At 39.7% G+C, this 72,089-nt stretch overlaps 1 protein-coding gene across 1 annotated transcript; it reads left to right on the forward strand.

Moving 5' to 3' along the window:
• Positions 1–5,169: 5,169 nt before the first annotated feature.
• Positions 5,170–36,146, forward strand: Postn (periostin). Its single transcript, XM_028873363.2, is given in 25 exon segments — positions 5,170–5,329; positions 6,682–6,780; positions 10,165–10,229; positions 11,829–11,986; positions 14,349–14,513; positions 15,352–15,498; positions 15,995–16,088; positions 16,091–16,135; positions 17,389–17,601; positions 18,158–18,292; positions 19,148–19,296; positions 20,486–20,622; positions 20,891–20,928; positions 20,931–21,023; positions 21,480–21,610; positions 21,701–21,803; positions 21,907–21,974; positions 22,302–22,347; positions 24,967–25,047; positions 28,005–28,094; positions 28,874–28,963; positions 29,611–29,688; positions 30,033–30,116; positions 33,408–33,449; positions 35,344–36,146. Coding segments are annotated over 25 exon segments (2,511 nt in total). The 5' UTR covers positions 5,170–5,207; the 3' UTR covers positions 35,382–36,146.
• The last annotated feature ends 35,943 nt before the right edge of the window (positions 36,147–72,089 follow it).

Raw genomic sequence — 72,089 nt, forward strand, 5'->3', positions numbered from 1 at the left:
TCTTCCTTTACCTTAGAGTCTGGCTGAAGGAACACTGGAAGTCATTTGTGGAGTGGAGCAGATGATGAGGATGCTTAGTGTCATGTCTTTGAAGACAGAAAGTTTGATGTGGGCCCTATCAAGAGTGCTAAAGAGGACCAGGATTGCGAATGTGGGAGTCAAGCAATGTGTGAATCAAGTTTGTTTGATGAAAACCGAGTCATTCAGTGGATCAAGCACTTGCTGTGTAAGTGTGAGAACCTGAGTTTGAACTCCAAAATAACGTCAGGGACCTGCCATGGCAATGCACATCTATAACCCTAGTGGGCAGTTCACAGAACTCACTGGCAGCCAGAATAGCTAACCAGTGTGCTCTGAGCTCAGGGAGAACTCTTATTCCTAAGAATAAGGTGGGGAAACTAGAAATAGTTATGCTGAACAAAGTAACCCAGAGCCAGAAAGGCAAACATCACAGGTCCCTCTCTTGTGTGGGTTCCAGCTTTAACTCTTTGGATCTGTGTGTTTAACTGTGAATGCCTGCAGATGGCAGAAAACTAGAAAGGGGCCATGGCAGGGGGATTCTGGGAGGGAAATAGCAGATATTAAGAGGGAGGGAAGAGAATAATAATAATAATAAGCAGGTGGGTTCAAATGGGTGGAGGATTGAAGGATAATGTAGAGAAGGGACTGGGGAGGGATAAATAACACCAAGGATATCTAAAAAAGCCATATAGAAACATGCTACTGTATAAGTATTTGTATCATGTGTATACACACACACAAACACACATATATATACTACTGTATAAGTGTTCTAAAAATTACATGTGTGTGTATGTGTACACTTCTCTCTCTCTCTCTCCAGAGAGACCCAATGACAGGTGGGGAATACATCCCTTTGAGTTGTTGGTCACAGCTCACCCCACCCCAAACAATATGGGCTTTTCCCTTTCCTCTTGCTCCAACCAGAACTTAGGAGCCTATTGATGAAGACAACACATACTTCAGTCATCGGACATGAAGCAAGCAAGCTGGTATCTGTGTAGAAGCATCCTCACTGCCTTCATAGTACAGGAAGGTGCTCTGTAGGATGCTGGGGGAGAAGACACCAACAGGCTTATCCAACTATCAACCCCATGAGCTACAGTAATGATTGGCCTGGCAAGAAATGCCTATGGAAGAAATAGCTGTCCATGTTTCCATGGATAGATTCGCACACATGCACAGTTAGGTAGCACTAATTTGGGACTCAGTGGTTTAAAATAAACAAACAAACAAATAAGTGGATGGATGAATGAATGGAAGGACATGAAGCTGAGAAGGGGAATGGGGAACTCTGGGAAGAGTTGGGGTATAGTTGGGATATGATCAAAATGCATAGTATGTGTGTGTGTGAATTCTCAAAGAATAAAATAAGGTGGAGAGTGCTAGAAGAAGACACTCAGTATCAACCCTTGGCTTCCACGGGCAGACACACACATGTGTATCAGCATGTATGTGTGCACACATATAGATATACTCTCTTTTTCACGTGTCAGTCGGTGTAGAAAAAAACAACCCCAAAAGTGAAGCAATTTATTTTCAACCATTAACTACATTTCTGCTCTTCATCCAGACTTGATGTCACTTACTGGTCCCTTCTTGCATCAGCCTTAGAAGATTTCTTGGAAGGAGTTATTAATTTCTCCTTGGTTGGTATTTTGGAATTAGGTTCTTTTCTATGAATTTCAATTTATCAGTTTAATCAAAACCGAATAGATATTACCAGTGTTTCTAGACACATTTGTGTGGTGTACTTTCTCCACTAGATGTCTCCAGAGAAATACAAAGTAGATAGTGCTGATACAAACAACATTGTTCAGTGTTAAATGCACAAATGCATCCAGCTCAGGAAGGGTGAAGCTGACATGGCTGAGGACCTCATAGGGGAGTACATCCACCATGTGAAGGGCTTTCAAGAGTCTACAGAGGTGGGCAAGAAGACAGCACCCCATCTCCCATTATCCCCAAAGGTTTCTGTCCCAAATAGTTAACAGTTAAGAACCCGTGGTTCTTTCTTTGGTGTGCAGTGAGTCCCAAGGCTGAATATTGTTCCATTGTCTTCCCTGTGTTACAACAGACTGTGTTTGGGCGCTTTGAGGAAATCTATGGAAATGCCACACTGCAAAGAAGGCTTTAGAAGCCTTATTTCATGTAGGTAGACTCTACAACGTGTCGATGTGAATATCCAAGCCTAAAGCTAGTCTTCTTGACCTCTTTCGGCTAGTGGCTGATGCTCAATTTTATTTCATTTATATACATATTTTAAAGATGGGAAATCAATACAAGGGTCTAGATTAATTTAAATTCTTCCAACCTAATGATTTCAAGAAAAATTTTGGTCTTCCTCAAAGAAGCCAAAGACCACAGAGTCTTGCCAAGAATTTCCATTTGCAAGGCTATAGCCCAGGCACTAGATAAGGCTAGTAGTCCTCATAGCCTAGGTGCCTAAGTGCTCAGGAGAGCTTTCCCTGACAAGGTGCAGGTTAACTGCAAGGCTTGGCTGGGCTTTAAGAGTGGGTTGTGCTATGTAATATACATGCAAGACACTTGGAGCCCGTGTTGTGACAAGCCATGAGCCATATATTGAAGAGGAAGCGTTTAAAAATGCACATGATACAAGCAAGACCATTGCCATTCTGCTCTCGGTTTGAATACACAGGTTTGCTGAGTGCATAGTCCGTGAGGAGTCCCGGGGAGCGCAGGAGTTTGAGGTTGGTTACCCACTGGTGAGTAAGCATGGCAGTGTGATGACCTCATGGTCTCCGGGGGCTAGATAACAGAGCACTGCCTATAAAGCTGCATCCCATGCAAGAGACAAATGTCCCATTCTCTCAGACACACTATCTCTCTTCAGTTACATAATAAACCATTCTTCCTCACTAATGACTTACATCTCTAGGTCAGATTTTGTATCCCTGGAAAGTCAGACATCATTTTTATGGTTTCCGTCATCTTCCCAACTGCTAGGAAAAATTGCAAGGTCCACTAGGGTCAGGGTCCTTTCATGAAGCAGAAGAGAAAGGGCCCTGTGTGGAGAGAGTTTGATGAGGACCGTGGAGGAGAATGTGCCCTGCCACGGAGATTTTCTCAGTCTTTTCCACAACGTCCCCAGACAATCATCCTTGCACTGTCAGCTGTGACTCAGTCCAGTCTTTAGCCTTGGACTTTCTCCCACTAGTTAAATACAGCATCACTTTTCTGGCCTGGCCTCAGTTTCGCTGTCCTTGTTCTCTGGATTTGCCCGTGGTTTTTGTCCTCTGGGTCTCGATTGCAAGACCCTCCCTGTGTCATTACTGATCCAAATTATAAATATTTGTGGAGGGCTGGCATTTGTTGACTTTCATGGGAGTTTTGAACATTTCAAACATGATGCTCTGGGTGGAAAGATTTCAGATTCCTATTGTTGGAAACTATAAAATGGACTTTAGAAAGCCTTTTTGTTGTATGAGAATATGCTTTGCCTTGTGTAAGACAGTAAATGTGTACTACTTATGTACAGCACAGTAATCTCTTAAATGTTAACAAAAACTTTCTAATAGCCAGTTGGTTTATATTAGGTATATCTTATACATATGATATAGGTCTGTCTATTCATTGAGTAGTTTTCAGCAGCCCACTGCTTGTACTATCTAAGAATAACAAAAAGCTATCTTAAAAGCAAACAAGAAAGAAAGCAGATAAAGTTAGAATCATTTCATTTAGATAAATATAAATAAAAGATTAGTATTATTTATCACACAAGTATCCTGGAAGGAACAAAGTTTAATTTTCATGATATCTTCTCTTCCAGCTCTCCAGGGATTGTTTGTACATTTTCAATCCTTTAATACCAAGATTCCAGAAGTGACAGAGGCTTCTGACTCATATTCAAACTGTGTTGTTTGGTCATGCACTTACTTAATAAATCAGCTGCTTGTCGCAGAATTATTTTAATACTCAAAGGCGATTCCCACAGGAAGCTTACACCTACCTCTCCAGATAAGGAATTCTCTCTGGCTTAATGTGCACTCCCCTTAAACTGTTCCAACCCTAAAACATAAAGAGTCCAGGCATGGTGTCTCTCTCTACCTTGCCAGTGGGAAAACAATACTGATATCCGTAACAGAGGGGGAATGTCACAGCCCAGAAAACACCTCCATCTTCTCTAGAGGTGGCTTTAAAATGCATGCATTCATAGAGACCAGTGGCAGACATCCTTCCCAGTCTAATGTCCCTTCTGATCTTCACAGTTTCTCCATCAAAAGGATTCTCCACATCTGACACGAGCTGTGTGAAGAGGTAAAAAATGTGCTTTCCTCAGCTGGCATGCTGAAGTCCCACACCGAGAGAGTGTAGTTGTTCTTTTCAAAATCAGGAAATTCTCAGCGGCAGCCCTGTTTCTTAATATGCATTTAATTACCACATTACTTCTGGATTAGTAATACTTGTTTCCAGGACTCATCAGGATATGCAGCCTGTGTGTAATGAAAAAGCAGCATTTTATTATATGCATACATAAATATATACGTGGGGGGTGGGGGATGAGTGTGGCTGGGTGTGGAAGTGTATTTCAAAAGTTAGGGAAACTCTCCCAAAGCAGATCTTTGTTAATTAACCCTCTATATTCCTTAAGAACTGAAATGACATAGCTCAAGTTTCATAGGACTGCAAGGGATGTGTGCCTCTTCCATATTAGTAGTGGAAATCATACTTCATATGTGTTGTAAATCTATCCGGGATTCGTGTGAAATCCCCTTTGTGATTTCTTTTCTGGTGAAAAAGAACCTCAGTGTTCTGTTGTGGACTGATTAAGTGTGATAAAATCACACCGTTAAAGTAACTGAGCTCAGAGACATAGGGTGGCAGAAGCAGATGGCAGAGTCCCGTCTCACACCCCCCCCATTCCACTCCCTCCGGCCCCCAAACTCAAATACAGCTGTTTTCATAAACAAAAACCTATACAAGCGAAAGCCAGGCATTCTATGATTGAAAACAAATAGGAGAAGTTCCGTCTGCTCAGAACCCAGTAGACTTTCACTGGCAGCCAGCCGGAGCTGTTGGTGCTTCTGGACAGCATCTGGAAGTCTCAGGTTGCTCCAGCGCCCCCTCCTACAGCCCTGCGCTCCCTCCCACCGCCCAGAGCTATATAAATTCAGCTCTTCAGAGCACAGGCCAGTTCTCTTCCTGGGTGGAGATCAGGGCTGAGGATGGTTCCTCTCCTGTCCTTACTGGCTCTGCTGCTGCTGCTGTGCGATCTTAACCCTGCCAACGCCAACAATTACTATGACAAGGTCCTGGCTCACAGCCGCATCAGGGGTCGGGATCAGGGGTGAGTCCTCGGCTGGTTTTATTTTACTTTTTCCACTTAGCTTGTTCCAGAAATATGTATGAAGTTCCTTATAAGTGCACCTCAGGGTAGTTGTTGGGTTTTTGTTGCTGTTTTACTTACTGCAAGTTGACAGAAAAACAAAAAAATAAGTATTCTGTAAATATATATCTGTGTATGTATATATCTATCTATGGTTACTATGATATGTATGTCTTAAATGCATAAGACTCGATAGCAACATAATTATTATTACTTTATGTGGATTATTTTAATGTAATTAACAAAATACAATAGGGTAATCCTTTATAATTCAGTTTACTTGAGTTTTTAACTTCCTTCCAAACCTGCAGAATACAGCTTTCAAAATCAAAGAATCTGCTGTTAGATGGTATCATGTTACAGGCTTTGAAATGCCTCATGGGATCTCAGGGAAAAATTTTTTTTATTTATATATGAAAATTAAACTCCGGTCTGAATAACTGGTCCTCTGAATTCTTTGAAGTATTTTTATCTTTTAGGATAAATGTAGGATTTTAAAAAGTTATTAGAAACAACTTAGTAACTTGAGCAAACATCTGTACTTTTTACATGTGGCTCTTGGCGTCTTTCCAAAGCGTTGGAGGGTCCTCTTCATTCTTAGAGCACTCTTCCCCAGAGTGGAGCAGAATTCCCATCCCTTTCTGAGAAAGCAAACTTGAAATTGCAGTCGAGGACACGTTTATTTGTCCTAGTAAAAGAAACAAGTTTCCTTTAAGTGAAGGCATTGTTTAAAAGTTACTTTTAACACTAATCTGCTTCCCCAAGTATCAAGGGAACCACAGAGCAGAGTGGGTAATAAGATGGGAGTCCTTTGCCGTTAGTCTCCCACTGTTCAGGGGAATCCTGAAGTCTCCCATCTAGTGAGCACATGCTTAGTTTTAAAACAAGTGGAGGCTAGGGGCTTACTATTAACAGCAGTGTGTACATTAAATCCAAACTCTGCTAAATCTAATTCTGTTTGAATAGTCCTATCAGGTTAACTTTTTGAAACACTGGGATTAGTCGCAAATATACAAAGTGTCTTCCCTCCTTTAACCCCTCCCTTCCCCTTCATCCTCCTTCCTTCTCTCCCCCCTCCTCTCCCCTCTTCCCCCTCCCTTCCTCTTCTCCTCCCTAACTCCCTATCTCCCTTAGTCTTCTGCTTTTCCAGGAACTCAGTGGGACTGGATCAGAAGTTAGATTTGCACAAAGTTAAAATCCCACCTTGGAATGTCAAGTCTGCACCCTAACCTCTCTTTTCAGCCACCTGACCTGAAACAGCAGAGATGCTAACCATATGGATTAACCCTTTCCGCCTTTTCTTTACTCTCCAGCCCAAACGTCTGTGCCCTCCAGCAGATTCTGGGCACCAAAAAGAAATACTTCAGCTCGTGTAAGAACTGGTACCAAGGTGCTATCTGTGGAAAGAAAACGTGAGTCACGGCCTTTTCTTCATTGACAGTCTCATGACCCACAGAGATATATGTCACTAGCCTCTTGGGTACATGGCCCAGTCTGAAAATTCTGTCCAAACTCGTGAGTTTTTAGAGAGAGGCTCCTCCACACAGGCAGAGAAACCCCCCTCTTGTCTCCACAGTCACAAGGGAGGCTTTCTCTCTGAGTCTATCAGTTGGAGGGGACCAAAGCCAGCCATGACGGTGTGATATGGTCTGTGTCAGTGTGAACGAGCATGGTTTCTACTCCTTTTACATTCTTTTGTTGTTTGGTCTTCCTTTGTCCTGAGAGAGTCAGTTAACTCTAAGAAGGGCAAGTCTTCATCTGCCCTTCTTACATCTACACACACACACACACACACACACACACACACAGAGAGAGAGAGAGAGAGAGAGAGAGAGAGAGAGAGAGAGAGAGAGAGAGAGATTAAGGACAACAAATTGATCTGAAATGTAAGGATTAAAAGCTCAAATTAATGTTTCTCCAGTCATTTAGAAGTTATAGGAAAGATTCCACATCACCCCTGAGTTTTCACTGAAGCATAAATTGCAGTTTCCATTTCTTCTTAACCCTTGATGCCTTTTACAAACTGCCTGATCCCCGGGGACCATGGAGGTGACAGCAGAAGCCTGCCACTCTGTCAAATATCCCAATGGCTAAAAGGACGATTTCTTCTAGCTTAGTGATACAGCCATGGCTTGGTTGTGTCTTTGACTGATCAACCTAAAGCTGCTAAACATTATTGCCTTTGTATTAGACAAGCTTATAGGTTTATTTTACCATGACTGTTGGTAGGGAAAAATAAAACCCTGGGTCTATGAAGGGTAAGAATCACTTGTGTCAATTCATCATTTTACAAGGAGGGAGCTGTATCAAAGGCAGGGTAGCTTAGTAAATCAAAAAAAAGGGGGGGTTCCATGTCTTTCCTGGTGAGGAGGATGATGGGAAGGCTCTTCACTGCCATCAATCTAAACTGCATCCTCTAAGGGGTAGCCTTGATGACTAAAGGATCTGAAGATCTGCTTGTACACCATGATGAACTTCAGGTACCCTCCAAAGAGTGGAAATACTGGTTGAAAACTTATTTCAACCAGGCATAGTGGCTCATGCCTATAATCTCATCACCCAGAAGGCTGAGGCAGGAAGATTACACCAAATTCTAGCATAGTTTGAGCTCCAAAATGAGACACTCTCAAAACCATAAATAAATAAATAAATAAATAAATAAATAAATAAATAAATAAATAAATAAATAAATAAATAGCTTATTGCTATCCTTGTGCTACTGGTACAAACACTCAACACAGAACTATTTAACCTGGGGAATCAGTGCTCTTCCCATGCTGAGTGTACAGGGAAAATGTTGTTAATGTTCTTCCTGGAAATTAAGGGAGTCTTATTTCCACTATGTAATTGTATTAGAGATGCCAAAGTTGTCACACAACAGAAGACTCTTGTTTTCCATTAAACAAAAGTCCTGCTTGTAGCCAGACTTTTTACTAAAACTGTAACAATGTCCCCTTAGCAAATTATCCTCCAACAGCTTCCGTTTCAAATCACATTTGCATCTCCTCACTGAAATAAATGCAAATGTTGAGCTCGAATAACCAAAGAAACCAGTACTACTGATGGGGAGGAAGCCTGGCCTGCCCTCTCCTCCCTCCCGCTCAAGTTGCCAGTGCCTTCTGGGTAATGTCAGTTTTCAACTTGGCTTCTGGTTCAACAGCTACTTTGGGAATTTACTGGAAGGAAACAGGCCAGGTCTCAAGAAAAGCATAAGTATCCCTGGGCCTTAAAGTTAAGGTATTGTCTTGAATAATGTAGAACCCCTTTCACAAAGCATTCTGCAGGCTCCCTGTATGATGCCAGTGATGTTTTCAGCTGGCTTCCGATGACATTTTTGTTACTACTCAGATAGTAAAGATAAATTCTCCATGTTCCAAGCTGTGCACAGCAAGGATTGTGCCTTCTTCTTGCTTTATTCAACTTCTTGGCCATACAGGAAAATGGATTTTTGTGTAGAATACATGCTCTCTGAGAACAAAACACTTCAGTTGTATTTGAAGCACTAACTCAGTTAAACACATTGTCCACTTATCAGTTGCGATCACAGACCACTGTTCTGTAAACTCACCCCCTCTGCTGCATGCCTTTTCCACTTTAGAGTTGAGCCTCAGGTTATAGTAGTGTGTGTGATAGACATTTGTCTTGTAATGACAATGTCCTGTTCTTATTACTATTTATCTTCTAGCCTCTAGATTAACTATAGCTAGACAGACCTCATTTTGCTGTTTATAATGTACATAAATCAAATTCATGAGGGCATTTATTTAATTGCTATATTGTCTATTTATTTCTGTGGAGATCTGTGTAAGTAAAATTGTCACCAAGGGGAAAATTAAGATTTGCATTGGGGTCAAATGTAAGTTCCCTTGTTTCAGGTACAGCCAACTCTTGAAACTACAGAGAAAGTTAAACTAAAAAAGGAAAATTTAAGCTTGTATAGCACAGTTAAATTAATAATGATAACAATAAATGAATTAATGAATAATAACTACTACTGACAATTTAAAACAAAAGTAACTGTGTCTTAGTTAGAAAGGCAGTTCACTTGGTTGGCTGCTTGCCTTGAATGCACAAAGCCCTGGATTTCATCCCCAATACTGCATAAAACTGCCGTGATAGGATGAACACAAGAGGATCAGTTTAGAGACATCCTCAACTTCAGAGGCAGTTCAAGGCCAACCTGGGTGCCTGAGATACTATATCATGGGGGGGTGGGATGAAATGATGAGACAAAAGAGGGTAAAAATGAGCAAAAATTGATCAAAGTATGACATGTATGTGTATAAAAACATCAAAGAAATCTTTTATTGTGTATAATTAATTCATGCTAAGAATTATGCATGAGATAGAATTTTATAAATTAGAAGAGGTCAATGTATTTCTATTGTTTCAAGGTAGCATATCTTAATGAGTATTTTTTTTTTTGCTACTTTTTTTGCTACAAAATTATTCTAAAAACACTCTTTTGAGATTTACAACTATTTGTATTTTGGTATTATCACTACTCTTCCCCTGTTAAACTATTGAGCAGACTGAATTCTGATATATCAAGTAACTTGTTTAAGGGCATCTGTCTACTGCACAGTGAACCTGCTTAAAAAACTCTTCAGGATCAAGACCCAGGAACCTTTCCAGACTTACATAATTATCTGGTATCTGAAGGGCAGAAACAACAGCTGGCTTCTACAATCTTAGCAAATCATGGGAATGAGTGATATGTTCCATTAAGTTGAGGTAGAGGTGCATCTTTTTGCGGCTCTCCGTTTTAATACTGAGATTTTTTTCCCTCTGTGTAGCACTGTGATATATGAATGCTGTCCTGGCTATATGAGAATGGAAGGGATGAAAGGCTGTCCAGCAGGTAAAATCTACATTTTAGATTTTCCGATTTTTAGGGACTAAATGGGGAGCACTTCCTTTGTGAGGAATGAGTTAGACAGCTTGTGGGGAAGCCAACAGTGCGTGCGTGCGTGTGTGCGTGCGTAGGTGTACAGGTGTGTGCGTGAGCATACTTAGCACAATCACAAGCAACTTCCCCAGGTTTCTGTGTTAATCACATGCTTTCCCTAATTCTGAAATAGTAGACCTCCCTCCTCATGCACTGGAAGCTAAATGAGAAGCCTAATTGGAAGTAGCTCAGCTCCCACCCTGCAAAAGTCCCCATCTTTGAACTTGGCTAGAAGCATGGCACCTACTTTAAGAAGGCAACATCTATAGCTGACCAGCTCTGAGCTTGTAATGGTCCTTGCTTTGAAATGTGCTCACTTTGAAATATAGTTGCCCATAATTCTGCCAACAAAAAAAGGAGTTGTTTTTCATTTCCTCTGGATGTGCAATACCAATCATCACCTTTCCCCAGGCTCCCATTCCTCAATACTGAGGTCTCTTCCTGGGGCACAGGTCCTCCTGGCCTCCAATCAGGTGTAGACTCCAGAGCACTGACTCTCATGGTCACCACCCCATAGTCAGTCCTTGGCGTAATACTGTGTTCAGAATGAGGTACTAGGCTGGAGTCTCCAAAGCACTCAGTTCTGAGCAGCTGAGAGACTGTCAGGAACCTCACTTGCTGAGACTCTGGGTTTCGTTAATGCTGTTGGTGACAATGTCATGTGACTAACTCATATCACGTCTGTAAGCAATTATGTTACAGGTTTTCTCACATGGAAACTGTTGAGCTGGGTTTGGTGTAGGATGTGTTTTGCTCAGTGTAGGCATGAAACCCTGTTAAATGGAACTCTTTTCACTTTTACCCAATTTTGTCATATTGAGAGTTCTTTTGCAGAATTTATGATTCAGTTTAATATTTGTCTTGGGGAATTCACTAAAGTAGTTATTTACTTCATGGCTATGTCCAAATGACACCAATTTTCAAATCAACAGGGTCAGAAAAACAAGTAGTCTGAAGAAGGCCAGACATACCTTTTCAGGTTGACATTCAGACCAAGAAAACCTTCTGAAAGTATTAGATATGTTTTCCTTAAATTAAAATGGAAATAACTGAATCATGCATTGCTTTAGGGACCAATAATCCCCAAAAATTATAGATGTAAACATAATACACTGCTTAGGGACTCAGCCCTGCCTTGCAGCACATGTTATCCTTGCTAGTCTCAATGAGCAGCAAGGAGCAGCTTGTCTTCAGATAAAATAATCGGATATATTTTCTGGAAATCCTGACTGAACTGTTATTGATGCCACAGGATTTACTAAATGTTACTTCAGTTTGATATTTTAAACCTCACTTTCTTAACACCAAGAATATAAGAAGTGATAGCTTGAGTGGTACTTTATTATATAATGCTCAAAATGCAACTTTTGTGTAAAGTAGGTGATTCATGGGATGTTATTGCTTAAATCGATTAGTGTGATATCTTGGGGAATAGTGAAAAGTTTGAATGATTGTAAAAGAATATTCCAGAAATCAAGTACTAATCGTTTGCTCATTTCTTGACTATTTCAGTGATGCCTATTGACCATGTTTATGGCACGCTGGGCATTGTGGGAGCCACTACCACTCAGCACTATTCCGATGTCTCAAAACTGAGAGAAGAGATTGAAGGAAAGGGATCGTACACCTACTTTGCACCGAGTAACGAGGCTTGGGAGAACCTGGATTCTGTAATTAATCCTTTCGTTATCTGAAACATTCACTGTGGGATGCTGCCATTTTCATTTTAATTGGTTAACTTACGTATAACCCAAGAACATGTTAAATCTTTCTGTCATACACATGTGAGAATATGCAGAAAACATGCTATTGGGACTATGGTATATGTTCACAGTTCTGTAGTGGAACTCCCCAGGAGACAATCCTTTTAAAGGGGCACAAAAGGAGCTGAAAGAGTGCTTATTATTATTACATTTTATTTCTCTCCTCTTACTTTCTTGGTTGTGGGAAATACATGCAATTTCGGATAACATATCTATTAGAAAGGTAAGTTAAAATGCCTAGCTATATTTAAAAATCTATTATAAGCTATATTACATTACATAGCTGTATTTTATTATAGTTTATAAATAGTAAAGCTATAGTTGAGTGAAAAGCTATACAAATAGTTTGCACTTGTTTATGTATGCATAACTATGTGCCATATAAACGGCTATTCCAAGACTATCAGGTTAGTAAATATGTATGGATATTTAAACCAAGTGTTATAAACAATATTCGAACTTGAAAACAGACTAAGTCATGACAGATTAATCCATAAAATATTCCTCAATTTTCAATTTTATACAACTAGTAGAGAACCATGTTCCTACTTCCCACTCCTGTGGAGGTGAACTGAAATTTCTAGAGTGACCCCATGCAGCTTCGGGCAGAGCATCTTGTGGCTCTGCTACATTAATGTTGAGTTGTGGGCTCTTGTCTTTTACACCTCAGCCTTCTCCTGCTCCTTCAGATCACACCTGGGCATCCTCTCCCAGGTAGAAAAAGTTGGAGATCTTCTCCAGGAACAACACCTCAGTGACATTGCCTCTCACTCTAGTGTGTGCAGCCATGAAATCCGTGGGGCTTGTACTGATTTCCCTTGGAACTCCAGGGATTCTATCTCCACATTAATATTTCTTCTCCAAATATAATGTGGCTACATAAATAAAGGATACAGAAAATGTAAGCCATTTCTTATCTCCATAAATAATTGCTTTTCTCTAACCCTCTCCCCCATAATAGGCAGAATCAGTGTCCACATTCAGATTTAAAAACTGTAAGTGACCCTGGCACCCCCATCTCAATTCCTTAAACATTAGCTAATCAGCATACTATCATGGATATCTATAGTAATTCTCCCTGTGCTCTCGTTTCTGAATAATCTTACCCCGTGCTTGGCTTTCCAACAGCCAAGCCTGATCATGGAGTCCCGGCCCCTCACGCCCTTCAGTTTTATTGCTGGTTTATTTTACTCCTTACTCAGTTTTCCCAGCATTGTGCCTTTCAGAATATGTTTTGAACACTACCTGAGGAATATAAACTATGCCATAATGGAGTGGTTGTGAGTGGCTTGCCCAACAGTTACTCTGCCGACGTGCAGAATGCTGTCACACTGTCCTCACCCACGTCAGTCTTTCCTGCTTCTGCACACGTGCCTCCAAACCACTGCAATGAAACAGCTACATCCATCATTGGACCCCTTAAAGCCTCTTGTCCTTCTGTCCTCTCCATATCTGTCCATTATCTACTGTGACAAGTACCAGGAAGTTCTCCTTTTCATCACTGCACGGTAGCATTAGTACAATGAGATGTGAGGCACAGCATTGGGAAGGTACAGAATGATGGATGCTGAGACTGTGTAGGAACAAGTATAAAATCCTAGCTAAATCTCAAGTGATAGCCAAGGGTGGTGGTACAGGCCTGTCATTGATTCTAGCATTCGGGAAGCTCAGTCAGGAGCGTTGCCGTGAGTTTGAGGCTAAGCTGGGCTGATGATGCGTCACTGTCTCCAAAAGACAAGCATGAATAACACAAAATCCCTCAAGTGTTGTATGCAAACGAAATAGCATGTTGAGTAGCTGACATCACAACCTACTTGTTGTATTGTAAGTGTCTGGTGATGTCACGTTCCTGGATATTAACCTATACAAAGATTGTCTCTTCATCAATATATATTTTTTTAAAATTTTGTTCCTGAAAGCATACAACCCTCCACTGACTATGTTAAATTCCCAAATTCCTCAATCAGTTGGAGTAATATAATTCTGTTATGTATGTCGATTTTGTACGACGAATTGACAATTTAACAAGGCCACAAAAGAGTAGAAACGGGGCTTGAAAAATGACTCAATGGCTAAGAATGCTGCAGAAGACCCAAGTGTGGTTCCCAGCACCCACATCGGGCCGGTCACAACCACCCGTAACTCAAGTCCAAACACATTCAGGCACTCTCACACACATGGAGCACACAAACAATCATGTTTAAATGGGTGGGGGAGAGGACTTCAATAGCGAATCAAAACCAATGAACTTGTATTGAATTCTTCCTAGGACATTCGCAGAGGACTAGAGAACAATGTCAATGTCGAGTTACTGAATGCTTTACATAGCCATATGGTTAATAAGAGAATGTTAACCAAGGACCTGAAGCATGGCATGGTGATTCCTTCAATGTACAACAATCTGGGGCTTTTTATTAACCACTATCCCAATGGGGTAAGTTTCATTTATAAACTTTACGTTTCCAAGTCATATTTCCCTGAATTTTGTTTCCTTGTTCGGATGTTCACAGAAATGATAAAAATGTTTGTCAGTGTAACGCCAGTGCTTGTTTTATGATTTAAAACAAACTTGCCCTTGTAAAATTTCAATCCAATTGGTTCCTCCTAACGACTGCATGATTGGCAGTTAGGAGTCACTGTGTATTAAAGGGTTTCTTACAAATAGTGAAATGCACACTAAAGAGTGTGGTGACTGCCCTGTGGTCACTCTCTGGGCACTATGCTGACTATGGCAAACTGACAATAGGGTCTAAGGGCTTTTTTTTTTTCCAACATTCAAATTTCCAGAAGAGAAAAAAAAATTCCAGTGGTGAGGCAATACTATTTATTATTCAGTAGACTTCATGACAGGCAATGGTGATTTTCATCCCTCCCTCAGAATTCATGTTAGAGCTAATCAGAATTCTTTACACAATTCTTTGACCAATATTAGAAACAGTTTATAACTATTAATATTAAAGGATAAAAATAAAATCAGTAACTCAAATGAAGGAGATTCTTTGTCTTGGATCTCCAGAGCTGCTCCTGGTTGACTGGGGCTCTAAAGGGTTCTGCTTTCTCTTTGACAATACTCTGGTCTCCATCCACGGATAGCATCGGCACTCTGTGTGTAGGCCTGTGGGCACTTTATGCTACACCTACTAGGTCCCCAGCATCAGCACTCAGCATGCAGGCCCTCCCACCATACCTACGAGTACAATGGGAATGTGGAAATCGCCGTACTGTCCTAGCAATGAACGCTGGCTCTGATGATTTTTTTCCAATGATTGCAGGTTGTCACTGTGAACTGTGCCCGAGTCATCCACGGGAACCAGATTGCCACAAATGGTGTTGTCCACGTCATTGATCGAGTCCTGACACAAATAGGTACCTCCATCCAAGACTTCCTCGAAGCAGAAGACGACCTGTCATCATTCAGAGTAAGAACCAGGGCAGATTCCCCCGAGTCGCTGAAAACCTTCCTTCCCTGGCCAGATCTGCAGAATGCGAAGGTGCTATTCAACAAATCTGGCCCACTGCAATAATACATTCCATCAAATAACCATTTCCACTTCACAAAGGAGATGCCACCCCGTATAAAGTAATAATACATATTTGGACATGGTGATAAAGGACGGCTGGGTGTGTGACGACAGTATGTTTGGTGTCTTTAGAACGTGTCAGTTCAGTGGCTGTACATGTTGCTGGATTTGCTGTAGTCAGAAAAACACTTGTAGACTTTCCTTTCTAGCCAACAGGTTGAGAAAAACTGGGAAAGCTTCATTGGTTGGGCCAAAAAGTAATAAATCAACAGTCTAATGTGAGCAAATGTCTCCGGTGAAGCTGTCAGCTGCCTCCCGATATCCTAGGCCAAGTGTGTGACAAGTTTCCTTGGGCTTTCCGATGCAGATCCTCTGAACGCCGTTTGTGTTTCAGGCTGCTGCCATCACCTCCGACCTATTGGAGTCCCTTGGAAGAGACGGTCACTTCACACTCTTTGCTCCCACCAATGAAGCGTTTGAGAAACTCCCACGGGAGTCCTAGAAAGGATCATGGGAGACAAAGTGGCTTCTGAAGGTAGGAAAAAAAAAGTCTTCCTCTCCCAGAGACCTAGGATGAAGGCAAAGAAACAAGACCAATTACTGCCAATAATGGTAGTTGTGAAAGAAAAGACCAGAAGTGTTTAATGTGAGGTGCTCTAGAAAACATCATTTAAAAGATTTAAAGAACAACCAAGTATTATTCTCAATAGAAACAGCTGCAAGGTTGTAGCCTTTGGTGTTGTTTCCAAGCAAATAAGCTCTAGAGGCTGTGAAAGGTTAATAAAAGGCTGGAGAGACGGCTCAGCAGTTAAGAGCACTGGCTGCTCTTGAGGAGAACCTGCAGTCGACTCCCAGTACCCACATGAATCCAGAAGAAATGACTCCCTCTTCTGGCCTCTAGGCACCAGGCATGCATGTGGTACATGAATATACATGCAGGCAAGCACTCATACTAATACAACAAAATAAATAATCTTTTTTAAAATTAAAAAGAAAGATTAATCAAGTGTGGGAGAGTAATATTAGGTTTGATTTTAATATGGAATGCATATTATATAATACTTTCAACTCTAAATGTATACTACAAGGTATAACTGAACAGAGAAAGTTATATGGTTCTCCTTGGCTATCACACATTGACTCACAAATGAATTTGGGTCCTTTCCAGCCTCCCTTTCAACAGCCGAATAGGTTTTGCATTGTGATAACAAATTTTATATACTCAATCTCCAAATATGTTTATCCAAATAAAGCTGACAAACTTTGAGGATGTAACAGAGTCAAGGGGCAGATCCCTCTAGATGCATTTTTTAGATGGCTAAGTATCTGTATTTTCTAGGTGTTGTCTTGAGAGAATGGCTCACCTTGCCCTTAGGTTTTAGAACTAGTTTGCAAATCATGAATGGTCTTTTGGAAGTGGCTAATGCAGCATTCTGTTTGAATGTTTTAGAATAGACTTGGCTAACAAATAACTTCATAAAACCAGGTAAAAGATTTGGTCTCTTTTTTTTTCCTGCTGCTGCAAAAATAATTTTGGAAGCTCATATTCTTTCTCCCTCCTTTCTAATCAGCTAATCTGTTTGTTTTGCTGATTAAAACATCGTAAAGCGATGATTTAAAACACCCACCTTCCTAGAACATGTATAGTTAAGATTTTAATATCTCAAGTCTTACATTTCTGTCATATTTCCTTGGTGAATTTAGTTCCATGATGAAATGCATAATGTAAGGGTCAAATGTTATTTCCCTTGACCAGAAGCTGACTCCCTTCCCCTCTTCTCTCCCCAGCTCTCTTGAAGTACCACATCCTAAATACCCTCCAGTGTTCTGAGGCTATTACAGGAGGAGCCGTGTTCGAGACCATGGAAGGAAACACGATTGAGATTGGGTGCGAAGGGGACAGCATCTCCATTAACGGAATTAAAATGGTGAACAAGAAAGACATTGTGACTAAGAATGGTGTCATCCACCTGATTGACGAAGTCCTCATCCCTGATTCTGGTGAGCAGGGCCCCATGCCCACCCCTTGACTTGCCAGTTGGGGTATTTGAAGAGTAAGCCCATGAAGACCTCATGAGCAGTCTGAAAGATCACAAACAGCAAACTGGCTGTGTGCTCGCCGAATGCTGACGCCAAGGCCTGTGCAGCCATGGGCAGCCCGTGCAGAACCTTGGCCCGGTACCTAGTCTTTATACAAGGTTTCTGCACTCTAGTGTGTTCCTTGGCAACCAAGAGAGAGAGTGATGGTAGACTTTGGGTAAAAGAAAGAGTATGTCACCCACAGTGCAGAAAGAGCTGAAAGGTGAGTAATAGAGGGTTAAAGAAAACTACACTAGGAAGACAGAGAGAAATTCCTTCCAAAATTATTTGTGCTGATCAAGCCCCTCCCATGGAAACTCGAACCTTCATACTAAGGCAGGGTAGGACATTTGACTAGATTGACGCTCAAGTAAATAGCTTACAAGGGTAGAAAAGAGCCAGGCACTGACTTACGAACGCCGGGATGAGGATCATAACAATGACGACATTGTTGAGATGGCAATGGTTTATCTTACAGCCAAACAAGTCATTGAGCTGGCTGGGAAACAGCAAACCACTTTCACGGACCTGGTGGCCCAGTTGGGCTTGGCGTCCTCGCTGAAGCCAGATGGGGAGTACACTTTGTTAGCACCTGTGAACAACGCGTTCTCTGGTATGTGCCGGGTTCTGTTCCTGCTTCCTCCCTGGGGGACCGTCTTTCTTCACAGTGTTTGAACTCAGGAAGAAAGAACAGATATTTTAGAAAATGTTGGTTAGATTTTGCAGTCTGGAAGACACAGGTGTCAAGTTATAAGTGCATAAAACCCAGAGACGATTACTTCCGGATCATGATGGGAAGTGTGTTTTTCAGGCAGTTATTGCTAGCCACTGACAATATTTAGAACATATGCTGAGATCTGTTCTAAAGACTTATTTCATAGGGAAATATATAAGTTGTGAGAAAAAGTTTGGTGAACAGAAATCAAACGTTAATGTTTTTAAAATACCAAGTTGTAATATATGAAATTATTGATTAGAGATATTAGAGTTTCTAGAAATAGTGTATCTCCCTTAGATTAATAATGTACCTATGCTCTGGCACTAAGCCACATTTTGGAGTCTGTGTGTTTTGATCCCATGACCAGCAATAAGCATGAACTTATAAATGACTCATCAACAGTCACTCATGTAACTAATAAACACCTACTTGTCAGGGAAAAAAAAGAAAAAACAAAACAAACAAGCAAAAACTTTGGCCACTATAAAGATTTAGATTTTGTCAATGACCATCATGGAAGTAAATAGTCCCTATGTAGATGGAGCCATTGTTTGCCCAATAAGAACTTCACGGAGATCGTTTGGGGTGATAGGTCAGTTTGTACTGGCAGACGGCCCTGCTAGCATTGGGTACGCAGCTGTGAATGAGGAGTGTGCATGAACAGCATTAGAGACTGCCCACTCTCCGGTTTCTCTTCCAGCCATGTTATCCATACACAATAAAGTTTCCTCCTAATGAATTTATTCACAGATGACACTCTGAGCATGGATCAGCGCCTCCTTAAGCTAATTCTACAAAATCACATATTGAAAGTTAAGGTCGGCCTTAGCGACCTCTACAATGGACAGATACTGGAGACCATTGGAGGCAAACAACTCCGAGTCTTCGTGTATCGCACGGTGAGTGGGTTGGGCCAGGATCGAACGTGTATCTACACTGGCCTGAATGTCACACGGCATGGGCTGGTCAAAGAGCCATATGAATGTTCCTCAGACTTTTATAAATGTCATCATAAAATTTAATGTTCATATGATCAGAGATGAGGACAGCTCAGAGAAAGACAGTTAGGAGAGCGTACCAATGTGCTGTGTATGACAGCTGATTAGCTTTTGTTTCAGTTAACAAGTACCTATGTTCTGAAATACTCACCTAAATTCTCAAAGATTCCTGATAAGGCGTTTGCCTTGTAGAATACTTTGTAGTTTGTAAGACAGATTTTATGTTGAGTCAAAAGTGTAGTGTATCCCCTATTGTGGTATCTCCATTCAATAACAGAATTTCTTTTGAATGATTTTCAAGATGAATTTGTAAAAGAACCATCCGGACTTCTGGATCCTATTAAATGAATTGAAAGTATATATCCTGCAGTGAATTTCCTGGAAACATTGACTGTCAGAGTTACAGTGTAGCCAAAAGGCTTCGTGGGTAGGGAAGCATTACCAGAGACCGAAGTGGCCCATGGTGGCCCTTCACTAAGGTTTCATGATGGCAAGGCACACATTTTAAATAACTCAGTAAATTAACTTCCCAATTATACATGTACATATATTAAATTGCACATATACACACATTGAAGCATACATATGCATACAGTAAATTATACATATACACACATTAAGTTATAGTTCTGCATACATTAAATTATACATGCACATATATTAAATTAAGCACATACATTTATTAATTTTTTTTAAAAAGCTGGAAATAAATTAAGGACTAGACACATAACTGATTGGTCTGACTGTCAAAAAATGTAGTAAATGTGAGGATTACAAGAAGCACTGAATTTTGGAATATTTATAGCTAATATGAACACAAAGAGTGTGCTAACCACGAAACAGGATGACAGAAAGAAAACAGGAGTAAAATTGTGTGCAAAGTCTCAGCCTGCGGACAGAGTGCACAGGCCTGATGCATAAGGTGGTTGGCTTGTGGTAGGACTGGATGAGAAGTGCACAGTGAAGTCACAAGACATCACACACAAGAGAGAAACTGTTTTCTCTGGCCTCATCATCCGCTGACTTCTTGGAAGGGCTAGCTCAGATTAAGCACACAAAAAGGCATCCTGGGTCTTTCTTCCCCCACTAGGCCATCTGCATTGAGAACTCATGCATGGTGAGAGGAAGCAAGCAGGGGAGGAATGGCGCCATTCACATATTCCGAGAGATCATCCAACCAGCAGAGAAATCCCTGCATGAAAAACTGAGGCAGGATAAGCGATTTAGGTAAGTCTACCGGCTGCCGCTGCACAAGAGAATGAGCCGTATTGGTGCCATCCTGAGAAGCCTCCAGCTTATAGCATTGCTAACTCCAATCACTTCCCCCGTTAGCAATCTTACTTTACAGGGAGATTTCATTTAAACACATGAAAATGTGTAAGGTGGTCTCCCAGCCTCCACAACACGTGGATTCCACCCTGCTCTGTACAGTGTGGTTGAGTGAATCTACATTTAACATGCAGAAAATTCAATGCCTGTTGTTCTCTGTGCTCAGCATCTTCCTCAGTCTCCTGGAAGCTGCAGATTTGAAAGATCTTTATCACAGCCCGGAGACTGGACACTGTTTGCACCGACCAACGAGGCCTTCAAGGGGATGACAAATGAAGAAAGGAGATTCTTATTGGTGAGTAATGGCAAATGGCAGACATTGACACCTCAAATTAAGAACCTTGGCAGTCTCCAGCTTTTCTACCTGTATTTAAGAAAAGAAAAGAAAGCCCCTCTCCTACACCCCTGGTTCACTTAACCACCTTTGGTTTCCTTTAACCTGCTTGGGATATGAGGAGAGTCATTCATTAATGTTTATTCATAAACTGCTTACTGTCATAACATAATTTATTGAAAGACACACAATTGTCTGGTATAAAATGGAACTGTCATAATTTCAAGACTAATTGGTATAGTTTGAGCTGATTGAAATGACTGATGTTTTGATAAAGCATTGGCATCAGCTTGAGAAAACTTTGACATTGTGAGAAGACAGAGAACTGGAAAAACAAAACAAAATGTTTCATTCCTCAGTCTTGTATAGAAATTTCAGAAAAGCAATGTATTATTAAATAAACATCTGTCTTTTCCTGCAGGAAATAAAAATGCTCTCCAAAACATCATTCTTTATCACCTGACGCCAGGGGTTTATATTGGAAAGGGCTTTGAACCTGGAGTCACTAACATCCTGAAGACCACACAGGGAAGCAAAATCTACGTGAAAGGAGTAAGTTACCACGAAGGGTTTATAAAGTGCTTATCATTATTTAGTGGTTTCCATATAGTTCCTCCTTAACATCACCCTCTATTTTGAAAGGTAAATGAGACGCTTCTGGTGAATGAGTTGAAGTCCAAAGAATCTGACATCATGACAACAAACGGTGTCATTCACGTCGTGGACAAACTCCTCTATCCAGCAGGTCTGTACTGATTGAATGCATTGGTGGACTAGGGCTGCTCCACATAGACTTAGTTTTTATCACCCATTTTCTTATCATATCCATTGAATATTTATCTCCACAGACATTCCAGTTGGAAATGATCAGCTCTTGGAAATACTGAACAAACTGATAAAATACATCCAAATCAAGGTACAGAATGCTGTTGGGTTTTATTTCTAGTATGTTGAGTAGGTGTTGTAGGGTTAATATAAAAAAACTAGAAATTAGTACAGTATAGTATTAGTATAGCTTTAGTATAATGTAGAAAACAGGAAAAATACAGCATAACATATACTTAGAAATGGATTCATTATTTTATAATGTTAAAATAATTAGTAACAAACCTGATGATTTTGTAGCACTTGACCAGACTTTATCTCTATTGAGTCACCATAGCTGTTCTTATTTTAGCTAGAATTACAGTGTCTTTGGTGTGCAATACATTTTATGTTACTAAACACAAACATTTATTTTTAGTTTGTTCGTGGCAGCACCTTCAAAGAAATCCCTATGACTGTCTATAGTAAGTATATGAACAGTTTGGGTTACAAATGGGGCTGATGAGCAAACAAAAAAGGAAAGCATCTCTTTGTGGATACAAAGACTGCTGATAATCTGGTATTTAGAATTCCAAATCCTGTGAAACTCATTGTCCTTCAAACAGGGCTTGAGATCTGGATGAGGCCTCACAGGCTTGGTCACATCCTCCAATTCTGTAGAACCACTTCTCTTCTAATTGGAAACAGGAGTGGCATGCACTAGAATGAGGAAAATAAATGAAAAGGGTATACGAAAAGACAGGTTGCTAAAAGACACTCCAGAACTCTCTGGGGATGTTAATGAGTGGGCACAAGGATAGCATTGCAAAGGACTGTCAATCATCCTGCCCTGGGCCTAAACTATGCATGGGAAGATGTGCAGACAAGTCCTAAATCTCATGAAATGCTGGTTCAAAAACAACCACATCCCAAACTGGACAAAGGAACCCCAAGCCTACTAAGTGATTGTTTTTAATCCCCTACACTACCAGATTATCAAGATCAAAGTTCAACTACTTAACAATGGCAAAAGGCATTTCGCTCTCATCATAAATGCTGCTGTCAATCATCAAATAACTTTTTCATTATAGTACCCCGCCCTCCCCTCCTCCCCCTGCCCTGCCTCTGCCTTTCTTTCACTGTAGCTTTTAAAGCTGAAGTTCTTTTCATTTTGTTTTGGCTCTTCCACCAAGCGGTCAAGTATGCTAAAATATCACTCATTGTTATTCCGACTAGAAATCTATTCTACTTTATATCACGGACATTCAGTTATCTAATTATGAACATTTTCCTTACAACTAATGCTAGACATGAAAAAGGAAGAAAGTCAATACCTGGAGCAAAACAAAATGTCTGCTTCTCCCCCTGAAGTTACTTCTGCAATCCTGGGGCCAGACCCCAGAGATTGTCTCAGGGGTTCCATCCCACTGGAATCCTGATGATTTATCATGCTCTAAATTCCAGCCACGGAAAAACATACCTTATAACAAAGAGAGGAGTCTCCATGGCCTTCATCCCTCAGATATGTGACTTCCCATGCTATAAATCTTTACGAAAATATTGTTTTTCTTTCCCACTTTATCCATGTCAGTTCCACTATTGGCAACAGTATTTTGCTTATAATGAACCGGAATATTGTTATAGTATTACGTGAATTATGTTTGTAAAATTATGTGAACCTAGTAACTTGCCTGCCCACTCAGCAGCTGTAAGTAGCTCTGGGGTTTGCATTCCTGTATGGGCTGTTGCAATGGAGGTGCAGGCCAGTTAAAGCAAGGATTTCACTATCAGGTTTATTTGTTGTCTCGTCTCTAATATTTCCTTGGTTTTGTTGGTACTTATTTTTCTTGTCCCCCTAAAATACCACACATTTAAAACTTTTATCTGGGAGCACACTTTGTTGTAAGTTGTTAAACACAAAATATTTTATGTAGAGAAGAACAGAAATCAGGAAATCTTTAGACCAGTGGTCCAGATGATTTAGGCCTTCGCAAAAGCAAAACAAGCATCCATCTCAAGATCCTAACATTCCAATTGCTCAGCACCGTGCTACACTTTTAAACGTGATTAATTATTCCACGTGAACAATAGCAACAGAGATCTCTGTGTGCTCCGGGGGAAGAGCCCTGTGCCGGCAGAACCACTTGTGGAATCAAGAATTGAAAACACAGATTTGATACATCTTAGAGTATTATAATTTGAGTTTTCAAGAGATGACCTATGGTTGGAAAATAGTTCCCATAGAGGCCTAGCACACAATTCAAAGGTCCATACAGCTTAGCATGTGTGAGCAAGGGCTGAGACCAGCAGAAGCACATGCTGTGCTGCTGACTTTTTGTTACACTTGTGTTGGCGTTGAAGTTGACACTAGGGTTGAAATCTTCTACCAGGGTCATCTTTCATGGCTTCTACTTAGGAATGACAAGAGGCCTGTAGCTCTAATGACCTGACTCATCCGGGTTACAATGCACAGCTAAAATCCATGGTAACCTCACTCAGGAGGTGATGTGCATTCACCTTTATGTGGAACACTACCTTAAAATTATCATAATGAGGCTAGAAATTAAATGGCAACCACATCATATTTGTTGCAGAAAGCTCATGACTTCCTGGCTGAAATTTATTCTCATCTAGACTTGTGAATTATCTTCCATATCTTCTTTTCTATACCCAACGCATGGGAGTATTCCAAGGGTCTTTGTCTTTCCATATCCATCTTTTAACTGAGAAAGAATCCGACAATGCAATTTGAGAGATTGTGAATTGCATGTAATTAATCATGTTTATTTGTCTTCTGTTGCCACGCAGCCAGTCTTTTCAAGAAGAGCAAAGGGAAGTCAGAGCTTTAGTGATGCAGTTCAGTGGTAGAGTTCTAGGTAGGATGCGTCATTCAGTTAGTGCTTCCCCCCTCTGGAACATAGTCAAGTCACTGGCCTGCAGGATTCAGCATCTGGACACGAGAAGACATTAATGTGCTGTGAATATTTCCGTGATTGCCTGAACCTAGCACCATGGCTGAGAACACCATAGAAAGACCAAAAGGGACAACTTCATTTGTTGTTTCTATGTAAACTTCGTTCATGCTCCACTTTCTATATTTTCAGCCACTAAAATTATAACCAAACTCGTGGAACCAAAAATTAAAGTCATTCAAGGCAGTCTTCAGCCTATTACCAAAACTGAAGGTAAAAACCAATGTTCTCCATGGTTCCTTCCACTCTGAAAAAAAAAAAAAAAGTACCATGTAATCAACTCATTTCTCTGAATATACCTACATTCTTTTTTAAACTAACATGCTAAATATTTCTTTACAAATGGCATGCTTCTGTAATTGCAGATTGTGGAGTGCAACACTTTTTAAATCAAAGTAGATGGTGCATCCCTAATATTTTCAGTACATTTGCTTGTATTTATTTTCATTTAATTGAAGTTGTGTCAACACTAGTACCCAGATAATCACATAACAAATTAATCTTAATCCGTTTTGCTGTAGATTCTTCAGGAAACACACTCTTTGTGTAGCTTTCGTTCCAACTGCCACCACACAATCTCTTTTATGCCATTAAAATTTTTCAAAAATATACAGGCATTTTTTTTCCAGTGAGCAACCTAAGAGGGTATAGGAAGTGTACATTAATGAAAGCCTTAAAAATTACAAACAGACATGATATACATTAAAACTTAGACTGCCAAAACAGAAAAAGAAACAGTGTTGTTTAGTGAGCCAAACCCTGGACCTACATTTCAACTCTGAACATATTTTATATACATACATAGTAAATAGATACCTCTCATATTTCCAATGTCATTTTTCTCTCTCTACTTCATATGTTATCTGACATCAACCTCTTGGATATTACCTTGACTTCACACATTTTTTATTATCACTTAGACCAAACTTAAGGACCAGTGTCCATGTTTACACATGTTGCGGCAGTAATTTGCCACAAAGAACACACCTGTGTTGTCTTTCTTCCATGAGAAAGATGAAGACAGTCTTTCAAAAGGGGGGCAGATTACGCCTTTCATTGAATCTCCGGAACACTGTTGTTCTGATTACTCTTGGGTTTGTGTTTGTTTTTCATTCTGTGGCATGAGATGGCAACTTAAATTACATGTGTCTCTTCTCTTTAAAGTAACTCTAACTTAAACTCATTGAAAACACAAGGTTAATTCTCAGCCTGGCTAGCTATGGATATCATTCATTCTTAAGCCTACAGTTGAGTTATCCTTAAAAAAAATCTGTGCTTAGCTTTTAAAAAAAATAATTTCAATCATTTCATTGTTTTCTACCCATTGATGAGGAGAAATTGGGGTTTTAAGTAGAAATTAAATTTAAAGTGTTTGGCTGATCATATATTGATCATGCCAGTGAAAAATGATCAACTGATTTTAGCCAAAGACATTGTTTGCTTGTTTTCTTAAAAAAAATCGTAGTCAATAAAATGTCACTATAACTGATGCACAGCTTCCCAAACTGAAGTCATTCCCATGTGCCATGTTCCTGTTTTCAAGGACTCTTCTCCTTCCATGCTTCTTCATTTAACTCATGCATCCTCCCAGCGTTTGTCAGCAGGGTTCTATACATCATTCTTTCTTCAGTTGGGAGCAGCCTTGAGCACCAGTCTCCCTGGGTTTTTCCTCATTATGATCTGGGTGGAGCTGGGGGTCATCTCATCTGTAAATATTCTTCAATGTAAAACGGGACAGTGATACTCCAGTGTAGCACAGGGGAAGAAACAAAAGCCCTCCCAGCAAACATCCGCAGTTCCCACTACTTCGTTCCCTTTTCAGTGTTTGAACTCTGTGAATTCATTGATGCTTTTGAGTTTTTACTAAACGCATTAGAGTCCAAGACATAATTTTAGAATTTTTTTTTGTCAAAAAGACACTAAACCAAACTTTGGAATTAAGAGTAAGTCAGTTAAAATTGAACAAATAGTCACTGTGCTAGATGTTTTTTCCAAGTTATCATCTTAAATGTACAGAAAAGAAATGTTTACTAAAATCCCTTCCTTTGTAGTAATATCTAATAATAAAAGGTGCTTCCAGAATTTCAATTTGGCTTTTCTAAAGAAAAAAGATCCTTAGACACAGTGCTAACTCTCATTTCCTTGTCTTGAATCATTGTGCAAACTCCCTTTTAAGGATGACTGCATGTTAGAAACTATTCCGACCCTTTATGTTCGCCATCCCTATTGGGCTCACATATAAAATATTATGGCTTGAAATACTTATGGTTTGAAAGAATGGTTTCCTCCCTCTCATTAATTATTTATTACTTAGTTCTGGGTAATGGTGTACTTTGATGATTTCTCAACAACAAACAAATCAATCCTCTCAAAGATAATCAATTATAACTCCATTCAGCTATTGAAAAGTGCAAGTTAAATGTACTGAACTGAATAATTCTCACTCCTCTATAAAACATCCCTGATTGACTAATGTAGCAGTAAGCTTTCTAACATTCAAACTGATTTTCTCTGGGAACAAAATCATTTTGCAAGGCAAATGCAACCCACTGTGCATTTGAAGGGCTGCGTAACTGTTAGTTGGTGTTGCTGTTTGCATCCCTCTCTTAGCCAAGGTAAGTTCTCAAGTCAGCTTTTCTATAAAGCCTAAAATGCAGCATCTTCAAGGTAAGTATATTAGATTTTCTTAATGTTCAGTTGTATGTTCTTACATAAAAATATAAGGTCATGAGTGATAAAACAAATTAAATGAAATCTTTTAGTAAGGATTGGCAGATGCTATGCTACTGCAAAGTGTGATTTAAACCAGTTGTGACTTGAGCAATTCCAATCTGTAATGTTGTTTGTTTCCCAAAGAAAGCCACATAAAATACTTTGTGCGATCATACCTTACACCCACTAACAGGGATGCTGGTGTGCGCAGCTTGCTCGTGCATCACTGTAGATGCTAAAGCGGGTGGGTGGGTGGAGCGGCGGCGGCAGCCTAAACAAATGCAGCCGAATCATTTGTTTTCTTAAATCGTGTCTAGCCTAAAGATAACAGGAAATGTTTAAAACTGGTTTCATAAAACCAGAAAGACTGAAATCTGAAGTGGAAATAAACTTCTTATTTGGGCAAATGTAAGGGGCTGCGGCAAAGCACTAATCTGTCTCCTAAACTAATGTCTCAGGACCTGCCATGACCAAGATCCACATCGAAGGTGAACCTGACTTCAAACTGATTAAGGAAGGCGAAACAGTGACAGAAGTGATCCATGGAGGTACGCCTTGTGCCTTTCCTTATACCTACATGGTGTCCCCATGACATTTTAAAGTAGAGTTGGTTTAGAGTGATCAACCAGCTGATTTTCTCTTGATTTTCATTTTACCCAGGCATTTTACTAGGTCTGAGTCTTCCTAGCTAGTCAGGGATAGAGTGTAGCTTATTTTTAAGTGGGCTCAGCCATAATTTAATAATTAAGCACCCTGGCCACTACTTATGAATATGCAAATGGTAACCATGAAGTATAATGATTACAATAATGTAAACACAAAAAGGCACATTGTTTTCAGAACAGAAAGGGGTCGGTAGTTGTGTGAGACTCTGGTAATATGAGCTGGTGAGATGGGTCAGTAGGGAAAGACATCTTCCCCGACTTTGACATCTGAGCTAGATCCCTGAGTCCTACAAGGTGAAAGGATCCAACTGTTTTCTGACCTACATGGACACACCATAGCTTACACATGCACACGCTAAAACAAAAAATGCAATCAACTTTTTAGGGCCCGCACTAACAAGTCAGCACTAGATTTTATTGTAAGGTTTCCTTTCCAATGGCAGACTCAGCTTGCCAGCCAACCCTCCCACTCACCTGAGACCCAAGAGTTGCCCAGACTGGTCAGAATACATTTACAGTCTGTTCCAACAATGGCTACAATTGATTCTTAAACAAGAGTGTTGTGAGAAACACATCCTTGATTAAAATCTCCAGCTCTGGGTGGTAGAAACTCTGTAAGGAGGGTAGGTAAATCACAAGTTGTTTTCTTTCTCTGCCTTCAGAGCCAGTCATTAAAAAGTACACCAAAATCATAGATGGGGTTCCTGTTGAAATAACTGAAAAACAGACCCGGGAAGAACGAATCATTACAGGTAATTGTTAATTCCATACATGAGCGGCACTCACGTTATAAACACAAGTTATGCTAACCCTAAAATATTGCACTACACAAACTTAGTCTTTGTCATGGAGACTATTAAAGTTACTCTGTTTCCCATTTTCTTTTTGCAAAAAAAAAAAAAAATAGAATATTCTAATTGTGTTACCTATTTCTTACTCAAAGACTTTTTTGTAGATATGTCCGTAAACATGCACTGTTACTCTGTGTATACATATGTGCTTTATTATATTCTGTCTTTAGTTTGTAGCTCGTTACTGAGTTACTGAATACTGAGAGGAATTTCCTTTGGGGTTCCATTAATGTTAAAATCTATACATCTACATACCAAGATGTATGAGTCTATCTAAACCAGTTGACAAATTCAGTAAATTTTGTACGAGACTCACATCTGTGAATTAAGCTAAAATTTTAAATATAGTATCTTATATATTTTACTTAAACATTCTGAAAACACAGTCTGTGCCTCGTATTTTAAAATGAGCTTTGCTGGGGCACCTCTGGTTATGCTTGCTCTAGGTTGCTGAGCAGCTGCAGCACAGACCGTGTGGCCCACACGGTCTAAAACCCTTTCTGTTCTGCCTTTACAAAAAGAGTTTGAGCACCCTTGTTTTTCTCCAGGTCCTGAGATAAAATACACCAGGATTTCTACAGGAGGTGGAGGAACAGGGGAGACGCTGCAGAAATTTCTACAAAAAGGTCAGTACGTCTAGAAAAGCAAGAGTGTGGCATTGAGCCACCTGTCCCCTTGAAGGCCTTGAACATGCTATCTGCGCCACCTTGTTCTAGTGTTCATATTCCACACCAGCATATACGGTTCTTCCAAAGCTGGGGACAAGACCAATAGTGGGGGTTGTGCAGATTGTTTCCTCGTCTATTGCTTAATGAATGATGGAAACGCTGCACCAAAAGCCAACACCCAAAACTTAGACGGAGCTGAGAGGTGGTCCGGAGCTCTTTACTGAGCAGATGGCAGTATGTATCATGTCAAATTCCTTTCTATTGAGTGAACCAATTTCTGCTGTGAACATGTGTCCTCTCAGAGGTCTCCAAGGTCACAAAGTTCATTGAAGGTGGCGATGGTCACTTATTTGAAGATGAGGAGATTAAAAGACTGCTCCAGGGAGGTTAGTAAAACACAACTAACCCCTTAACAGGCGGTGGAAAGGGCTTCAGCTTTTTAAAGACTGGGCATGCAGGCTGTTCCTTTAATTAGATTAAAAAGACAGCGTGGTGAGCTGTCTTCAGCAAATTGACTGGCGTGTGTAAGTGGTCGCTCCCCAAAGGGATCACTGGTTAAACAGTCTTTAAAAAGTTTCATGGTGTAAAGTGGGGAGCAATGAATACTTTTTTGCCTTGACACAGAAAATTGGTCAGATATTTTTACTATGTGAAAAAGAGGAATGATTTTGCTAGCTGGCAGAGAAGCCTAAAATTTGAAAAAGCTTTTCATATTTCCAAAAATCGTATTCACTGTCCCCATGACAAAGACAGGCATGTTTGGGGAATTCATAGGTGCGTAGTTAAGCGTAAATAGCTTTTAGCAACTTGCATTTCCAAAACTGCATTCTTACAAATGAATATGCGTTCCTGCTTACTGTTTGAGTGATAATCTGTACTCGGGATTATATATTCTTCAGCATATAAAATTAATCTTTGATGTATGGAATGTTCCTTGTCTGTGGCATTAGATGGACTTACTTTCAAAAGAAAAAGAAAGGATTCAAAATATGCAAACTCTCAGTGGTCGTTATTCAAACAAACAAAAATAGGAAATGTTTTAAAAATCATTTGGCTATTGACAAATGCATTTTAGTTCAATTTACTAACAACAAAACATCAGACTAAAATTATTCAGAGTACAAGTAAATAGATACCTACAATAAATATGCTTTTTACAGTATATTACAAATCAAGAAAGACACCCAAAATTTGATGCTAATCTAAAATCCAGTTCAGATGGCTTTCTGCTTATAATTTTTTTAAAAATTATATCACTATGTCTAAGAAAATATAACTTCTCTTAAGATCTCATATATTTCTGGAAGTCATTTTTGCTTATTTTAATATAGATAACATCCCTTATATCATGTCTCTGGATTTGTAATAGTAATTTTTTATTCAACCAACACTGTATTTTTTTTTCAGTATGTATTCACACATATCTGAAAAACACATGATTTCCTTCCAGAAGGCAGGGAGCCTGTGGCATATTCTTAAGCCAAAAGTAATCCCATGAGTCCTCGACAATGCAGTAGAGGGCCCACTAAATAACTCTCCACCATAAAACCATGGAGGGCCCTGAAACAAGAGTGAACACAGAGTGAAGTGTAAATTGAATTCTTTGTTTTTCTTCGCAACCCTTGCCCTAGTCAGCAGCTTGGTGGAATGGCAGTGCTTTTAGAGAATTACTTAAAACCTTCCCCGGTTTATGTTGTTTCCTTCCCACAGGCTGAAACTGTGGGTAAGTATGTTCCTCCTCCTTTAATTAAGAAGACTCTGAAAGTTTTCTTTGAGATGGCACTCGAATAGTAAAGAATTGGTTCCTTCCCCAGAATATATGTACTACACTTCAAGAAAATGTTGTTTTCTCTTTAATTGATGAGTTATTTCTATTTCTGTTTCTCCCAGAGTTCCTTTGACTTCTCTGGATGTGAACTGCCCATAGATCTATAAGGCATGAGTTTCAAGAGTGCCACTTTAGAAGGTTTAGCAAAACATTTCTGGGGATTTCACTTTTCTTAAAAAGGAGGGCGTGGACCCGGGGAGGTAACTCCAAAGTAAAGAACATGTACTGCTCTCTCAAAGTACTGGGATTTGGTTCTCAGCACCTACAGAGCAGCCTTCAATTGCCTGTAACTCCAGTTCCAGAGGCTCTGATGCCCTCTCCTGGTCTCCACTGTCACTGCACACACATGATGCATATAAACTCACACACATGAACACACACATAAATAATAAATGCATCAATCTTTTTAAAGAGTCACAATGTGCAATATCAGTACTAGTATATGGACCTTAACTGGAAAAGTTAGTGTTCTTTTTCTAGCTCTCTAAACATCAAGTTGCCACTGAGTCACAAACATCCCCTTGATGTCAGGTGTCTGTTTCCTCCCTCACAACCACCTCTTCAAAAATCACTTCCTAAAGCTCTTTCATTTTTAGAACCTGGACAGCAAACCCAGGCTCTGCATTTGATTATAATTTCCTTCTGAGATATTTCTGAGCTTCATTGACATTTCTAATTTGGATGCTGTCATAGTAGAATAATGATAACTGATAAATTTCATTGTCAGACACTACCAAATGTATGTAAGGGAATCTGAAAACAGTTGTTCACATTGAAGAGAGGAACCTAAAAGATTCTTCTTGATCCCAAAGTCAATTTTGCAACTAGGTAGAACTTAATAAGCTCACTATAAATCATATCTTTATTCAGTTCTTGAGGTTGCATCAATCTCATTGTGATGATACTTTATGAATCATTATTTCATTATCAAATAAAGCTGTAGTTAAAGAAAATGTCCGTTTGACATGTAATTACTTAGACTTTATAATTCAAGGACATTTCTCACTTGCTATCCAATCTCAAAAGGTTTTCTATGGTTCTATGTTTAACTACTGTGCTAATATGATATAGCAAATGGTTACATGACTTATGGACAACTGATATGTCAGAAATGTGCTAAGATTGCAACAAAGCTCATAAATTCTCTAAAATGTAGGCTTTTTTCATTTGCTTGCTGTTGTATATCTTACATTATGCTTGTAAAAAAAATTGAAAAAAATCCCAATAAAGAAAATCAGCTTTATTGCTGAATATTGATGATACATAGAAAATGAATAAGATTTTTTAAAGAAAAAAAATGAAGTCAATCAGAAAAATGAAACCACCACAGGAACCAATCAGTCTTTAATCCCAAATAACCTCAAAATGAAGATAAAATGTGACCTTGGGCTTACTAGATAGTCATACCAGGACTAACATATTAAAATGATTAGAGAATTATTTTCAACTATAAAACACAAATTGTAAGAACACTTGTAACTCTTAAATATGAAAAAATGTCAGGACTAGAGAGATGGCTCAGTGGTTAAGAGCACTGGTGCTTTTCCAGAGGATCTGGTCTTGAGTTTAAGCAATATGAAAGCCATTTATTCCATGCAAAAAATGACACAAATTCAGAGACTCCAAAAGACACAACAAAACATTGTTTTTTGGTGTGTACTCACTGTGATGTGGGGGAGCAGGTAACTTCTCCATCAGCATAAAGTCCTAAGGGCCAGTAAGCTTACTACTACAATAACTACACATGTAAGCAATGGTTCCTTATACTTTATACTTTTGTCCTTGGTGATGGCCTCCTGATTTTACCTGAAATCACAAAGCGTTTCTAACTACAAATCTTTCATTTTAGACACACCTGCAAAGAAGATACAAAGCAACAAAAGGGTTCAAGGTAAGTATATCAAATGTGCTAACACATGTTTGAAAGATTTTGCTATGATGTAAGTTACAGAGGAAAGTGTTTAATGTAGCTCATTGAATTTTGGTTTTGGACAAACAGAAAATTTAGTGAGTTTTGATGAGTTTGTCATGATAACTGTCTATGTTCTTTATTACTTGAAAGTAAAACAAATCTTAAAAGAATGGCAAAAGATTTGTGTAAATAGTTAAGTGTATTGAACAGCTGAGTTAAATCAGAAAGAAATGCTGGGACTAGAGTGATGTCATCTCAGCAGGTAAGAGCACTGGCTGCTCTTGCAGAGGACCTAGGTTTGATTCCCATCACCCATATAATGACTCACAACCATCTGTTAACTCTAATTCAAGGGGATCTGGTGCCCTCTTCTGGCCTTTGTGGGCACTGCACACACATAGTGCACAGACATATACACACTCATACACATAAAATTTAAACAAATAAAGAATATTTTTTAAAAAAAGAAAGAAATGAAATTCTTTCACATCAGAGCTGAGAACAGACAGACCCAAATTCTTGTAAACATTACTTGTGTGAGTGGGTGTAGTTGAGATATAAGTGCTCAGATAAGTACTTAGATAATTTAATCCTCTATTATATATACATCACATTTATAATATGATTTCTTCCATTTATGCCTATTTTCTAATATCTTCTCCTATGTGAGTAAACATTTCAATTTTTAAACCAGCAAAGATTTCCTTTGTAGGGCTTACAAATGTAGAATTGAAAGTTTCTTATGATTATGATAATTACACATTAATAATGAAATGAATTCACAAGATTCACAAATACAGTACATGAAAATATGACCTTAAGCTGCCTCAGTATATGGAATGTTGACACTAAGTAATTAATTGCAAAATAATTTCATGTTTTTGTTTTCCATTTTTTTCTCAACTTCTATTGATTCTCTGTGGATTTCACATCATGCCTCCCAATCCCACTTATCTCCCCTTCCCCTGGCTTCTGCCCTCTGCCCATGCAACCTCCTCCCCAAAACAAAACAAAATTTAAAAGAAAAACCAAAAACCAAACAAACAAACAATAGCAACAACAACAAAAAAGAGTCTGGATCGAGGCCTCTGGCTTCTGCTACACTATTGTTAATGAGCGCTCACTGGGGCTCCTCTTGAATATGCTGTTGTTGTCCAGTGTCGTGGAGATCCTGCAGGTTTGGATCTGCAGGTCCAGTCCTTTCACATGCTGCAACAGTTCATAGATGTGGTGGATGTTGCCATGGGCCAACTCATAGCCCTGGTTCTGGGTCTGAGTGGTAGCTGGCTGGGTTGGTCAGCCCACCAGATTTCCCTCATCATCACTAGCTAAGTGAGTTCTCCAGAACGGCCTCAGCTAGCTCACCCAATGCGGCCTGGAGAAAGGAATGCGGTCAGTTCTCCTGCTCTCAGGTCCCTAGATCTGACCCACGCACACTCATACTAGCAGGGCCAGTTCTACTGTTTTGCTCAGGCGAGGTGCAGGGCCCTCTCTTCTGACTGCTTCAGAGGGTATGGGGGGAAGAGGTCAGCTCTCCTGCTCTCATACCCTCAGGGCTGGCTCACCTGCACTCCTGAACTGCATATGTTTTTAATTATAAATTTATCACGAATTCTTATGGGCACACTAAACCACTTCAATTTTCCAGAGACTTCAAATCATCGAGTTTTATGTTTTCATTTACCTTTGATTAAGGTATAATGTTTTCTCACCATAAAGTGAAGATAGTACTCAGACCAACATGCTCTAAATAAATCTTATTACAAGGAGCAATGGTCACTTTTGAGAGAGAGATTTGTAACAGGGCACCCCGTTCTTACCCGTGAGGTTTTGTCATATTCACATCTAACCACTGTCATTTCCTTCTACTCAGGATCTAGAAGACGATCAAGGGAAGGCCGTTCTCAGTGAAAATCCAAAGCCCAGACAACAGAGTTTTTTTAATAATCCTAAATCAACAATCTGATTTTAAGGGGAAATTATAAGAGCCACATTGACTTCAGAATCTGAAATGCCAACAAGCAGAAACTAATCTTCAAGCAAGTCTGAACACAAATTTCTTTGTTTCTGAATGAGAAACATAAGGAAAACAGTAGTTAGTCTCCTGTGGGGTAGGAACTGAAAGAAATACAGGACCATGCAGGGCTTTTATTATCTCAATGAGGAAAGTTCTGATTGTCTTAGGAATCCACCAAAGACCATCCTGGTGGCCGGATCCATTACAGCTACGTCTCTGCTCAGTGAGTTTTACCTCCTTGAGAAGAGGGGGGCTGAATGTAGTCCATGGACAAACCCAAAACATACAGTTACCTCTCCGTGGGAGGCTAGGTTCTCAAAGGGTGTTCAGTGCACATCAAGCAAACATACCATGTTACAACCCGTGGCTTTACATACTTCTCATGCAATGTGGATTTCCCACTAAATTTTGTTATTTTTACACTTGATTTGTACTCTTGAGATGTTTGTCATATGCTTCTTGTGATACACATGTTTTCTCTCAAAAATTTCAATAAAACCATTCTTCAGGTATAAAGAGAATTACTTCAGACTGGGTAATTTAGGAAACTCAAGGTCTAAGTTAAAAATTGAGTTTAGAATTTGGAATAGGACTCTATATCTTTTTATTGTTAACAAGTACTCAATAAAGGAAATTGAATAAAATTAGTGTTGCTCAAAGTTCTCAAACTATTGTGTGATATGAAAGATCATTACACAATGGGATAATCATGAATTTTCAGTAGTGAGACTATTATAACCCTGGACCTGTGTTAAGTTGTTAAAATTTAGAAAGTTACTCTCCTCAAAAGGCACAAAGCCAACCAGTTACTCATAAAGTACGATAGGCTGAGTTGAAAGAAATGGGCCGTGGTACACATGACATCAATTAACTGTTCCTGAGCTTGAGTCACAGATGCCCTTCAGTAAAACGTAAAGTAGCTAGGACATCAACTGTGTGTCCAAGAAGAGGTGGTGTGAAGTCTAGTGCAGTAGAAACTTCCTGGATCTATGAGGGTGACCCTTGCAAGGACTCCTAGTAATGGAGGACATGGAGACTGACCTGGTCATCTTTTATAGCCAGGCAAGGCTTCCAGTGGTGGGAATGGGTTACATTCGGTTGAGGTTTTGGCTGAGGAGGTCCCATAGAGACCATCGAACAACACAGGCTGATGCTAGAACAGAAGGTCACTCTCCAAAAATTGACAGTGGGGCCCCATTGCTGAGGACAACATCTACACAGCTCATTGAACATAGAGAAGTCAGGGTGGTGTGGGCATGGATTCCCTATGTTCTAGTCTCTTTAGGGTGAGAAGGTCCTCTGCAGGCTATGGAAAGAGAAACCTGGACAACAACCCAGCCACAAAGCCCTCCACCTACAATCTGTCCTGCCTGTAAGATGTACCGGGGCAATGGTGAGGCAGAACCTGTGGGAGTGGCCAGCCAATGTTATAACTTTGAGACCCACATCATGAGTGGAACCCAATGCCCTATACTGCCTGGGTGACCAGGAACTGGAGAATGGATCGTCCAGAGACCTAGGGTAGAACCAAACACAACTGACAAAAATAAATCAATAAAATGATTCCTGATATATTCATAGGTTCATAGATTGGTGCCTTGTCCAGTCATTATCTGAGAGGCTACCTCTGGCAGCAGATGATCCATAGTCAGACATTATGCAGAGAATAATAGACAAAGACCGGAGATAGAGGATGTGGGGAGAAGGCGGATGGAACAAAAGAGTGGAGGAAGGGAACAAGGGAGAGGGGGAAGGGCTATTTGTCCCAGAGGGATAGAGAGGAGACAGATGTGGCACATAGGAAAACGGTTTGTGAAGGTAAATTGAGAAACCCTGTGTTAGGATGAGACCTTTAATCTTAATTGGGCATGTTAATTAGGTGAGCCAAAGGGGGCTTTTGATGGCTGGATTTCAATACTCTGACAGCTGGACCTTGGTAGTGGCCAAGTATGGGAACAGACCTTGGTGGCTAGCTTCAGGAATGAAATCTAACGGTTTTTAGCAAGGCAGAGGGAATGGGGGAGAAGGGCAAGACCTGCCAGAGCCTTGCTGGTGTCCCTTCAGAGTGGATCGAGGGGAGAAAAGAGGTGGTGGGGGAAGCTGGGAAGAGTGGAGGGAGGGAGGGAAGGCTGCCATCAGGTTGTATTATATGAGAAGAGAATCTGTTTCAATCTTTTTTTTCCAGAAAGGCTAACATGCCTTTGTTCACTGCGAGTTCAGAAGGGGTCCATCTTCAATTCTATGCCTAGTTATTGGATTTCTTTCTTTCTTTCTTTCTTTTTTTTTTTTTTACAAAGTCCCTACATCATTTATTCTAGAAAAATCCCATTTCATTTCCTCTGACTTCTCTGGCTATTCACTTGCTGTGGTCTTCATTTTCTGCCACCCAGCATTTACAGCCTCCTGACACACCACTTGAAGGTTTGGGTCTGGTTGTTGCTTTTGCTCTTTTAGGGTGAGTGAGCCCTAAAACCTAGATTTGGTGTGACTCCTCTCCCCACACAATCCATCCATCTTCTCTCAGCCCATTTCACATTTGCACTGAAACTCAGACATCACAACACTGAGGAGACAATGTCTATTGGGCATTTATTGTGCAGGACTTGCCAAGCACCTTGCATGAGTCCCCTGATGATTCTTCAAGTTAGATGCAATTTTTATCTACGTTTGGGAGAAGAGGAAATTGTCAGAGATACTTTTTCCAGACTGGCAAAGAAAAGAAACAAAATTTGAATACACATAGTATGGCTATATGTGAATACACATAGTCTGAGCTCTTTAGTCACATGGTGGCACTGAAAAGTGATGCTTTGAGCACAGGGGACCAGACTATGACAACAGAAGTCATCCAGTGGGTGGAAGAGGTAACCTCATGGCTCAGGACAGGCCACTGCTGTGTCTAAAGGACAGAATCTGAACAGGAAAAACTCTCTACTGGGTTATCCATTTTTTCTTGTGCTACTTTGAAAGCCGTAACACACTATGAAGCGTTCCATATTTATATGACTTTGTTTCAGAAGCATGGAGGACTTTGCTCCAGCATTGATGTGCCCCACAAGCATCACAGACTTGTATGATGCAATGTGAGGTTTTGAACCAGTGCAGGATTGCCGATGGGAAGCAGTCTTGAGGTATCTGGAAGGAGGAAGCAGTTTTGTAAGATGCAAACTCATCTCTTTTTTGAGCCAATAAGGTCAGCTGCTGAGGATGTAGAGGTTAATCAACTTCTGTGGGCAAGTTAAGCAAAACCAAAAGCTTCAATCAGCTACAGTCTCCAAGAATTGCATCACACTGAGCACAGCTGTTTGGTTTGATCTTATACAAATAACATTTTCAAGTGAATGCCTTGATTGGTGATTTTCTAAATTTTATTTATTTTTATTTCATATGCATTGGTGGCTTTGCCTGCATATATATCTGTATGAGGGTGTCGGAACCCCTGGAATGTGACAGTTGTGAGCTGCCATGGGGATGCTGGAAGTTGAACTCCAGTCCTCTGGAGAAGCAGCCAGTGCTCTGAACCACTGAGCCATCATCCCAGCCCTAACTGGTGATGTTTATGACACCCTATGCATCTATTTTCACAAATCTTCAGGGTCCACGTGACACATGTGGACAATGTGGACGCACTGAAACAAAGTTGTTTCAGTGAAACAACTGACCTGATGATATAAAAGAAAAAAGTACACTTTTCATTTGTCTTATTCTAGTAGAAAAATGTTGGTTTTTACTACTTAATCTGTTTTGTCTAATTCTACTTCTTCCTGGTAGAAAAGTCTGGGATAGTAATGTACACTTAGGTACCATTAACATCAAAGGCTTTTTATCTCTGTGACCTGGATCAGCAGGTCATTCTTCAGTGACAAGTCCTGAGAGAGAGGACCAGATCAAAAGGTAAGAAGATCAGGAGGCCTTGCACAAGCTGTCTTATGCCAAGCATATTCATGAAGAAGTACAGCATCTTAGGTACTCTTTCCAGGGGAGAGGTGGGACAGAGTCAGCAGCAGCTACCATACAACGAGACAGTCCTCAGTTGGCTTGTCCAACTGTGTTGCACTAAGGGAACACGCGCTATCTCAAGAGCATGACAGACCAAGTACACAGCAGCCTTGGGAACGATGACTCCAGCCTCTTCACAGGGGAAGGCCAAGTTCCCAGGAACTGAAAGCTTAATTCCTTTGAAGCTCTGGCTCCAGCCCCAAAGTCTGCTCCTGGGCAAGGACACAGCACTAGGCTCCTTCTGTCCTTTCATCAGGGCCTCTGCGTGAGCCATTGATCTGTCAGGTTCTCAACACCTCCAGCCTGTCCAATCTCCTTCCTTGGGTCTCTGTGAGGCTGCCCTTTGCCCTCATTAATCACAGTGCTTTACATCTTTGTGATTTTTAAACTAACTCCACATTAAGTCTCCAGAGATGTGTTCTGTACAGACCTAAGTCACTCTTGATCTCTTGAATGTGTCTCAAGGCAAGTGACCATGTTTCTTTCCCGCTCATATGGTCTGTCAGTGCACACTCTTCTTACTAGACAAAGGGTGTGGAGGCAGTCCTCTTCCACACATTGCAGCCAACCATGCAGAGCTCCTGAATTTGCTCCTTGAGTAAACACGAAACTACACATTCCTGCCACCTTTTCTATGCAGTTAAAAGTTTTCAAAATGCTGCAGTTTTCATCTCTGTCTGTCTCTGGTTCCCAATGAAATATATTTCAGCTAGATCGAATTTAACCAAAGGTGGTTGAAACAAGTTCATTTGCTTCTCCAAAAAGTTTATTAAACGCTTTGAACTATTTTCCTGAATCAAATTAGCAGTGTCCAGTTGCTCAGGCAGTAATGTTTCTCACCATCTTCAATGGTCATTCCTGACAATGGGGCTGTAAACAACACATTTGGAGGGAAAGACGGCTTGAGAAATCTCCCAGGCTGCTGTTCATCTGTACACATCTGTTGGTGGTTATTAGTCACAAGAAAATGCCTGAGAGTTCACAAGTTTCCCTGAAGCTCTCCTTCAAAGTTTCTCCATGTTGGCCAGCCATCATTAGATGCGGACTACAGGAGGTCTGCTATGGTCTGTTAGCAAATGTCTTCCATAGACTTAAGTTTAAAAATCCCTTCCCCAGGTTTGCTGCTATTTTAAAGGCTGTGAAGCCTCTAGGAGGTGACCCAGCTGGTGACAGATTACTAAAGACTGGACTCTGATTCCACCAGGATGTAACAGCAACAGCCATGTGTGCCACCATTTTGGATGGAGCTACTCTGCCCTGCCTTGACACTATGACCAGTCACAAATCTCTCAAATGAGTAGCCAGACTGAGTCCTTCCTCCTGTTCATTGCGTTTGTCAGCTATTTTATAAAAATTGATCAGAAAGGTAAATAATGCAGACTTTGCTTTCTGCCATAATGGCACCCATTGGATTAAGTGTGGTTCTGAGTATTCTCATGGCCTTCTCTCCTACAAGAATGTTGACTAGAAATCTGTAGGTTTTCCCTCCAGTTCATCATTCTAATGGGTTATTTAGCTCTTTGGGGCATGTTGCTAATGAACAATTGTGTTTGGCAAAAGGATTGTCCCGTTGTGTAGCTAACTTACTAAAGCAGCCCCACTTATAAAGACAGGCCAGGGATAACTCGTAAACCTGCTGGGTTTTATTATCCAAATGTGGCAATTACCATTTATCCTCAAGCAGGCTTGCCAGATCCATGCAGAGTACTGACAGATGAATAGACATAGAGTGTTGAATGCTACAACTTAACTCAGTAGGGCATTTCTCTCAGCGTAATGAATACATGGAAATAGGACAGAAGAAACATTTAAAGTGTTATATGCTCACATCAAATAATTGGCTATGACATTATTTTTAGCCACATTTTCCTGTTTTTCTAGTCATGTGTTTATTAGCCAGAATCTATCAGTCTGCAAACAACACAAAACTAAACCTCATTAAGCTCGGGAAGAGAATAATTTAATTTTTTCTTTAGATACTAGCAAATGAATCAAGTAACTTGTACATTTCAAGAATTAACCACAAACCAAAATTTAGGGGTGTGGCTCAGCACTGAATAAAAAGCTCTATTCTGCTGTAAGAGTTTTGTAATTGTTGTTTTGGGGACTTTGGTGGAAGGTTGTTATTCTTGTTTTGGGTGTTTAAATAGTATGGATGATGGCTTTGATTATCTATAAACCCAGGCAGAAGGGGAGCTGAATGCTAAAAAAGAAAGTGATTGGTTGTCCACGAGTCACATGTTTGCCCTTTGAACCAATTACTGCAGGCAGGACAGTGGTGGTGAGATCATTCAGAGTCAGACCCCTGCTGAAGCAGCTTTCTTCAGCAGCCTGGAACCTGTTGAAGACTTTTGTATGGAGTAAGCAAGGCAATAGGAAAACTTAACCAGGACAACTCAAGCTTCAGAAGACAGGAGGCTTGGATGAGCTATAGCAGGCTTAATATTATCATGATGTTATGTCAATATAGATTGTGATTGTGGAGGCCCACAAAGATTTCCTGGTGAGATATGAGCTTGCTTTACCCAGTAGAGCTGCATTAGAGGATGGCTTGCCCATGTGCATGGTTTCTAGGGGACTGGAAGGGTCTGAACTTGGCTGAACTAGGAAAAGGTCTTTTGCTCCACCCCTTGGCATTCCTATAAATAGCTCTTTAGAAGAGACAGGAGGGGCTGGTGAATAAGGATCTAGACCCTCCCAAGGCTATCCTGTGTTTCTATCTATCTGTTTCTCTCCCCTTTATCCTTCTATCTAAATCTCTCATCCCTCACTCCCCAAGAGTACTCTGGGGTAAAATGTGGAAGCCAGTCTCTCAAGTGGTCTCCCACAAGTAATGTAAGGTCACTTGCTCTTCACTTGGTTAAAAGTTCAGACATTTTCTCAAACCAGGAGATGAAATCGGCTGGAACTTCTGTAGCCCCTGAGTTCTATTGCTGTTGCTCCTGATCTGTGCAATGATCATCCTTTCTTTGGTATGTCTCTCTCTTCCTCCCATTCCTTTATTTCCTTAACAGATATCCCTGATGCAGGTAGAGTCTCATCTTTATCTAAGTCATGATACTGTTAATTCTAGTAACTTAATCTCTTAGAACTCAAGTCTCATTAATATTCAACTATATGAAGGTATACATAAAATATGAAAAATAACCAAAGTCTTACATAGATTGATTTTTCACTTCTAGGTGTCTTTTATCTATTCCCAGGTGATATAAAATCACTCTTGCCAACTTGATTTTTTTTCAAATATAAGTCACTGGTGAATATCTATACAGTATACAAGAAAGGAAACTGCCTCTTTTAGTTAAAAAGAACCCATATCTATTTTTATAATGTATCACCAACAACAGGAAATTCAAAGTCACAACCAAATGTACATTTCAAACTGCTAGATCTATATTGTCATAAGTTGGAATGTACACAAGCATGTGCCTACCTAGGACACTATTGTTTCTTACTATATTTTGAATGTTTTTGTCCCAGATTCACAAATAATCCTAATCTCTGATGAGGTGACAATAAGGACCCTGGGAAGGCAATTAGCTTGTGTGAATAATGTCCTCATGAGCAGGACTTATGCCACTATGAACTCATGGAATATTTATAATTGTGTGGATGAATCCATCAGATAAACCTTTGAACATTGGAAGGTAGACATATAGAAGGTATTTCAACTAGAATAGAAAATTTATTTTATGTGCATATTGCCACATGAATACCTTATAAAATGATAACATGAGTCAACTTAGCAGGTCAATTAGACAAATGAAAGGAGGATATGCATCCTAATGAACTTTAGAGGCTGGGGATTGGCAGCTAAAGAGGATGAAATGGGATGGAGATAGAGTGACTGTAGCTACAGGGATGGCAGTTGCGAGGTGTGCACATGCTCAAGAGGAGCAGAGAGGTGGAATGTGCCAGCCAACATTGGACAAGAAGAATAACAATGATGGTGGAAGAATACTTACTACTCCAGCATAGATGTCATGGTGAGTTCTAGTGCAGACCTTAAGAACAGAAGCCAAGAACGGCTGCCTGGTTTACATGAAGAATACAAGGATTAAGTTTGTCTACTGGGATGTTTGGGTGAACAGGAATCTGAACTATGTGCTACATAAAACAATGTGTTTTGTGTTGCAAACTATCAGTGAAAGTTTTCTGGGAGGCTAATAGCTTAACTATACATGTAAACCGACTTACTAAGTCTTCCAGGTAACTAGTTGGGGTGAACATGTGTTTCTATATTGTTCTTCATTACCTCAAGATATTTTTCTACCATAGTTTCTTACATGAATTACTACATGTCTCCCATGTCTCTGCCTTTTGTTCCCTGCTATCAGTATCTTTAAAAATTACCCTTATATTCTTACAAATCATTTAAAGTCACCCCACGATTTCAAGATTAAAGCCAAACTCCTTATTTTAGCTCTTCCTCACCAGCCTGACCTCTTCAATATTTTCCTATTCCATTTATTTAGCTCTTCCAAAACTACAATGATGAGCTTAAAATAGTCTTTGCCTTATGTCTTTCTATATTATGCTTACAATGAACATTGCCTTAGAAAACCCTGTTCAACAATTTCTAACCTCACACCCCTACCCCTGTCAGTACACCTCACAGAGACCTCTCTTTCTACTTCTGACTAACATCTCTTTAAAGTGTCAGTTAAGGTTGTCGCTTTCCCTGGACTATTTTCCATCAGCCATCGATTTATTTGATCTTCTTATTCCAAAAGTACATTTTGACCATGATCTCACCTATTAATTGATTTTCATATCACAACTGGAAGACACTAGAAGATTTTTCAGGGGACGGATAATGCTTCATGACTCTTACAGATCTGAATATAGGGTCATACCTTCTTATGATGCTTAACATAGGGCAGATGAAAACATCTGGAATGGAGTGAGACAGAATACTAGGAGAGGAAAAAGAGATTTGTAAATTTGGGGAAGTACCCAGTAAATCCCAGTTGTCACATACTCACTCATGAACTCCTGGCTTGAGTGATCATCCATTCCTGGGAAGCAAGGAGAAAACTGACTTCACTGTTGTGTTTATAGGTCTGAAATCACCCTTAATTAAAAGAACACTTTGTTTTTCTTAGCTTAGCATATACTTAGAACTGCAGATGTCAGGTTTTGGCACAACTGAAGTAAACTTACCACACAAAAAATGTGTATCCACTACTTGAACCAGATAGAACAATGGAGGGGAAAAATTAACATTAATGGCAACCACATTTTCTTCAAAATGAGCCGCACATTTTCTGAAGAAAACTGTTACCTCCATATGGCTTGCTAATCCAAGTGATTTGATTTCCTCACTCAAACTAAAGGGAACAGGGGGATGAGAGGCTTTACACACTGAATAGTACATAAAAATAAAAACGAGAGTTTCTTTGGCATGATCTTGCATGCATATTTTTAGGTTGATTGAGCATTGATAGAACTTGCAATCTGCTCACCTCTGTTTACCAAAGTGTTTCATCTGTAGACCTTCTGTGTTTCTTGTCAAACAAATATCAGGTCACAGAAGCACCTGCCTGCTGCAGATGCACCCAAATGCTATGTAAGGAAAGGAGAAAGTCTTTTTTTTTTAAAAAAAGTAGAACTTGCCTCTCATTCTACTGTTTTCGGTTGTTCACAATTTTGCAAGTCATTGTTAGAATTATGCATCACGGCAGTATATTCATTAAATGGTTAGTTCTTGAAAGAATGTGCTCCTCTCACTCCAGGACACATGGCCTTTAATCCCAGCCCTCTGGGGGCAGAAATGGGCAGATCTCTGTGAGTTTGAGGCCAGCCTGGTCTACACAGCCAGCTCCCACCCATCCAAGGCTACATAGTAATTCTGCATCTACTATTTTTCCAGGCTTCTCATTCTGAAAATGTCTTGATGAATTTGAAACTAATTCTCATCTCCCCTTGAGACCACCAAACTCATGTGTTCAAACCTCTTTTTCACCCCCTCTCTCCCAATGATATAGAAGTCTTCTTGCACCTCATCCCAATCTCAGGTTGCACACTCAACCCCACTGCCTATGCTTAAGCCAGACTCAGATTACTAAAAAGAAAGCCGGAGATACAACAGATGATGCTGAAAGCACTGAGTGTCATTTGTCACACCCAAGACATGGACTCAACTGTCCCCACTGGAAGATGCATATGTCATAAACAGCACTGAAGAATGTAATTTGCATCTATAGAGATAAGTTATATATATATGTGTGTGTGTGTGTGTGTGTGTGTGTGTGTGTGTGTGTGTATGGAAAATGGTTTTCTTATTAATGGAATAGAATGAAAAATAAAAATATTTTAATTATTAAAATGTTTTTTTAAATAATTTCCTCTGGTCATATAGTAATTAGTTTTGTAATTCTAGTTTATAACATTAAAATCGTTTTATTTTTGTTTATGGTCAGAATCATCTAAGACAAACAAGATCTTCACTTGACAATCCAAACAAATATTTTTTTTCTTTATTTGCTTGGGACAGGATCTCACTTCATAAACCAAACTGACCCAGAACCCTAAATCCCTTTGGGATTGCAAGCATACACCACCATGCCTTGCTCAAACACAGAATTTTTAAACTATGCTATCCAAACATCCTGATTCCTCATAAATACTGTTTTTCTAATCAAAATTAAAGTACATCACTATCTAATAAAGTGAAGCAAACTTGATTCCCGGAATGATTATATTACAAAATAAAACCAAGCCAGTTCCTGGTTCAGTGCTGTAGACTGTACAAGAACTTCCCTATCTTGTATTGAAGATGCAATTTCGTCCAAACAGTATGGCCCCCTACACATGACCTGAGCAATAACAACACCAGTCAACATGCCAAAGTAGATGGGGAACTTTGATGATGCCCCACCCATATATGACAATTTACAGAAAATCAGTGACTACTGAGAGAGAGAGAATCAGTCTTCTCCAGGGTTGAGCCCTCAGATGGGTTATGTAATTCCAAAATGCATGTACATATAAACAATGTTAAATGGACTCAGAGGTGTATATATATATAATTTGAGAGGGAGCAGAGGGATATGGGAAGAGTTGAAAGGGGCAAAGGAGGAAGGGAAATGATGATGTGAATATAGTACTCATGTATAAAATTCTGAAAAAAATGTCTAAATTTTTTAAAGAGGAGGACCTGTGAGATAACTCAGTGGGTGAAGATGGTAGCCACCAAGCCTGGTGACCTAGGTTAGAACTCACAGAAAGAAAACCAACTCCTCCTCTGACCACCAGCTATGCCCATGACATGTGCGCGCACACACACACACACATACACACACACACACACACACACACACACACATGCACACAGACCCATGCACAACAAAACAATGATGAACATTAAACAAATAAGTACAAGAGTGGAGACCAGAAGTGAAATCAGGAGAGAACTCATGATGGTAAGTGGCCTCATATGACTGATGACTGGGTGGGACAGGCTCTGTAGCATGTCCACACACTGTGATTTGTTTTTCAGTATTCACAGGCAATATCTGAACCCTTAAGTTTCAGTTAGATGGAAAAAAGAAAAACATGAACATCTACAAAGTTACACGAACCATCACCAGATAATTTGGCGTGTTCCCTTTGGGATGAAAACAACCTAAACATTGTTGAGGTCATGTGTTTGGGGTCACATATTAATCATTCCCAGGTTGGAGCAGCCCACTCAAGCCAGACCCTGAGAACATATGACAGCTGACATCAACAACTGTCAATGTTGTGGTAACATGCAGATAAGAAAAACAAAGAACTAAAGAATCTGGCATCGGAATTGCCAGCGTCAATTGTGGACAGGTCTGCATCCAGCACTGGGAGTTCCTCCGAGCAGACACTTCATCAATGTCTTCGGTGTAGAGGGCAATTCTTTTCCTGTTCCACATCTGAGGAATAACAGGCACTCCTGCCTGCTGTTTTAGAGTAACTACAAGATGAAAATAACCACAGAACTTTTTAGTGCAAACCAAACTCTTCTCTTTGAATAGGTTAAGTGATGGAAAATAACTGTAGAGATTTTGAAGAACCACAGAAATAGTTATAAAAGAAGTCACTGGTTTTCCAATGCTAAGAAGATTGACAAATCTTCTAACCTTCAAACTCTATTTCTCCATACTTTATTTTCACATTATAGTTGTTGTGAGTTTTAATTCTATATCTAATTTAGATTTAATCATTTAATTCTAAATAAAAGAGTGAGTGTTCCTATCAATATTTATTTATACTTTACAGCATATTCTCACCTTATTCTTTATCTTCTCCTGCTTTTTCTTCTTAACCTTTTTCTCTATAGCCCACATAAAATAAACTAAAGCCTTTAGTTATTTTCTTTAGTTCAACCTTGATCCCAAAATGTTCTCTTCATTTACTGGATTGCATTTGTGTTTTTCCAAAAATGACTTATTTCACTTTAACTTGGAAGACATCTTGACAGCATATGAAATAATTGGAACGTCTCTCCTCGGCAACTACAGTTTTCATTATATTGTCCTCTAATTCCCGGCAGTCCTGTTGAGAACTTAGCCAGTTTTGTTCCTTTGGTTTTATTGTGTATTTCGCTTTGCTCTGATGGCTTCAAGCTTTTCTCAGTCCCGTGTTCAGCAATGAAGTTCCCTGATATGCAGGTGTAACTGTTTTTGTATTCTGCCTACTTAGAGGGATTGAGAGTTTGGACATTTAATTCATCAGCATTGCTTGCAGCCTATCATTTCTCTTTGTATGGAACTTTTATTAAATCTATCATTCATTTTTTTTCTCCCATTCCAGTCTTATCAATTGAGCCTGGCTCTGGACTCCTTTAGATGTAGTTTGGATAGGTCATCTTCCAGCTGTTCTTGACACACTAATTTGCTTTAGATAGGAAACTCAACAGGTTTCTAGCTCGTAAGTCTCCCAAATCACAGTAGATGGAGCTTGGAGGATCAGTCACTTCCAGCTCAGCTGCCCAGCTCATTGCCAGCATGGCTATACAGGCTGACAAATGTCTTAATGTGAAGAACATCAGCAAAGTTCAGGCCCTTGTCCTACCACTTCTAGAATTGGCTTCTTAAACTGTGTGGAATCGTCAGAATTTTTACTCTGCCTTTTTAGAGGGGAAATTCCAACTCTCTGGTCTTCTACAGAAGCCCAGAGTCAGCAAATACTCCCGAATAACAGACTCAGGTTTCCAATCTGTAGCTCTAGGCCAACACAACCACTAAAATTGCTACTTTAGCTTCCTCTGCCCCCATCCCAAAACCTTGTCAGTGCTAAGCCCAATCATTAGTTTGCCCGCACAGTCAGCAAATGTCTCTGAGAGCTGGGGCAGAGGGTGCCAGGAGGGAAACCATTGGACCATGTACAGTTTCTACTCTGTACCATTAGTTCATGTGTTTCTCATCCCTTCTACAACTCTGCACGAGCTGACGGATGCAACAGAATGCAAGGTTTTCTCGTGCCCACCCCTACATGAGGGTCTCCAGAGCCTTGTGGTTTGGTGACACTTTGCAGATGAGATCCCACATTTATGCTGGCAGCAATCTGAAAGCTGGTGTGCTTGTTCTTTTCATCAGCTCATTAAAACCCGAGAGGAAGGAAAAAACCTAATGTGTACACGTCAGTGACTGAGACAGCAGGAAGAAGAGATATCGTGGGAATCTGAAAATTAATCATGATAGACAAGTAAAATCATGGACTCTAGAACTGTAAGGAGCCAGATCAAAGAGCCCTCAATGACAGCAAACTGAGATTCATGGGGCAGGCATGTGGAAAGATGGGAACATAAACTATAATGTTATCATTTTTGATTAGTGAATCACCTTTCTTAAGACTTATTTATTTTGATTTTATATGTATGAGTGTCTTGCTGTCATGTATGTGTACCACTTGCATCACTAGTGTTCAAGGAGGCCAGAAAAAGGTCCTCGGGTCCCCTGGACTAGAGTTATAGATTGTTGTGAGCTACAACATGGCACTGGGAACTGAACCTAGTTCCTCTGTAAGAGCACCTAGTGCTCTTCACCATTGGACCAACTCTTCAGATAAACTAGCTTTCTCTGAAATATTTTATCACTTATAAACAAGTCAGAACTGTTAAGCAAAATGTTTGCTAAAAGTAAGTTTGACAAAAACAAAAAAGAATTCCAACCATCCAAAATAATAGTAAAGATTTGACCACAGAAAAAAATCTAGAACAAAGCACATGGGATGTGGAAATACTGTCTATTCCATTGTGCAATATGATATCCATGGAGAAAAAGAAAGTATGTGACTGATACACTGACTATTGTGTGTGGATTCTGACATCATTTGTGATGAAATGAAGACCTGTCACGAGTTCAAACACCCCCATCCCTGCTGCATCTCTAACGTTTTCCTTCCCTCAACCCTACAGCAATAATGACGTCACTAGACATTAATTAAGTTGCATTCAGAACAATTATGGGGGGGGACAATGATTGAAAATGAGTCATGAAAGGATGTCACTTGGATCAAGTGGCAAGAAGACCATCTCAGTAGGAAACAGGATATTTCACACAGGGCATTTAGGTTTGGTTTTGTTCTCAGAGTTCCAAGTCACATAGTACAGAGTATTTTGTCTTCTTCATCCAAAACGTTAATAGTGACAATGACTACACCTGCCATAAAATACAAAGAACAGATGACCATGTGGAGAAAAACCTGAATCTGCATCCTCTCCATTGCAATTCCTTTCTAATTCCTACATTATCTTAAAAAGTATAGCAAAGTTGGGGTTACCACGCTCTAAAACAGTTTATGATATCTTTCAAAGCAACTAAAAAAGCAGAGTCTGAAAGGTTCCCAACACCGAACAATGAAACATGTTTAAGGTTATGGGAATGCCAGTAGTTCTGCTTGAATCATCAAATGCAGTTCACAGGGACCAAATTATTGTGCTATACATAGTAGATGTAAATAATGTGTGTCAATGAAAATAGAGTAATTAAATATGTATTGTGTATGCATAAACCTAACAATCCATCCTTTACATCAAGAATAACATATGTGAGGGGCTGGAGAAAAGGCACATTGGTTAAAAGTACTTGCTGCTCTTGCAAAGGACCAGGACTCAATTCCCAGCAATGAGCTGGTGGCTCACAACTACTTGTAACTCCAGTTCCAGGGGATCTAAAGTCCTCTTCTGGCCTTTGGAGGCACTGCACACATACAGTACATATGCACACACACAGGCAAATACTCATACACATAAAATAGAAAATTAAAATATAACATACTGTGTTTCCTATAATGGGTTTTTTAAAAATATTTTTAAAAACAGTGACATTTGAGGATCTTTTCTTTCAGTATGTGCAGGGCAACTGTGTTCTTTCAAAGGTTCCTCAGTCATGCACACATAAGCTGTCTTCCTCCACACAACCCCAGACCAGGAGTTGCCAAGTGAAACAAATTTTTATTTGAGAGAAAAATTTAGCTGTTTGTAACTATCAGTCTCATATCTGTCTTTATTTCAATTCACTAAATATAACAATTAAATACATTTTCAAAATTAGAATAATTACACCAGTTGTCCCTCATTAATTTGGAGTTTGTGAATCATGACTTCAAATAATGTATGGCTGTCTTCCAGTTTTGAAAATGCTTGGCTCTCAGAGGGATGGGGAGAAATCCAGAGAAGCAATAACTGGGTTAAAAATTGACATCCGTGGCAGAGAACAGTTCCCAAGCTGAGAGGCTGTTGTGGTTTTCACATCCATTAGCTGTGAGAGCCTTTGCAAATATCATCCACATGTGCACAGTCTCACGAGGATTTGCTCTCCGTCTTGACCAGCTTGGGAAGCTGACAAACAGACTCTGCAGTGAAAGAGCATCCAAGCCAAACTATAAACCTCCCAAGCTAGTCAACCACTTGGGGCAAAATAAAATGATGAAACGCTGTCGCTGTGCTGGACAGGGATGGCCATCATACAAAGGATTCTGAGTTACAGTGTGTGAGAGTCAGTGGGCTATAAAAACAAGTGGGCAGAGAGGGCTTGTCAGTTTTGTGGCACAGAAGAGGAGCAAAGGAGATAAAGAAAGTACAGCGGGCATGCAGAGTGGACTTGCACTGTCAGATATTTCAAAATAATTGCTAACATGTGCATTCCACGATGCAGTTTTTATTTGCAGAGGACAGTTACAAGCACCTATTCAGTTAAACATTTGGAACTTCCTGTACTTCATCTTTGAGAGTACTCAGAGGAGAATGCTCTCAAAGAGAACTCAATGATTGGTACCTAAATGTGACACCATATTGTTCACTTATGACCTCTACACACCACTAGCATTAAAACCTCTAAGAAATTATCATCAAGTAGTGATGGTCAGGGTGCAGGGTTGCTTTGGGGATGTTGGAAACATCTGTTTTTAGATTCAAGTATCGTTCAGTGCTGTATTTAGTTCATAAATGACCACTAACTTATGGACAAGTGTTTTTTATATAGTCACTATATAAGTCAGGTACAAGGTTTAGTACAAAGCAATTATAAAGGCAACACATGACCAAAAATTTAGAAGAAAAAAAAACATTAATTTCTTAATTTTTAAAATCACATATACACTATTTCCACTGTACTCTTTCATTAGCTATAAATCCTCCCATTTCCCTCCACTCTCTCAAATTCAGGACCTTTTTTTCTTTGCTACACACACACACACACACACACACACACACACACACACACACACACACATATATTCTGCTGAGTCTATTTAATGGTGCTTGTATGTACATGTGCTTAGGGTGGAGCCGTTGGGGTCTGAAAACCTATAAGGGTGCTCATCCCTGGAGAAGCCTGATTCTCCCTCTTTTAACAGCCATGAATCACCATAGCTGTTCTCTAGGGATGGTCCACTGAGACTTTCCCATTGGGTTGGTATGCCAACTGAACTACGCCAAGCAAACAGCTGCTTTCGCCTTCTCTGGAAGCCTGTTTTGGTCCAACATACTCTAAACCATTTAACTGGTTCTTTTAAAAAAACATTGAAAAATCACTGGAGTTTATTACAGAGATCTGAAGGCATGAATTCTCCAACAATTATTGCTATTTTTAAAAAATTGCAAAGAACAAAAACCTTAAGGTCCTAAAAGATGGAAACTATAGATATAAAAGAAATAGACATTGCTGTGTCTATCTTAAAGCACAGAGATTAGCCTAGACCATTGTTTCTCAGCATGTCCAACACCAATGGCACATCTATAACATAACTCACATGTCTAAGACTCAGGGAACATCAAGGAGGAGGAGGGAAAAAATATTAAGAATAGAGAACCAGGATGCCAGCTGGGAACACTGTCTTCTTGACATGAGAGGAAAGCAGGCATCCATGAACTCTCACCATAATGCCACTTACACAAGATCTGCGAAAGTGCGAAGGTGAGATTGTCACAAGACCCTATGTTATTGGTTGTTTTTACTCCTTTGAGGGGCCGGCCACCCAGCTCCCAAATAAATACACGAAGTCTTATTATTACTTATGAATGCCCGGCCTTAGCTTGACTTGTTGCTAGCCAGATTTTCTTAAATTATCCCTGCTATCTTTGGCCTCAGGGCTTTTACCTTTCTCTATTCCTATATACCTTTTCTTTCCTTCTTACTCTGTGTCTGGCTGTGTAGCTGGGTGGCTGGGTGGCTGTGTGGCTGGGTAGCTGGGTGGCTGGCCCCTGAAGTCCTCCTCCTTCCTCTCTCATTTCTTCTCTCCTTTCTTCTCCCAGATTTCTCCTTATCTTTATTCTTCCCACCTGCCAGCCCCATCTATCCTTTCTTCTTCCTCACCCCAGGTGAATACCTTGTCCTCCAAGGAACTCCTTGAGTGCTCAGTTGGGTTTGATTAGCTCTCAGCACTTCAGAAACTCTCTGTGGTGATTTGAATAGGATTGGCCACATGTGTCTGAATGCTTGACCTATAGAGAGTGGCACTATTAGGAGGTGTGGCCTTGTTGGAGAAAGTGTGTCACTGTGGAGGTGAGCTTTAAGGTCTCAATATGCCCAAGTTATGCTCAGTATAAGACATAGTTCACTTACTGTTGCCCCAACTCCCGCAACACAGGATAACAAACAATGATGGCAGAAATGCATCATCATAGAGTACATTCCTAAATGATGTGGAAACACTGGACTTATGCAGAAATGATTCTGAGACTTACAAAAAAACAACTTAAAAAGTTAAAGAGAAATTTTGTAACTCAGAAATGCCATGTCTGAGTCAAAAAATTTCAGGTGAGATTTCAAAAGACTAGATATTACAGAAGAAATGATTAGTAATTATGAAGACAGAGTGATTGAAATGCCAGAGAAAAATAGTTGGAGAAATAGAACAAAGCTTTAGTGCTTGGAGATTTTGAAAGGAAAGGAAAAATTGGGGGGAAATACTAGAAGAAATGTTGACTGAAAATCCCAATTTAATCAAAGATCTTGGAATTTCAGTTGAACTTTGCAAAATACTGAAAAGAAAATCACACTTAGAGGTAAAATACAATGCAAAAACAAAAAACATAAAAATAATCTTAAAGGAAGATTACAAACCAGCACATATTTCATACAGGGGGAAAATACCACCTATTTTTCATTAGGAAGACAGGCCAGCAGGAGACAATTACAAAATTTCTGTTAAGATTAAACAAAATAAAAGCTTTGACACTCCCTTAGCCAGGGTTTCTGTTGCTGTGAAGAGACACCATGGCTACAGCAACTCTTATAAGGAAACATTTAATTGGGGCTCACTTACAGTTCAGAGGTTCAGTCCACTCTTAATCATGATGGGGAGCATGGAGGTGTGCAGGCAGATGTGGTGCTAGAGCTGAGAGTGCTACTACATCTTACAGGCAACAGGAAGTCGACTGATAGTCACACTGAGGGAATCTTGAGCAAAAGAAACCCCAAAGCTCACCCCCGCAATGACACACTTCCTCCAACAAGGCCACACCCACTTTAGCAAATCACTATCAACCTTCAGTACAGATGTAGGAGTGTTTGCATACCACCTGCACAGACTCTTCCAAGCTTTGAGTCCTCTGTGGGACTTAAGATACCTAACACAGTGTGAAAGTGGTGTAAACACCTGATGATCTACACAGTTCAGAGAATGAAGATGGGAAAACCTGCAAGTGTGCCCAACACAGGCATTTTTTCTTAACTTTCATTTATTCAAAGGTTGGTTGAATCTGTGGATGGGGATAATTGACTCTCTAAGCTAAACAGCTTTCAGGAGGACAGATTCAGATAAACCAACCTGAAAAAAATCACTAATATATTTATTTCTCTATAAATAATATTATGACAAATTCTTTGTATTAAGAAAATACATCCGGGCGGTGGTGGCACACGCCTTTAATCCCAGCACTCGGGAGGCAGAGCCAGGTGGATCTCTGTGAGTTCGAGGCCAGCCTGGGCTACCAAGTGAGTTCCAGGAGAGGCACAAAGCTACACAGAGAAACCCTGTCTCGAAAAACCAAAAAAAAAAAATACATAACATTATTTTTATAAGCAAAAGTAAGGTGAATTGCCTATACCACATGCATTGGTAAATACAAAAGAATATTTTAATTTATTGCCTTAAGATTTTAAAATTATGGGGGGAGGGGCTGGTAGGAGAGGAGGGAGAGAGAAGAAACTGTGATTGGGCTAGGAAAAAGTTAATTCATTAATTAACTAATTAAAAAATAAGTCACTGTGGAAAAAAATCAAGTGATAATTTGAGTGATAAAGTCACAGAGAAAGACATATATGCTAATTCCAGGGGCTGATAAATATAACCCAAGTAGTTACAATAGTAATATATCTTGTCCCATTCTCCTATTTTATCACAATCCAAAAATGTAGTGAAGATCGTAGCTATCTACTAGAATAGAGAGAAATGGGAGACAGTGAAAGCGAAGCAAGCTCCCAAGGCAATGCCTCACCTTCCCAACTCAGACGGATGCTAACACAGAAGGACGTAGTTGTCTCAACTTCTACTAGCAGTCATTTACGTCACAATGTATATGACACCTGGACTATTAACATTACAAATACTTCATTGATAAAAAAAATTCCAAAATTAAAGTTATTTTGAAAATGTAAATAATTATACATTCATGAATCTGTGTGATTTTGAAAAGAAAAATACATGATAAAATAGAATGAAAATATGTCAATCAATTTACCTATTGCCTGATGCATGCATGTTTCAAAATACTGTGTTGTACACAATAAAGGTACATAATTTTAATTTATAAATAAAAGTAAATGTAATTCCATAAAATTACATTTGTAAATATGTAAATTCCAGTTGTAAAGTTATAAGCAGAACTGGCCAGGTTATGAAGGGAGACCAAGTTCAGAAAGAAAATACACAGAAACCAAGCTGCAAGGGTAGCAGAGTCTCTGTGAGCCTCATGAATACTAGCCAGGAATGGGCAGCCTAAACTCCGTAAGATAATCGAAACTAAACCAAAGGCTACAATGTCAAACTGTCCCAAGGAAGCAGAGCTTCCTTTGGACCAAGTAATGGGCTGGGCTTCTCACTGATCTCCTGGGACACACTGACAAAGCTCTACACCATTAGCGTGAGGAGGTGACAGGCCTGCCTTTCAGAGCTTAAGATCTGGACTCAGAACGATAACATTTCTATAAATGACTCACCTCTGCACTGGATCAAAGGCTAGTATTATATGTTGCATAAATCATAAGGCTCTCAAATGAATAGCATTTGCCATGACAAAAACATGGTACAATGTCAAAATCTGCCAGATATGGCAAGAGGCAGGCAATTCATCAGTAGGAAAATAATCAATAGAATCAGAAACAAAGATGTGGAATCTAAGGGAAAACACAAATATTATGAGGAAATGTAAGTTATCTTAGAATGAAAGAATGCAAAATAAATACCAACCGTGAAAGATCCTGGGTGGGATAAACAAGGAAAAGCCAAAAAGATTGATGGATTTGAAGTTACAACAAATAAAAAATACACAAATAAAACAAGGAAAGAAGCAGTGGGGAAAATGGGCAGATTCCTAGGACCAGTGGGAAGAGAGCATTAGAATGCATAGGCATGGAATTACAGTCTCAGAAACCTGAGCGACCCAATGCCCACAGTTTAGTTACTGGATGGACAGAACACCGCACATCTGTACAAGGAACACAACACAGCAACACAAAGGAATGATTGATGGATTCATGCAACTCCACAAATAAGTCTTAAGATGCTATGTTGTGAGAAAGAACCTGATGTTTTCTAAATGCTATGTAGATAATAAACTAAGTCTATTTACAGAAAATGCAAATGATGGTGACAAAGGCAGATTGTTCCTTGCCTGTGAGTGACAACAGGAAGAACATACCACACAGAAGTAAAAAAAAATTGTTCCTTGATTTCTGCATATATATTCAATAAGAATAGTGAAATTCTGTTAAAAAATTATGCATCCTATATAAATATTTATAAATATATTTATATATTTACATATGAAATATATAGAGGATTAAATTTAAAAAATAATATGTTTTCAATCTGGGCAAAAGACAACTGTGAAAGTCTGATGAAGTATATGAAAATTAATAACAATAATAATAATTGGAGGCAGGGTCTCATTGTGTAGCCCTGAAGACCTGGAACTTGATATGTAACAATAAATAATGAGATTCCTGAATATTCATTAATAACACAGTTAGAATAGGCAAGGAGAATGGTGTCATCCTTGGGACAGGATGCATGAAAAACCTTGTCTCTCTGTGAGCCCTGGGCTAGCCTCTAGCCCAGAGTCCTGCCTCAGCGTCTTGAGTGAGGGGATTACATATGGGCAGGTTTGCTTCTTCTTAATGAAGTACACTGAATATTAAAAACCTCATTACCTTTCATTTATTTTGTGTGTGGTGTGTGTGCATGTGTGCATGCGTGTGTGCGTGTGTGCATGTGTGCGTGTGTGTGTGTGTGTGTGTGTGTGTGTATGTGTATGTGTGTGTGCATGCATGTGTGTGCATGTGGGTGTGTGCTTGTATTTGTATGTGTGAACCTGTCTGTGATGGTGCCCACAGAGTCCTGAATAAGGTTGTATGGCCTGGAACTGGAGTTACAGAGGTTGTGATCCACCACATAGATGCTGGAAATGGAACCCAAGTCCTCTTCAAGTGTAGCAAGTGCTTTTAACCATGAGCCATCTCTTGAGCCCCTATCCTCAATCTGTTGATTTTTATAAACTGATTATCTTCTGTGGGCATAGACTCTTTTTTTTTTTTTTTTAACTTGGAAACATTTCCATATAATGTTTGACACAGTAATCATCAAATAGAAGTATACAATGTTGACAGGAGGCAGTACATTTATAATTTATAACCCCAAATGTATTTATAAATTAGAAATGGAAAGATCTACAAATGAAATTATGAAGGTTCACCAAAGTCATTTAATCTGTCAGTTTCTCATTCATTTTTATGTCTTAATAATATTCTATTACATGAATAAGCCACATTTTATTTCTCTCCAGTATTTGATAGCTATTTGAGTTGTTTTAACTTTTTTACTATTAGCAACACACTGCTGTAAACCTCCATGTACATGTTTCATAGGTGCACATTTTCAGTAGTTTGAGGATATATTCCTAAGGGTAGAATTGTTGAGTAACAGAGTAACAATGTTTTGCATTTTGACCAACCACCAAACTGTTTTGCCAAAGTGGCACACCATTTTACAATCTCACCAAATCCTTGTTTTTAAGGCTCTGATTTTTGTACAAAAGCATTCAATCATTCTGTCAGACCAACCAGGAAAAGTAAGCTATAGTTCAGAGCTGTTCTATTCCATTTACTATGCAAAGCCATTCTTGGCGTTTGCAACTCTCAGCCCTTTTGAGTATTCTTGCAGTGTTCACCTTTTCCTCCACCACTTTCTATTTCTTCTTTTTTTTCTGGTTTATTTCTATCTATTACAAATGTATAAAAAATCCTCCATCAACGCTGCTAATAGCAGCAGAACCTTGAGAAATATACCTTTGGTTTGCCTCAGAAAAGGAACACATATTGCACTGTAAAGTTTATAAAATTGGCGCAAAACATTGTGATAATGTTACAATACCGGTTTTAAGAGTTCAGTGACTAATGGGGAGCCGATGGGATACATGCAGAACTGTGAAAGCGATCTCACTTAGCCAGCTGTACACGTAGACTGTAAATCTACATTCAGATCATTTCTGAACTAAGACTATCATCTCAGTTTATTTGTTGAGGTCAACCAGGAAACCCTAGAATATACCTTGATTTTTGCAAAAAAACAAAATAGGGGGAGGGTTTCTTCAGCATTTCAGTCCACGAGTAACAGTATCCTAACAAGCAAAGTGTTCTCTCACTGTCAACATAGAATGAACTGCTGCTGGAGGTCAACTTGGGCTTTAATTTGCATTAGCACTTACATGCATAGTAGTCCAAGTTGTTGACCTCATGACTTTTAAAAGTAACTCTAAAAAAGTAAAATGGCCCTTCTTGGAAGACTAAAGAAAGACATCCAGCCACAGTTGTAAAAAGTCTCATCAAAACAATATACCCTTTTATGAATTACGCCTCAATTAAAAAAAAGAAAAGTAGCCCCAAATAAGAAGCAGCTCTGAAAAAGAAAATATAACTTAAGATATTTGAAAAAAACAAGGTGAATACAGGTTCAAAAGTAATTAAGATACATTTTCTTAAGGCTATCTAGAATTAGGCTTTAAAGAATTCTACCATTTCAAGTTTACCACTAGTTACTAGATACCTATTTACAAACAAGATGTTCACCTTTTTTGTTCCTTTATCAAGAGAAAAATCTACCTTCAGACTATGAGGGTGGTGATGGGGAGGGACTAGAAAACAAGATTCAAACAATCCCATGCAAATATCACATTTTTCAAATGGAAGAACTCCAAACTGCACTAGAAGTTCCAATCACTAAGTCACTTTCCATTGAAATGATTTAAGTACAACTACATGGCACCAAGGTTTAGGCCTAATATAGGCCTGACAACCAAGTCCTTGTTTTCTGGAAGAAAGGCCTCAAAAGTCCCACTCAATTCCACATAACAATACTTCAAAGATCAATTAGGTTTTCCTTTCCTTAATATTTTTGTTTTTGACTTCTAATCTTAAAGACTAGATTAAAACTTAGCTCATTTCCCAGAAGGCATTGCTTCCCTTTGCTCTATGAAAGAGTCCACCAAGACCTCTTCCTCAAAACCATCTAGCCCCCAGCCTCCAGCCTGTGCTTGTGATGCATCTTTCTCAACATCCTGAAAAGGTAATGTAGGTAAAATATGCTCATAAACATTAAAACTAGTTGTTAGAAAGACGTAACTAGCTTTATAATTTAAGTTTTAAAGCATAAATACTTACAGCTTAATCTGCACTGACAATGATTGTCGAAGCCTAGAATTCAACATTTACAAATTCTCATTCACACACACAAAACATACTATTATCACACAACTTGTGTCTTGAGAGAATCTTCTGCTTTTTAAATCTTTGGCCTCCAGTCAATCCCAAGTTCAACCAACTTTTCCGAGTTCTGGTAGTTACCTGGACCACTGAGGCATTGCCACAAGACTTCTTCTCTTTTGAAACATCCTTTTTCTCTAGATATTAGGATAGCTACACCAGCTTGTTTCTTCTGTGGTGTATGTTGGTGTGGGATTATCTATTGCTTGATTTTTCATGGATGTGTTTAGCTTCTTTGGGTTGAATTTTCCCTTCTAGTGCTTTCTGTAGGGCTGGGTTTGTAGACAGGTATTGATTAAGTCTGGTTTTATCCTGGAATATTTTGTTTACTCCGCCTATGGTTATTAAGAGTTTTGCTGGGTATAATAGTCTGGGTTGGCATCCGTGGTCTCTTAGTGTCTGCATGAGATTTGTCCATGATCTTCTAGCTTTCATAGTCTCTATTGAGTAGTCTGGTGTTATTCTGATGGGTTTACCTTTATATGTTACTTGGTCTTTTTCCTTTGCGGCTCTTAATAATTTTCTTTGTTCTGTGTGTTTAGTGTTTTGATTATTATGTGGCAAGGGGACTTTTTTTTTTTGGATCCAGCCTATTCGGTGTTCTGTAAGCTTCTTGTATCTTCATAGGTATTTCTTTCTTTAGGTTAGGAAAGTTTTCTTCTATGATTTTGTTGAATATATTTTCTGTGCCTTTGAGTTGGTATTCTTCTCCTTCTTCTAACCCTATTATTCTTAGGTTTGGTCTTTTCATGGTGTCCCAAATTTCCTGGACGTTTTGTGTTACAACTTTTTTGTCTTTAGTGTTTTCTTTGACTGTTGAATCTATTTTCTCTATCGTGTCTTCAGTGTCAGAGATTCTCTGTTCCATCTCTTGCAATGGTTGGTTATGCTTGTTTCTGTAGTTCCTGTTCGTTTTGTCAGGATTTCTATTTCCAGCATTCCCTCAGCATGTGTTTTCTTTATTGTCTCAAATTCATTTTTCAGATCTTGGAATGTTTCTTTCATCTGTTTAATTGCTTTTTCTTGGCTTGATTTGATTTCTTCCCATTTTTTGTTCATTTTTTCTTCCATTTCTTTAAGGGAGTTTTTTATTTCCTCTTTAATGGAGTTTTTCATTTCCTCTTTAAGGAAGTTTTTATTTTCTCTTTAAGAGTTTTTTTTTTTTTTTTTATTTCTCTTTAAGGAGTTTTTCATTTCCTCTTTAAGGAAATTTTTATTTCCTCTTTAAGGTAGTTTTTCATTTCCTCTTTAAGGAAAGTTTTTATTTCCTCATTGAGGGAATGTTTTATTTCTTCTTTAAGGGCCTCTATCATCTTCTTAAAGTCATTTTTAGGGTTGATTTCTTCTGTTTCTTCTGTCATGGTATGTTTAGGTCTTGCAGGTGTAGAATCACTAGGTTCTGATGTTGCCATATAGGTCTTTATGTTGTTGCCTGTATTTTTGCACTGGCGTCTACTCATCTTTTCCTCTGTGCGGTGCAGGTGGTGTCTGTGTCTGAGAGTGCCTCTCTTGTTTTAATTTTTAGTCTTGGTTTAGTAGGGGTTCTTGGTTAAATTGGTGCTATTGGGCTGTTTCTTCAGGGACAGCTGATTTCAGTCGGTGAATTATATACTTATGATTCTGGTGATCTGGTTTGGTGACTGGGTAGCACCTTCTTCTGTGTTCCCAGGTCACGTTTTGTTCGTCAACTCCTCAGCTGATCTTGTTTCTTCAGACTTCAAACTGTAGGCATCTGAATCCTCTCCCAGATGGGTTTCAGCTGAGCAGGGTAGTCTCACCAACACCTCCAAGTTGTTGGGTTTCACAGGATCACCAGTTGGGCCCTGGGTTGTCCCCAGATGGAGTGTCCAGACTCGCCCTGGTTCCGACCCACGGAGATAGCCTCTTCCCCAGGTGTTGGGTCTAGGGGCGTCCCCATTCCAAGCTGTGTCTGCCACTCTCCGTCCCCGGGCCTGTCCACCCCTGTGGCCCACCGCCACAGGCCCACCTGCATCCACTTGTCTCTGCCGCTAGGCCTGTATGTCCCTGTCAGCTGCCGCTGGGTCTGTCTGCCTCTGCAGGCGGCCAACGGGCCTGTATATCTCTGCTGGCTGCCACCGCAGGCCTACCTACCCCTGCCCGTCACTGCTGCCGGGCCCATCCACCTCTGCGAACTGCCACTGGGCCTGTATGTCTCTGCCGGTTGCCGCTGGGCCTGTATGTCCCTGTCGGCCGCTGCCACCGGGCCCTTCCACCTCCGTGAGTCGCTGACCTGCGTCCACCTGTCTCCGCTGCGTGGCCTGTCTACTTCTGTGGGCCGCCGCTGGGCCTGAATGTCTCTGTCGGCTGCCACCGCTGGTCCCGTCCACCTCTGTCTGCTTATCTCCGCCGCAGGGCCTGTCCACCTCTGTGGGCTGCCGCTGGGCCTGAATGTCCCTGTCGGCCACTGCCGCGGGACCCGCAGGCCGCTGCCACAGGCCTACCTGCGTCTGCTTGTCTCCGCCATCTTCATAGACTCTTTTTTAAATCTTAAATCAATTTAAGACATTGCTGGAACATGGCCCCAAAATGGAGCTGTGTGAGGAGATTTATGAGTGCTGGTGAGAACTCCAAGAAACCAAGATAAGAGTCTTGTGACCTCAGTTTCTTTTTAAAAAAAAAATGGAGTTATTCTTAGATTATACTTTTTTGCCCTCTCAGGTACAGAAGATAGGAGTGAGTTCACTTCAGACATTCATTACAACTGGCTGTTGTTATTTGTTTATATGCCTCTATGGAGAGCATGTTTTGCCACATGTTGTGTCCCCACCATGTATGACTCATCTTTGAGTTATACAGTTTACTCATGGGACCCTTGACCCCTCAAAGTCCGATGCTCTGAATAGAGACGGCTATTGCATGAGACTTTGGTCTGCCTCATGTGTCTGTTTCATTCTCCCAGATCCCACTGCCAACTACAGCAGTCAACACACATGTACACAACAGGTGAGATAAATGAAATCAAAGATGTTAAGACTCACAGACCTGTGGCTGGAAGCTTCTCTGGTCCCACCCAGTCCCCCAGTCCCCCAGTCCCACAGCCACTTATAAAACAATCACTCAGAGGCTTGTATTAATTACAAACTGTATAGCCAATGGCTTAGTTTCTTGTAGCTGGCTCTATCATCTTAAATTAACCCATTTCTATTTATCTATGTTTTGCCACATGGCTGTGATGTCACCAGTCTGCTGGCATGTTGTTCCTTGGGATGTTGGCTGGCATCTCTTCCACCTCTGCCTTTCTTCTTCTTCCTGTCTCTCTCTCTCTCTTAGATTTCCTGCCTGGCTATAACCTGACTTGCCATAGGCCAGAGAAGCTTCTTTATTAACCAACTATTAATCATAGCAACACATATTCACAGCATACAGAAAGACCATCCCACAGCACTTCTTTTCTGTCTAATCAAAAAGGAAGGTTTTAACTTTAACATAGTAAAATTACATAGAATAAAACAATTATCAAAGCAAGAATTACAGTTACAATATCTAGTCTATTTGTATTTGGCAAAATTAAAGAAAATACACTATCATCTATCTTATTTCTGTGAGTCTAAATTTTCATATCTAATTTACCTTTCATCATAACCAAGAAAAACTATAATTATAACTATCTAGTCTTCAACTCCATCAAAGACCCCAGAAGGATAAAATATTACCTAAGTAGACAGGTAGTGCTTTTTAAGCAACTTCCAAAATTCTGGAAATGGCAGAGACAGCTGGCTGCCTGGACCCAAAGTTCCTCTGTAACATTGGGGCATCAATCTTCAGGCTATAGGCTTAGAGTCTCTCAGTGGCTTCTCCCTGTGTCCTGCAGAATATCCGGTAGTCTCCTCTGAGAAGCAGGAACCTGGAGGACTATCTTGCCTTGTTTTGGCAAAATTCAGCGGTCATTTTCCTATGGGACCTGTATGCCCAGGTATACAACATATTATCAAGCAGTCCAGGCAAGAGCAATTTCTCGCCCAAATGGCTAACTTTTGCCATAAAGTAAACTCCATAATGAGCTTCTTCAATATCCATTGTCTTCTTTGAAGTAATTGGTGCTGTCAGGAGCAAACAAGTCTTACTGTCCAGAAAAGTCTAAGTTTTTAAAACATTTTAAATGCCACATTCTGTAGGTTTTTTGAAGGTTTTGAAGATTACCTATCTGATTGAAATATATCTATGTATAACTAGAAAATTTAACTAATATGACTATAAGTTTGATTATCATAGATTACTAATTATTAGTCTGTATTTCTTAATTATACATTATAATTTCAAATGAGCTGTACAAATATAATACCTTAAACAAGAGTAGAAATACACATACACTATAACAAAATTAACTTTAAATTTGTATCAATAAACTAAAATCCATAGCAATGTAAAACATTTTAAATAAGTTGTTGCTCTATAAAAGTAGGTTCAATGATTTACCCTTTTTCCTATCATATCTATACTATCTCCTTTTATTTTTTAGAAAGAGATTGCATTTATAATAAACCCCCTTTAAATAAAGATAAACATTTTTAATAATGTTTTGGGAATTTGGGAGTAGCTTCTCCTACTACTTCCTGCTGATTGGGGGCACTGGTAATCTTATGAGGATCCTGAGAAAATTAAGAATGGTAGTTAAATCTTGGCTGTAGTAGTCTGTGAAGGCTGGATCATCTCAGCCAGTTGCTTTGAAGCTGATTTTGGATGTCGGATCATCTGGGCCATAGTGTCATCAGAGACCTTTTAGTGGGTTTTGGTTGATCAAACCATATTAGCCTGGAAGCAATCTACAAGTTCTTATCTTCTGTGGAGACAAAAACAGAACCTCTTTTCCAAAGCAGTGTATCCTTAGACACAAATTTTGAAGTCAAGATATCTTTAAAATATAAATATTGGTTTAAAATAGTAGCTTTCACAATTAAATGTCTTTCTGCAGTTAAAAATCCCAAAAATAATATAACCCAGATTCTCTGTAATTTCCATCTTTACGTGGCTTATTTTTTTATATTAATTTTATTGTCTCTTTAAAGATTTTATTTTTTTAAATTATCTATTTCTTTATATAACTGTATATCTTTCTTTTCCTCTCTCTTCCAAGCCTATGTATATTTTTACATAGATTATAGACCATTTGGACTCCACCTGAATCTGTCTTTTGTGTATCTATAATCCTTCTTTGACCAGGAGAGATGTTAAATAGTTAACCTGCATGGCTAGGACAAAAAGCGAAAGCCTTGGCTGTTGACTCCACCCCACGCGGTTTTTCAACATGGCGTAGGTATCAAGTCATGCTTATCTCCCCAATTCTGAGAAGCATTATTAAATAGTATGACTGTGTTTTTAAGTCCATGACTGTGCTCCCAAGCCCAGGTGTCATCTGGGAGAAGCCTCTTCATAACACAGCCCAGTTCATCAGAGACTACAGGAGTCTGCCATGCTGTCGCTGAAGCCCACTACATGCCAGCGAACGTGTCTCTGTACCATGGTCCTGCATGAGACCTGAAGGATGAAGCTGGTTTTAGCTCAATTTTAGAACCTCTTTTTAAGTTCTCTCGAGTTTTAGGTGGAAACTCTTGCCCCACTTTGGGCAGCCAAATGTAGCCAGAAGTTTCTCTGGTCCCACCCAGTCCCACAGTCCCTTATAAGTCCATAGCTGCTTATAAAATAATCACTTAGAGGCTTGTATTAATTACAAACTGTATAGCCAATGGCTTAAGTTTCTTGTAGCTAGCTCTATCATCTTAAATTAACCATTTCTATTTATCTATGTTTTGCCACATGACTGTGGCATTACCAGTCTGCTGGCATGTTGCTCCTTGGGTTGTGGGCTGGTGTCTCTCCCATCTCTGCCTTTCTTCTTCCTGTCTCTCTTGGATTTCCTGCCTAGGTATAACCTAACTTGCCATAGGCCAGAGCAGCTTCTTTATTAACCAATCATAGTAACACATATTCCCAGCACACAGAAAAACAATCCTACAGTACAGAACAACCAGGGCACAGCTGCTATAATCTCTCTCTGCTATGGGGACTCATTCCTTTCTCTTAACATTTAGTTACATTTCATTTCATCAACTCTTGCTAGAGGAACATGTTGTCAAGTCTTCTGTACCCATGTCCTTTCAACACAGTGCCTCCTGAATCCCACAGGGACATTCATTCATTTCTTTAAAACCTCAAATTGTGCCTATCACTTCCTACATAAAAGGCTCTACTTTATTATTTTTGATACCAAAAAACCCAAAACCTCAAGCTAAAAACTAAACTTCAAAAATAATCAGACATGAGTCTCCAGACACCTGAGCATTACAGCAGAACCAAAACATTCTAGAGGCAAAGATGAGCCTGAAGCACAAAGATTATAGGAAGTATTAGAAGCTTCCTGGCAGTTTTGATGGTGTTTTAATGACTTGCTGTGAGAGTCCAGACACAGATGACCTACACTTGGGCGCAGGTGTGCACACAGCCAGAAGAACACAGGGAATAATAACATATGCCCTGATTAGCGAACATCATTAAAATTAAATAAAAATATGTTAAGACAAGATAAATATTTTCAGGACCAGAAGTGAAATGGGAAGCTAAAGATATAAAGCCCCAGAGTTTAATGCTGTGTGTGAGAGCAGGAGAGGCTGCCAGAAAGTCTTCTACCATGGGATCATTGGATCAAAACTGCAGTGAAACTCAGACCAGGAGCTATAGCTGGGATCTTCATAATAAGATGAATTAAATGACTAGATTAGGGCTGAAGCTTGAACGAATCTCCAAAGCAAGGGGAGTGAGGATGGCCTTGTAGCAACATGCAGGCTGCCTACAGGGCCCAGGCCAGCCTGGGTGACAATGTTTACTGCTGACAGACGGGGCTTGAAGCTGGCCACAGTGTATGATGATTAACAGAGAAGCAGAGAACAACCATAGAGAACAGATGTTGACACAAGATAGTCTTGCACACTCCCAACCCCCAAGACTGCACTGCTAAGTGAGCCAGCCAACAACTCCAGCAACGAGGAAATCCGTTCCTCCTAAATGCATGCAGAATTTAGAGTCTTTAATAGCTAGTTTAAACAAAGATGTGTGCCATAAAACAAAAGTCGAACAAATAAAAAGCAATCAAGTTAAAATGCAAATAAAACAAGCAGGTATTACACTGATGAGCAACAACTGGTAATGATCACAGGGACTTTTTGTGGATCATGAAATGTTCTAAAATTAGACTGTGCTGAGGATTACTTAAGTATTAAAATGTGTTAAATATTAGACCAAACATTCAAATTAGTAAACATTAGCATATGTAACTTTATAATGAAAAAGCTTTAATTTAAAAAAAATAGTAAAACTGCAAACTAAATATAATAATAATTACCAAATCCCAAGGACTGAAAAGATGAGTCAGTGGTTAACAGCACTGGCTGCTTTTGCAGAGGACCCAGCTTGGATTCTCAGCACATATGTGGTGACTCACAAAGGGAATGTGATGCCCTCTTCTGGCTTCATTGATTATTGCACACACATGGTGCACATACATATATGCAGCCAAACAACACATAAAATACAGAGAAACAAAATATTTTTTAAAACAATTGCTATATTCCATCAACTCTGAAATATTCCTGTTTTAACTCCCTGGAATCCAGATGCAGCTTACAGCCAATGGTGACATAACTATCCTCACTCAGACAGCCAAATAAAGAATTTGCTGACATCCACATATTTGAAAGTCAGGCTTCCTTGGTGCCGCATTTAAAGCATCTTCAATGCATTCAATTTATTTCATTTTGTTCTTAAGGGAGTAAATTTGGTACTAATGAGGAAAATATTTGTAGAAGTAAGAGCAACAGCTCACTAGTTTCTCATAAAGGCGAATAAAACCTCATAAGGACACTAACTGAAGAAAACGCTGATAATTAGGACCCTTCTTTAATTTTAATTGCTAACAGAAGAGGGAAGTTCCAAGGCCCAGAAAGAGGCATAATTTCTGCAAGTTTAGTGATGTTTAAGCTCCAGGGCTCCTTATTTGTGCAGATTTTCTCCCGAGAACCTGCTCCTATTAACTTTTTATAAAGAAGGATCCTAGCAATGGCTAGCTATGGACCTGTTCTCAGAATAGTACAAAATGTTTCCAAAGGTCAGTTGGTCATTGTGCCAGGTTCACATTAATAGAGGCCATGTCTTGCAATACCCCAGACACTAATGCTAACTTCCCATGCTACATTATTCAGTTACAGGAAAAATGCAATTGTGGATTTTACTAAGAAAGCCACAGTTGTCCAAGGGCTGGGAAGATGGCCCACTGATTGTGCATTTGCAACCCTCCCTGAGGACCCAGGTTCAATTCTTAGCAGCCATATGGCAGCTCAGAACCATATGTAACTTTAGTTCCATGGGATCTAGCACCGTCTTCTGGTCTGTGGGCACTGCACACACACACACACACACACACACACACACACACACACACACACCAGCAAAATAATCCTAAACTTGACATAAATATGTAAATAAACAAACAAATAAATGGGTTTGAAAGTACAGGAAATGTCAGTTCTCCAGGGGGTCTAAAATCATTCCCACTGGGACATGAGACTAGAGGACAGAAGCCATTTAAACTCTATTAAGGCCAATCAGTTACCCAAGGGAAACTGTTAAATGACTGCTTATTTTTGCAACTGGAACCTATGACATTACTTTTTTGGTAAAAATTTAAATCTTGGTTTCACGTTCACACATTTAAAAAGGTGCTGTTTGATATACAGTCTGCTTCCTCCTGTCTTTTTGACTCAGTCATAAATTTGGAGTATTGTGTTCAACACAGCTATGCCTTCCTATTTACAGTTTGGCTGTTTGTTTTTTGTTTATTACTTTTTAAACAATTTTTCAACTTTCTTCTTGCCTGCATGAATTAATCATGTTTTATAAATGTTTCAAAAAATCATAAAATAATTCCAGTAATTGTTTTAGGGACATATGGTAGGAATTTTTTCTTCTTTAATTGGGGTTATAAATATTTTTGCTGTATAAAACACACACACACACACACACACACACACACACAAGATACATACACATGAAGGACCACTACATCATAAAGAAGCAAAAAGTTGAATCTTACCTGCTAAATCATAACACATATAATTTATATCATATCTTTAGGTCCAATGAAAATCATATTGTATTTTTCATACTCATGGAAAAGAACCAAAAATTGAAAGGAAGGAAATAATAATACACTGACCAAGGAATCAACGTATAACCATAAAGTCAGAGATGGGTGTGGTGATGTGCTCTTATAATCCCAACACTCAAGAGAGGGAGGCAGGATGATTGCCACAAGTTTAAAACCAGACCACTCTGCATGGAGAGCACCATGCACATTAGTGCGGCTACATAGTGACCTTGTCTCAAAAAAAAAATTAAATACAAATCAGAAAAAGTAATCCAAGAACTTAAGGAAATGAATTTTCAGAAGTCATTTGTCTAAAATGTCAGATAGGAAAATAAAACAACCCAGGATTAATACATTTTAAATGTTTACCAAAGTTCTTTGTATGTTTTAGACTTATTTATTTTATTTGAGTGTTCTGCCTGCCTGTGTGTATGCATACCATATGTGTGTCTTGTGCCTGCAGAAGCCAGAAATGGGCACCATACTCCTGAAACTGGAGTTACACATGCTTGTGATTCACCTGTGGGTGCTGGGAACTGAACCGAGTTCCCAGCGAAAGCCATAAGTGCTCTTAACTAATGAGTGACCTTTCCAGCTCCTGGAAGTTCCTTTTAACTCAATTCTTTTGCCTATGGATTTTACTGCTTCTAAGGTTACTGGACAACTGAGGAACGGAATGAAAGAGAGAGAACTATAGTTGAACACACTCCTCAAAGTATCTCACGTGGCAAGAACACACATGTGCAAGCATTTGTCATGGAGCCACATGCCTCTGATGGCAGACAATGGCGGGACATCTGTGACTCATGGTTTTCTCTTCTCACTGGTTCGACTACCCAGGCTGCATGCCATCTCTCCAACTTCTCCACCCAAATAAAGAAGTTTTTCATGTTACACATCCAACATTGTCCTTGCTCTGTGGGAGGACATGGGTTGTGCTACTCTTGATGATCTGTGATTTTTTTGCTTTCTGACTTCATAAAAGTCTCCTCCAAAAGCTTCATTTCATGGTTTATAGCTGTTAATGGGACTTTGGATTCATAGCCAGTGTTTGGAGGGAACAGGAGAAAGTAGTAAGCATGCTATCCAGTGGACACATTCTCTAAGTCGCCATGCTGAGGACACCTAAAATCCTCACCATAGTTAGGACAAAGCAACCATTTACAGATTAGATATATTTTAGCCTGTATGCTTCTTCCATCAGCATGAGTTGTCTCCAGCAAATTCTTTAATGAAGCTAAGGACAAAGAAATACCTGACATCAGAGAGCTGTCAATAAACTGCAGCCAGGAATCAACCTCCTGTGCTGGTCACATGTGTGAACCTTGACAAAATGCAGAATGAGGATTTCGTGTTGGAGACATTATGTGTCTCTTTATGTCAAGAATCTTCAAGTCTGGTGAGTCTCTTGAAAGGGAAGCTGGACCCAATTTCTGCTACTTTTTTTTTTTTTTTTTTTTTTTTTTGCTAAAGTCAATTGACAAGCAGCTCCAAATGTTGAGATCTTTTTGTTTTGTTTTTTGTTTGTTTGTTTTTTGTTTTTTCGAGACAGGATTTCTCTGTGTAGCCCTCACTGATCTGGAACTCACTCTGTAGTCCAGGCTGGCCTCAAACTCACAGAGATCCACCTGCCTCTATCTCCTGAGTGCTGGGATTAAAGGTGTGGACCACCAACTCGAAGAACCACTGGCAAGCCAAACAACGTTACACATGTAAAAAGCCCTGTTTGTGGATGTTTGAAGTTGGATTTCCCCGTTGGTAATCTTGAAAACTCACAACATCAACGATGCATCCAGGCAGAGCAGAGCCTTTCTGTCCTGAAACATTAGCTTTTTGTTTCTTTTTCATGGTTTCTAGGGTGTCTCTTATTGTCCTTGCACACATGCCTTTGTGGAAGAGACATAAGGGAACAGGTGCATGCTGGGAAGCCACCAGCATAGCAGTGGCCTGCCTGGCCTATCAGAGAACTCCCAGTTCCCAAAACTGAAAAGGCCTCATGAAAGCTGTCACAAAATCCCATGAAGACTTGCAAAAATGGGGCTGGGGGAGACAGCGATTTCAGAACAAGATGGTGAGGATATAGACAAGAGATCAGTGTTTTCATGGTGGTAAGTCAGTGTCTTCCAACTTCAGAGGCTCCTTCTGCCTTATCAGCAATTGTTCCCTCTTGGGGACCTCGTACCCAGAAGTGGCAGAAGTGACTCAATGGCACAATGCACCTCACAAAGGCCATTAGCCAAGGAAGAGGATGGCAGGGGATCAGAAAGTAAGGAGAAACATGGAAAAGGCATGCTAAGATTGGGCTTAGGTTAAATGCCACATGTACCTCGAGAGTATGTGCAGATTCACAGTGCACAGAAAACACTAAGCTAAGGAAAACCAGAAGACTGATAATTCTGTGGAACATGTTTGTTTGGGAAAAGCATCCATGGTCAATAGCACAATTCTGAATTGTAGCTACATATTCACTGAAATTATGAATGTCAATCCAACAAAAATTACTATGAAATCTCTTCAAAGGATGGGGATGTGTGCATAACATAGCATATTTATATGCATAGAGCTGGAAAGAACACTAAGCTATGTGAATATTGATTTTAATTTCTACTGATGAAATGATTAACTGTCTCAAACTGAAAGGGGGAGCTCAGCAATGGTAGTTATGGAAGACTGCTTACTGCTGTGGATTCAAATACCAGAAGAATCACCACACTGGCTCTGGTGAGCTATGCGTGCAGAGCAGGAACTGGAAGCCATCAAGCCTGCCACTTTTCATAGAAAATCCATTTGCCCTTTTAAGTCTTTGTATACAACTTTGGAAACAAAAATTATATTTAATTAAATTATTTTACTTAAAAGTGAACATTCCTGTGGTAATTCTAAATCCAGCTATGGTTGGATAGTGGGATTATCTCTCCTAACTAGCCTTTCTCCAGATTCGTCCCAATGAACTGATAGAGAATTATGTGTCTCCTGGATCAGAGAAT

Source organism: Peromyscus leucopus, chromosome 6, assembly GCF_004664715.2.
Source record: "Peromyscus leucopus breed LL Stock chromosome 6, UCI_PerLeu_2.1, whole genome shotgun sequence".
Taxonomy (NCBI): Eukaryota; Metazoa; Chordata; class Mammalia; order Rodentia; family Cricetidae; genus Peromyscus; species Peromyscus leucopus.